The sequence below is a fragment of the Heterocephalus glaber genome, unplaced genomic scaffold, assembly GCF_053883595.1.
Source record: "Heterocephalus glaber isolate CG9 unplaced genomic scaffold, H.glaber_assembly_v1.0 deba00000347, whole genome shotgun sequence".
Taxonomy (NCBI): Eukaryota; Metazoa; Chordata; class Mammalia; order Rodentia; family Bathyergidae; genus Heterocephalus; species Heterocephalus glaber.
The window spans coordinates 51,197,914-51,270,002 of NW_028258143.1; the positions used below are offsets into that span (position 1 = coordinate 51,197,914).

Genomic DNA, 72,089 nt, shown 5'->3' on the forward strand with positions numbered 1-72,089 from the left:
CTTGGTGTTTCCTGCTCTCTTTGCTTCCTGTCTCCACATGTGATAGCCACTCATGAATCCATCTGCCATGATATGATACAGTCAGGGGGGGCCCCCAACCCAAGCCTGTGTCAGCAGGATGCTTTTGGAATATAAGCCTCCAAACTGTGAGCTAAGTAAACTCTTTTTTTTTTTTTTTTTTGATCTGCTAAGAATCAAATTCAGGATCTTGGGTTTGATCATAGGCAAGCACTGTACTGCTGAGCTACATCTCCCAGCCCAAACTCTTTTCTTCATAAGTCACCAAGCTTTGGGCAATTTGTTTCAGCACTGGAAAATTGACTAATACACTGGGTGAGTGGATTTATATTTCTTACAACCAAAGCAATTTTTTTTTTGTGGTACCTGGGATTGAACTCAGGACCTTGCGAGGCAGGCGGTACCACTGAGGTAAATCCCCAGGCCCCCAGCCAAAGCAATTTTGATTAGGACAGACAGTGTCGAGGGGAAGTAAAGAGACCTGCCTTAGGGCACAGACAATGTTAAGGAAAGTTATTATGAGGAAGGCCACTGAGCAGCCTCCGACAGACATTTCTGATTTTTACAAAAACCTCTGTCATTAAAACTCATCAGAGCAGATGACAGTTCCTGGTTTCTGGTGCCTTCTAACTTAGGACCAAGTCTCTTTCACTTACTTCTCTTCTACGAGTCTTTTTTTTACGTAAATGATTGATGGTTATGTTTCCTCGGTGTTACACAGACCTTGTAGTATGTACATCAGTTACTCCAGAGAAACAGAACCAAGAGGAGATATACTCTACATTCTCTATCTATCTATCATCTATCACTATTTCTGTATAACTCCATGGTGGATGAGCCACCATCCTCTTTAATTCACATGTCTGCCTCTGCTACTGTTGCTCTCAGGAAGCAGCTTTAGCTTATTTCCTTCAAGGCTAACTTTTAAAACAAAGCATTTATTAAAAGTAGGGAAAAATAGGCTCTGCAGAGCAAGCCTGGGCAGAGCTAAAGTGGGAAAAGGGAGAGAAAAATAAAAATATACACCTTATAGCCTAGGGTGGGCACTATCGTAAAGACTCACAACAGCCAAAATACCACTGATTCTTATTATTGTAGAATAAGAATGACCCTCTGTAGCATTAAGCACAGTTAGATATTTTTCATGAAAACTAAAGCCTCCACAGAGGCCCCCAAGAAGGCTGAGAGGAGAAATATGTTTAGTAAGAAATTATTTTTCCTGGTTTTGTTTTTGTGGTCCTGGGGAATGAACCCGTGCTAGACAATCAAATACTGTACCACTGAGTACATCCCCAGCCCTTTTTCTTGTTTTTTTTTTTTTGATTTCTGGAAAAGCCTGAAGATGAGAACTTGTGAATCTCAAGGACAAGGTGTAAGAACAAGAAGAGTTCCTCTGCTAAAACCAAAGTCTGTTCAGAAATTGCAAAGAATGCTTTTACTGTCTTAAAGTAACCCAAACAACTCCCTGCATCTTGTGACAGTAAAACATTATAAAACATTATGTAATCCTAGTTGGCTTATGATCAGTAAACAGCCAATATTCATTTTTTTTATTACATCTTTTCAAATCATTATGTTAAAAATTTTTAATAGGGAAGAAATATTACACAAAACAAGAAGGTAATCAAAGTAGTAGTACTAATCAAAGTAGTAGTACTAGGCAGCTTTGTGTAACTATAATGAAATAGTGGAGGTAATTATTTAATAAAGGTATATTGAGGTAACAGTTCTGGAGGTTCCAGTCCAAGACTGGGCAGTCCTTTCACTCTGGGCCTCTAGCAATAGTGGCACATCATGGCAGACCATGTGGCTGAGAAAGCACTTACAATACAAGCCCGGAAGCTGAGAGAGGACCCTTGGGGCCTCACAATCCCCCTTATGGTCACATCACTCAGTAACATATGTGCAGACCTCTCACTAGGCCTCTCCTCTTAAAGATCCATAGCACTTCCCAATAGCAGCAACCTGGGGCCCAAGCCTTTAACACACAGGCCTTTGGGGTACTCTATCCATATTCCAGTCATCACAAGGGAGAACAAGAATCACAAAAGAAGAAATATAAATGATCATTTAAAATGTGAAAAATACACATATTTGAAGAAAAATAAATTATAATAAGATATGTTTTGCCCACAACCTGGCATTCTAAAAATATAAAACAATAATACCCTTTACTGGCAATAATTATTTATATATAAAGATATTAATGGTGGTAATTTTAGAATAGTGAAAAACTATAAACAACATAAATGTCAACATCAACAAACAGGGGCCTGTAATCCTAGCATCCAGGAGGCTGAGCCAGGAGGATCACTGTGGGTTCAAGACCAGCCAGGGCTACATAGTGAGTTCAAGACCAGCCTGAACTACAAAGTAAGACCCTGTCTCAAAACAGGCAAACAAATAAACGGAATTTGCTGAATAAATCATGGCAGTATAGCAGAGCAACTCCATAGGAGGACTCTAACCAAAGGACTTGGGTTGAATCCCAATCTCCCTACTTCCTTTGCTAATTTGCCTATCTTGCTTGTGGCCGTTTACTCATCTGTAAAATTGGCTGCTACAGGAACTAAATTGATGAATACATGGAATACTATGCCCAATACAAGCTAAGTGATAAGTAATTAGTAGTAATTTTCATGGTTAGTATTACACCAGTGATGACACTTAGCATGAAATACACCTATACTCACTCCATATTGGTAGAGGATAAGGGAAGAAAGAGAGATTCTCCATCCGGGTCCTTGGTGGACAGCAGATTTGGGTGTTGGGAGTACTTGTACAAAGAGCAGGTGCCAGGAAGGAGAGCCAAGACAGGAGGAAAGGTGTAGTGAGAAGAGGTGATGGGGTACCCACGACAAACAGGGCCTGATTGAAACTCTGGCCAGGTCTGGCTGTATTTACAGAAGAACATGTCTATTAGACCACCAGCAGATAAAGATTAAGCAACCAAGAGGCTGACTTTTTGTTCTTGAGGAAGTATGATTCAAGATAACCAGCAAGATTCAGCATCCAGCTGCCCTGGGTTAGGAAGACATAAGGCTTTTGTAGGTTGGATTTCCAAAAGAACTATCAAATCCTATAAGTGTTGTTTTTTGCACTCCTATCATCTTAGGGTAGTGACTGTGCTTTGTAAGATGTGTTTGACTTATTCCTGTGGTTTTCAGGTACACCTGTTCAAGGTCTAGATTTAAAGGCGGAAATAAACCTTAGAGTTCATTTAGCTCAGGGGTTCTCAATGTCTTTTTGTGTGTCATAGACCCTTTTGGCAAGCTCATAAGGCCTGTGGACCTTTCCTCAGAATATTGTTTTAAAATGCACTTTAAAAATAAATTAAAAGTGAGGCAACCTAGCAAGATCTTGTCTCAAAAAGGGGGGGGTGCTGGAGATGTAGCTCAGGGGTAGAGCACCTGAGATTCCACCCCCAGTACATAAATAAATAATTTTTAAAAAAATATAGAATTACAAAGGAAACCAGTCATACAGAAAAGGAGTTATTAAAATTTTTTTAAAAAAGTAAATGCATGATGTAGTAATATATGTGCCTCATTATTGATCCATCAATAAGATCTGGTTGCAGATGCAAATAGTTACTACAGTTAGTTTGAAGAAGTATTCAGCATACACAATAAATTGAGATATCTGTAACAATTCCAATGTGACAAAACTATCAGGGGAAACAAAGTGATTGCTACTATGAATACTCATGGTGGGTTTGTTGTCTGTATTTGTAATTAAACAAATTGCTAAAATTCAGTTAATGAAAATAAAGATGCCATTTCCAGCTACCTATGATTTCTCCACACATGACAGTGTAAGAATTCTACTCAAACCTAAACCCATCCTCTCATGACTTAGCAAACTACAGCCCCATTTTGGGCCCTCATAAGTTGTCTGATTATACAGCAAGCTGAAATTCCTTCTTCAAACAGCTTCCCATTGTGTGGAATCTCAGGAATCTAGGCTTGGGTTGAGCATATAAATGACAGAAACCAAGTTAAATTATTTTGGACCAAATGTAAAATTCAATTTTTCTCTTTAAAAAAAGCTTTTCCCTGCTAAAAAGAAATTATAATCAAGTCTTCCCCAGATCCAGTGAGAATCTAAGTGCAAATCTAAGATATTTGCAGGTGAAATTTATTCAGTCAAACACCAGACCTGTTAGGAGAGCCTCTGGGGTCTACACTCAGGATTCTTTTTGGACGCATGATCCCTGCATGTGTCAATAAGGCCCTGAGCTCCGTGAACCACCGTCCTGAAAATATATTTCTGAGACATCCTGCCTGTGAATGCCCTTTAAAAAATGCATTAGTGACAGAGAAGATTATAATTAGAACATTTATTCCTGTTATTACAGAGCCAAACTAGAAAGCATGCAATAAAAGTTCTCCAAAAGTAAATCTATGTTTTTGGCTCCTCCATTAACTGTCCAACCCAGTTCTTTATGTTTTATAATGTCCTATCCAAGCAGTTCAATGTTACTTTTAAAATTTGGTGTATGTGAAAGAAAGCTTTAGTCTAAGAAAAATGTCATAGGGCGGTCTTTACATGCTAATTCTCTGACTTTATCTTAGACTCTCTAATCTACTAGTCTTTCAGTCAGTACACAAATGTGTTTGTTTTGTGTGTGTGTGTGGTATTAGAGATCAAATCTAGGAGTGCTCAACCATTGAGCTACACCCCCCCACACACATATACACATACTTTTTTTGAGACAGGGTCTTGCTAAATTCCCCGGGCAGGACTTGAACTGGCAACCCTCTTGCCTCACCCTCCCAAAAGACTGGGATTACAGGTGGGCACCATCACACCTGGTTTACAAATGTGTTTTTAAACACCTTTTCTCTGTCAACAACTGTCCTAGGATGTACTGACTACATTTATTTTCTGTATTTCTGATTGCTGACATTTGGGGCCTTGTAGACCCAGGAAGCCACCCCTCTCCCAGGATTAACATTCCTAGAAATAACAATTTGTCTGCTTGTCTTTGATATGTGGGTTTGACTTTGTTCTTTTAAAATAGTAATCCTCCCTTTCATTTCATTAAGGAGCCTTTGACCACTTTCTGAGGTTAGCTTGCATCAGGGTCAGCTGTGAGTCACTTTATCTTGGTCATTTGAGGTGATTTTTTTTTTTTTAATTAGTGCATGAATTATACAGAATGTTGGGTTTCAGTGTGACTGTTGCAGTCAGTATTTACAAGAGAACAGATTTAATGCAGGACACACAAATTTACAAGAGTAGCTTACAATATCTGCCCAGAGAGTCAAATGTAGACGAGTGTGCTAGAGATCTGAAGAATCCTGAGGGAACGTCCTGGGCAAGTTCCTATCCGGAGGCCCAGGGAACCTGGATGTAGACCAAAGATTCTGCACCAAGAGCCAGGAGATGACACTCAAAGTGAAGGCCAAGACCGGAGATCCTCCCAAGAGAACAGAAGCCCTCCTTGGAGAAGGTGAACAGACCAGCTGAAGCTCCTCCAAAGAAAAGCAGCCAGAAAGAAAATGAGCAGCAACCAAGCTCTCCCAGGGAAATCAGCCTAAAATCCTCCCCTCCTGTTCTCCTATGGTACAGTTCTAACAACAATCCTCCTTAAGTGGGTCTTCCATGCCCAGAACCACACACTCAATTCAGCTGGGCACTCCTACGCAAGTTGACAATTAACCACCACAGTTACATTTTTATACATGCATGTAACACTTTGATCATATCTGTTCTCCATAGTATCCTATCTTGCCTTCCCCTCCCTCTCGATTCCCCAACCTCTTGTCTAATAGTCTCCCTTCTACTTTTATGGTGTCTTTTTTTTTTTCTAGAGTCCACCTATGGAAGAAAATATACAATACTGATCTTTCTGAATTGGGCTTATTTTACTTAACATGATCTCCTGTTCTATCCACCATCTGGCAAATGACATGATTTTTCTCTTCTTTACTCCATCGTGTATATGTATGTTTTCTTTATCCATTTGTATGTGGATGGGTACCTAGGCTAGTTCCATACCTTGGCTATTGTGAACTGTGTGGTTCTAAACACAGATATGCAGGAATTGTTATATATGCTAACTTTAATTATTTTGGGTGTATATGAGGAGTGGTATAGCTGGATCTTTTGGGGTTGGGGTTTTTTTGTTGTTGTTGTTGTTGTTGTGTTTTGTTTTTGGATCTTTTGGTTTGTGGTGCTGGGAACTAAATCCAGGGCCTCATGCATGCTGGGTAAGGGCTCTACTGCTGAGCTATATGGAGCTCTTTGGACAACTTTTGACTCCCAAATCTCTTATTTAGTAAAAAAGAGGAAATAAGAGTGTGACCTCCTCTTATTCTTCCTTCCTTTTGATTTTTTTTCACTTCATATGTTTCTGCATTCATAATATGTTCTAGGAAGGCACAAGCAATTGAGATGGAGCTAGGGAAATAGTAGTCTTAGGTGTATTTTTCCACTGGTATCTGTCAGGATCCTGCAGGACACACCTGGATTGCACAAAGGATTTAAAGAGCTTAATAAATGAAATAATTTCAAAGGTATAGACAGACTTAAGAAAACCCAACAGCAATGGTGTAGAACAGAAACAACTACCCCAGGAACCCTAGACCTGTATGATGCCAGACTTCTGTGAGAGCCATAGCTATGGAAGAGAGCACCCTAGAAAGTTGTGTGGCTAAGGGAAATAAAACCACTGCAAAAGCCATGACCTGCCAACGGGGCACAGTGGGATAAATCAGTGGACCAGTCTTCACTCCTTCCCTCTAATCTATGTTAGTATAGTCTGTCAGCCGAACCCAACTGGGAGCCAGAGTAGTACAGATAGGATATTAGGCCTGAGGAATTCACTCCCCTCCACACACTTGAGCTCAGATGCCACCTTAGGAGCATTCCGCATACCCCCAGACCAAATCACATGCAAGCCCTTTTTTTCCTCTCTTGCTCTTGAGCCCAAGAGCCTGATTTGTCTGCAAGCATGCGGTGTTCCTTTTCTATCATCCATTTCTCTGCCCGTGACTTTCAATAAATGTAGCTGCTTTCCCCTCAGCATTGCGTGTACATGTCACAATTCACTGCCTGCCATACACAAGAACCTAAAATCTGTCAGCTCCACCACATGGCAACAAGAGGACAAGAAAAGCTGTTGACTTCAGCCTCCAAGGGCACAAGCAAGGCAAAGGACGGAGGAGATCCTGTTAACAGGTGGAAATTTAAAAAACGGTCTGCTTATGCCATAAAGCAACCACTTTGTACAGCTTATTAGTACCTCGCTTGAGAACACCGGACACCCTAAGCACCAGAAGAAATGCACCATTATCACGAGCAAGCTCAATAGCGAGGGAGCTTCCAGATAATCCATCTGCGGCTCACCTCACATGAATGGCTTTGACTCCGAGCCCCACCTCTTCACAGCCCATCTCCTTACTCTACAGACTGTTTCTCTCAGGGTCTATAAACTCTCTGTCAATATGTACATGTTTCTAGCATCACAGACATTAGGAAGTCTGTTCTGTTCAGTTAGAACTGCCCCTCTGTCCCAACACACACCTCAGGAACTCTTAAAGTACCTTGGTTACAAACTGCTCCCTGTTTCCTAAGAGAAATTTTGGTTACTGAACAGTTGTTTTTAGATAGTTGTTCTCACTAGGCCACAACAATATTCGTTGAAAAATGTTCTCTTCTAAGTAATAGGTTCTATCAAAGTTAGGTCCTGAAAGGACAACTTTAAATTTTAAAGTTGGAATTTTCTCTTTAACGTACACCTTGGAGACAACTCAACACCGTCAGCACCGTTTGGATCATGTCTCATTTCCCTGAGGTGCTCTGCTAAATGGCGTCTAGAATCCCAGAGATTTCATTTGCTGCTGCTGCTGCTAAGCAAGTCAAGAGCAGAGTGAAGTGTTAGGTCACCGTATGAAGGGAGATAAGGACTACATACTCTTAGGCAAAAGAACAATGACTATTATTGAATACTGGTTAAAGATTGCAGAGGAACGGAAATAGTATAAAATTAAATGGGGATGTTGTACAGGAATGTAGTACCCAGGAACAAGAACTGAAAAACTAGAAGATTCAGTGATAGTTTCCATGTAGTCCACACCCTGCAGGCAAAGCCAGGGTCCAAGTGCCTGCTTTCCCTCTCTCCATAGGAAACAGCAATGGTTTCCTTACTAGACGAGGCTAAGCCATCTGCTGCCCACACCATCCAAGGTTTCTCCTTGACCCTTCCTTAGCATCAGAGCCAACCTTCTAAACTTAGGAGGCTTTTAATTTAAAACACACATAACCCAAGCCAACTGAAAGCATGCCACACGGCCCTCGCTACAAACAAGGAAGAGACGCAGGAAGAGTTAAAAGAAAGTGGTGGGCATGAAATCCTCAGAGCGCTCTCTGTGAACAAACCGGACCGGCCACTCGAGCCCTAGGTGAGCTCCCAGGTCAGGCCAGAGGGCGGCCCCGAGCCGCGGGATCCGGGGTGGGGCCCTTTTCTCGTGGCCGGCTGCCCTTCCCGGAGGCCCCAGCGGCAGAAGGCCCCTCCCCGCGGGCGGAGACCGCGCCCAGAAGTCGCCACCCGGGCGGACCCGCCTCGCCGAGCTCCGAGGAGGCTGCCGGGGCGCGGAGTATGGGGCTCTGATGACCATGGACGGCTACAAGGGCTTCCTGGGACTCCTGGTGTTGGCGCTGCTCTTCGGCTTTCTGTCGGTGATCTTCACGCTCATCTGGGTCCTGCACTACCGGGAGGGGCTCGGCTGGGACGGGACCGCGCTGCAGTTTAACTGGCACCTGGTCCTCATGGTGACCGGCTTCGTCTTCATCCAGGGGCTAGGTAACCGGGCACCCCGGGGCGCGGGCCGGGCTTCGGGCGCTGGGACGCGGCGCGCGGTGCCAGTCGCCCCGCACGGCCAGCTCGGTGCAGCGGGGGCACCCTGGCCACCGCCCCTGAAGGTGGCGGTTGGGGCCGGGCCTGCACAGTCAGGGGCGTAGAATCCGCTTCAGGGGGAGGCTTTGGCTGAGCTTGCTCCAAGGCTGCAGAGAGAGGACAGCTGAGGGGAGGACTGGGCTGTGGGGAGAGCAACCGGCCTCTCCCGCAGCACCTTCGGCCCCGGGCAGCTGGTGGCCGGGCGAGTAGAGCATCTTCCCCGGTCTCTGCTCACAGCGTCAACACTCAGCGGAGCCCGGGGAAGCTGCCGGCGCGCAGAGTGGAGTTTCTCGCGGCCCTGCTCGGGCATTAGATGGTCTTGAGCCCAACTTGTTTATGTGGCAGCCCACAGGCGAAAGTTCCCTTGCGAGGCTTCCCGTTGTGCTGTGGCCCCGAACTCGGGGCTGAGAGCGATGCCACCACCACCGCGCGCGCGTGACATCCCGGGCTTGGCTGCGGCCGGCGAGGGCGTTGGGGAGCCACTTTCTCTGGGTGAGGCCGGCGCTGAGGTCCCTCGGTTGGTGGCAGTACTCTGCCGTGGTGTGTTGCTTCTCTTACATAAGGTCCTGGAAGTTTCCTTCGGAAACTTTTGTTTGGCTGGAGGAACCTCGAGCTGCTGGCGCAAGCACCGTTTGTTTGTAACCACTTTCCCCAAAGTGAAGTCAAGTGGGTGGCTTTGGGAACTCATTTAGAAAAAGGAAGTGGTGTACTGGGCTTCTCTCGCAGAGAATAATAACACAGCGGAGTGGAACGGGTTCCCAAAGAGTTGCCCACCTGTTGAGACCAAGCTGGCTTCTGAGCAGGCTGCCTTTTCTTAAGCAGTATTTAACTTTCTGCAAACAAGCGCACAATAAAACATTGACCTCATTTCTGAAGGAAAATGTGATTGTTTTTCTGCTTTTAACCTGTGCTACAACCTTCAGCAGGTGTGGCCCAAATTCTCCCACTGCGGCCCATAGTAGAAGGTGTCAGGAATGCTCAGCCCTAGGCGGCTTCCCCGGTGTGAGATTTGAGTCAGAGAGTATCACTGGCCATCTGAGTCATTGCTTTGCAAAATTCTCAGCTATTTTACCGCAACACTAAGATGAGAAAAACGTAAGCAAAGTCGCTCTCACCATAAGCGCTCTTTCCTTCGAGGTGGAAGCTTTTGGTTTAACCAGAGCTGTCAACACCGTCTGTTTACTCAAAGTAGTCCAAATGCTCTCTTCCATCTTCCATCTTCCTCTTAGAGCAGCTCTTAATAACCAAGAAACTTCAGAGGTTTGGATTGTGTTCTCCTAAGTGAGGTGGCAGCATTTGTCGCCTGACTTACCAAAAAGGAGACAAAGTCACAAAAGGGCTAAATAGACTGCTCTGTGTGTCCATGAGTTGCACTGTACAAGAGTAAACTGAGGCACAGAGAAGTTAGTAACTTATGGAAATAGTATGAGTCCTTTCAGTTGCTTACTTTTTAAGGATTATTTCTAGCTTTTATAACATGCTTATTTTCTGCAAAGCCTTCTTTTTAGAGAAGCCCAAAGCTTCATCTAATATATATATTATATATATTATATATTATATATAGATATATTATATATTATCTATAATATATCTGTATATTATATAATATATCGATATATTATATATAATATATAGATATATAGTATATCGATATATTATATATAATATAGATATAGATATATTGTATATAATATAGATAACATAGATATATATAATATAGATAACATAGATATATATAATATAGATAGCATAGATATATTATAGATAATATAGATATATTATAGATAATATAGATAATATAGATATATTATATAATATAGATAATATAGATAATATAGATATATTATAGATAATATAGATAATATAGATATTAATATAGATAATATAGATATATTATAGATAATATAGATATATTTTATATATATATTACTCGGGTCCTTGCGCTTGCAAGACAAGTGGCGGAACCACTAAGCTAAATCCCTGGCCCTAAAATATATTTTTTGAAAGTCTTTATTCATATAGAGTCCACCATGCAGTTTTTCTAAAAGATTTTCTAATTTCTCTAAATGTTGGGCCTTTCTTAATCTGTTTATTCTTACTTTGGGGCAGAAATGTGTAAATGGATACTTTGGAGATTTTCATCTGTTTCTTTAGTGCAAAACTTGTTTTTTTAAGACTTAGTCACTGTATTTATGTTAATGTTCCAAGGTTTCTCCTGTCAACATGACCCATCCTGTTTACTGGTTGGATCCTGTTTTTGCAAAGTATTTTAATCACATAATATATTTAATTGACATGAACATAAACGTTTTCATACATGCAGACAACATGCATAGCTCTCCCCAGTTCTTCCAGCATCTTAGCCCACACACACTCCTCAACCCAAGCAGCAGGAAGGCTCAGGTGGGAGGAGGGAGAGTCAATACAGATGCTTCTTGATTTGTGATGAGGTTATATCCCTGATAAACCCATTATATATTGAAAATACCGTAACTGGAAAATGCACTTGGCACACCTTACCCACCAAATCCTGGCTTAGCAGTACAGTGTACTGTAGAGAATCAGTTTGTTATCATGGTGATGGCCTGCCCAACTGGGGGCTGTGGCTCATTGGTACTGCCCAGCATACAGTGAGAGTATCACACCACATATCACTCGCCTGGGAAAAGATGAGAATTCAAAACTCCAAGTACAGTTTCTCCCTGATACATATGACTGACATACCATGGTAAAGTCAAACACTTGTTAAGTGGAACCATCCTAAATTGGAGATGGTCTGTAGTTGACTTTATAGGCTGTGAAGAAAATACATGTTACGGACTAGCCATGTTAGAAAGGCTTTTTTTTCCCCTGTGTTTTTCTTTAAAGGAGGAAGCTTTAAGGCTAGAAATTTCAAATCTCTAACAATGAACATGATATAATAGAGTTCTTCTGTAGTACACAAATATTTGGAGATGAGGAAGGGAAAGCTAGAGTACAGTTATTAATCTAAGCATAGAATGTTTTACATAGGCAGTATACAAACTGTAGGCAACATTTGAAACTAGGTTAAAAATAAGCTTGAATCTTTGAAACCTTTGGCACTTAAGAAGCTCCAAAGAAAGCAAGGCTAATATGGAAGTTACAAAATCAACTTCTCTCTTCCCTTTTACACACACACACACACACACACACACACACACACACACACCCCAAGTATATTTTGGAAAATGTATGTATTCTAAAATAAAACATGACAGATTATGGGAAATCTAAAGCAAAAATCTTGAACCAGGTTCTTGCACTGTTGCCTATGTTGGACTTGAACACCTGGATTCAAGCAGTCCTGCCTCAGCCTCCCAAGTACTAGGACTATGGCCCTACACCACTAAGCCTGGCTAAATAAAATCTTAAACTAGTGGGAAATCTACCTACCAGATTATGACATGAATGAGAAAGAGTTTAGAAGAGGCTTGTGCTTCTCTAAATGGAATGATTTCCATGGAATAAGTACTATACTGTTGGGAAATCAGAGAAACAACCCTTGTAAAGAAGGCCACAGAAAAGACCGAAACAAATAAATGCTCTCAGAGCATCAGTTGGCCTTTTAAAGATTCAACAGGGTAGAATGTGTTCTTTAGTAAAAGGTAGAAAATTCGAGTGTCTACATTTAGCAAAAAGAAGTCTTAGCAATACTATACTCTTTACTTTCCCACAAGTAGAATTTCTTTTATGTTATAAACTGAAGGAAGAGAAATTAAATAGTTTAATGATCTCAAGTGAGTTTGGGGAGAGAATATAACTACATTTAAGTAGCATCTTAAAAAAATAACAGAAAGAAATTAAAAGCAGTTCTTAAAAGGTAGTTAGGATATCCTATTAATGCGTCTGAAAGTGACCAAATTCCAATAATATTTAAATATATTTGAAAAGGCCCTTGGGCTAAAACCTGGCAAAGAAGATAATGGAGAAAGTGCTCCAAATAGCTACTCCAAAACCAACTTTGAGGGGAAAATAAGCCTTATAACAAAATCTATCAATCTTAGAGAAGTGAATGTTTTTACAAAGCATGCAGAGACACTTTCAAGCAGCTCAAGATATTTAATTTTTATTATAAATAAGTACATGCAAATCTTTTAATAATGTAACTAGTGGTGATGTCCAAGGTGTGACTATTTTGCTCTCTACTCTATCCCCAGCACCTACAAGTAGCACATGATAAGCCAATAAATGATTATTTCTATACCAACATTGAATTGTTAGTAACAAAAAATGCAATTTTATAGCCACTCATTTGTGATGATAATGATGGCATCTAAAGCAAAATTACCCTTCTTGTCCCCTAATGCTTGTCCTGTTCAGTAGTTTAGAAACACTGCTTAGTCAACTCCAGGAAGGATGGACACCATGTTGCATTAGAAAGGCATCTTTATTCTAAGCACACCACTGCCTAGGTAGCTACCTGTGTCTCTTCTTGATCACCTTAGGACAGCACTGCATCAATTTTCTTTTCCTTCAGAATCATTTTCTCCTCCTACTGGATCATTCCCAGTATGTTATAATTTGTCACCCTGAAAAAACCCTCACACTCTTGTCCTTGTATCCCTTTTCAGCTACTGCCTGAATTTTCTGCTTGCCTTCCCATAGGATTTTTTTGAAATATATGTCAGTATCTGTGGTTCCCAATTCTTTTCCTCTTGTTGTCACTTGAACCTTCTCTAGTCAGGCTTTACTCCCTGTGCTTCACAAAATTGCTCTTAATGTAGTAAACAAAGACTTCCCCGTTGCTAATATCAGTGGTCAATTCTCAGTCCTCGTCATGCTTGACTGGAAGCCATTATTTGACGCAACTGACCCCCCTTCATTCCTTTTGGGGACACATCTTTATTTGGCTCTACTTTCTTCACTTGGATTGAGTACATTCTAGGACACCTGTCTTCTCTTTCTTGGCCAGCCCTACACAATTCCCCTTTTATGTTCCTCCTCATCTCCCTGATTCCTTACGGTGGAGCACCAAGGCTCAGTCCTCCAACCATTTTTTCCCTGGTGATCTCATCCACCTTCTGGGTTCTAAATACCATTCATACACCGAGCCTTCTCATATTCATAATTCATTCCAGGCCTTCCTCCCCCAACCCCAGAGCCAGACATCCATCTGCCTGCTCAGACTCTCTATTTGGGTGTCAGATAGGCATGTCCTGATCTCAACACTTGATCTTCCTTACACCTGAAAAACCATTTCTTCATACATTCCAGTGAATGTCAACTTCCAATGTTTCAGTAAATGGCAACTTCATCATTCTAGATGTTCAGAACTATAGTCACCCTTCATTTCTTTCTTCTATATGTCACATCCAGTCCATCAGAAAATCTTATAGACTTCAAGTTTAAATACAGTAATATCTAAATTCTGAGCACTGACTATTTTAATTATTAATTGATTATGTCTCTTCTTCTACTAAAATGCAAGCTCTCCAAGGGGAAGGATTTTGTCTGTTTTTCTTTACTGCTCTATGTTACCTAACACTGCTCTAGTGTTACCTAACATGGAATAAACATTTAATAAATACTTATTGAATTAAAGAAACATTGGCCAATCCTTTAAACCACACTTACAAGGATTGGGTATACAGAATAAATAAATGAAGTAGATTTGGTGTGTAGCACCACCAGGGTGTCCTGAGTACAACACTACATCCAGACATGAGAGACTACCAGGACCACAGTGTGAACCAGTCAACTCCGCAGGACACAGGACAGGAACAAGCCTACAGATAGATCCGAACCAGGCGGTCCTCCCCAGCAGGCGCTCTGGCAGCAATAGTCCATGCATCATTTCTATTCCTAGGTGACAACTCAGAAACCAAGAGATACGATCCACATTGGTGGGGTCAGGCTTTAGTCCCTGTCCCCCACAAGAACCATTATCTCTTGTAGTACTCTGTAGACCTAGTTTCCAGGATCCCGGCAAGGGATATGCACTGGGTTACATAATGGTCCCCAAAAAGATAGATCTAAGTCCTAATCCCAGGTATTGAGAATGTGGCCTTATATGGAAAGAGGATCTTTGCAGAAATAATTAAGGATCTCATCAGGTGAACATCCTAGATTTAGGGTAGGTTTAAATCCAGTGACTGGTATCCTTGTAAGAGAAAGGAGATCTGAGACACAAAGACACACAGAAGGGAGGCCATGTGGGGACAGAGGCAGACAGCAGTGATGTGTCCACAAGCCAAGGAATATCATCAGTTGGCAGCAAGCACCAGAAGCAAAGGAAAAGGCATACCACTTCTTATCCCTCAGAGCCTCCAGAAGGAACCCATTTTGACAACACCTTGATTCTGAATTTCTGGCCTTCAGATTTGAAAGAATACATTTCTGTTCTTTTAAGCCACTAGGTTTGTGGTGATTTGTTATGGTAGCCCAGAAAATAAATACAGGATAGAACAGTTCCTGGAACACTCTGGGATCCCAAAGTAGTGGCATTCTTTTCGGGTATGTAATAGATTTTTCATTGTTCCTCCTAGTACAGACATAGTTTCCCAACCTGATGGTTCTTACTGTAACCAGAGCTGCCTAATAACATTGCAACAAGCCACTTGATTTGTTTAAGAGGCCAAGTAACGACAGGCCAGATCGTGGGGAAGCAGAGTGTAGGGGGGATACCATGTTGGAGAGGCGAGAACTGAAGGGTACTGGAGAGTGATTGCTCCCCACAGAACTGGAAACAGGAAACTTCTTAGCTCCAGTGGAGTGTACCTGTCTGGGGATGCCAGTCCGAGGTCAGCACTTTTCCAAAAGAATCCAGATATTTAAAAACTGGTGCAAACTAAAAGTAAATGAGCCACAAAAACCACCCCCCGCCTAACATTGTAGTGATCCAGTAAAACACATCTGTAGACCGAATTCCAGGCCATGCTTTCCAGATTACAGGTGACTTTGAGGGGTTTTTAATTTTTCCTTGAAAATGTAGGACAATCTTCCCTTTTAAGAAAGATGGGCCAGAAATGTTTGGGTTTTTTCTTCACATGGAAACATTTTTACCAGGTCAAAGCCAGCTTTGAAATGACTATAGACTGTGGCTGTGCTTTTTCTAAGTTTGTTCCTTTGAGTGTTCACCCAGTTCCTTTACATATTATTCTATACATTTAATTAGCATACATCGATTAAGCACTTACAGTGTGCACACATGGTGTAAATGAATAATGGGCTGGGGATGTAGCTCAAAGGTAGAGTACTTGCCTGGAATGTATGAGGCCCAAGGTTCAATCTGTAGCACTGAAGGGGAGAAAAAGGCTGAGCTGCAACCGTGTCTACAAGCTGTTTCCACTTGAGTTGTTTAGAGATAAGTAATGATAAGGATTCTTTTTTGAATGAGTGTTATGGTGGTCCCTGAATTTAGAACTGGCTGGGCCCTTAAGAACCTCATTTGAGGGATCGGGTGCCAGTCCAGGTTCAGACAGCCATGTGATATCACAGCCAGTGATGCTTCTAATTTGTCAGAACATCAGTGTGAGACACAAGAAAATATAGCTGATCGTTCTAACAACACTGAATTTCTGGATTTTTGTAAATGTCAAGCCAATCGATTTTTTTTTTCTGTTTTCATACACATATTTGTTACCAAACAGCTGCCTTTGGAGGATTTCAGCCACTTCAGAGAGATGCTTCTAGTGCCAAGATGATCAAGTCTGTCTTCCAAATCATCCAAATCACTTCCTGCATTTTGACTCCCCAAAGGTTTCCAACTTCATGATGTTCACACTGTGAGGCAGTTCTAAAGCACAGGCATGTTTCAGAGGCCTGATTCTCTTTGCTAGCCACTGCAAAGAGGGTTTGCTTTTCATTTAAACTTGAGGTCCTTTGGATAGAATCTGGGGAACGCATGGGTGCACAGAGAAAGAGTTATAAAGGTGGGTAATCCTGTTCTGGACATTTTGTCAAGGAGAGCAAAATAATACTTTATTCAGAAAGGGAAATGCAATGCCACACCATGTTCAAGCAGAATAAATGTTTTAAAATTCTAGTGTACTGTAGGCTCAATAGCTTATTTTATTTTTAAGTTCACTTAAAGCTATTAAGTAGGCCCAAGTGCAGAATACTTTTTACTTATTTGAAAGGACCACTTGGTCTTGGTAGGATGTGGGTCAGCAGTACAGTTTGTTTTGAATTTTTGATTTGTACATTTTAAAAGAGGATCTGTCACAACAGAAATCGCTAAGTATGTGGGGTGATGGATATGTTAAATCGCTTGACATAACCATTTCATAGTGTGTACATCTGTCACTTCATGTTGTATGCCATAAATATGTATAGTTTTTCCAAATAAATTTGGAAAAATTAAAAAATCTGTTGATTTGCTGGGAATACTGAATGGTTACTGTGCTTTATTAAAGTTTAACTTTTCACACATACTTACTGAATTCCCACTGTGTGCCAGGCTCCATGGTAACTGCTGGGATGTGATGATGAACAAGATAGACATTTTCTACCCTCATGAATCACAAGATTTGAACACAGCAGAGCTAGAGACAAAATGAGTCCCCAGGTCTGGAGAGATTTCTCTCCTTCCAACCACTCCTCCCCTCACCTGCTCCTACATTGATAGATTCTAACTTTGCATTGCCTGCTGTATGCCAAATTTTATAATAGTATAAAATATTTGTATAATGGCATATGGATGAAAAGCTAGTGTCAAATCAGAGATTACATATATATGTGTGATACTGTATATATTTTTCCTTAAATTCTTGAGTTTTGATTATGCAATTTGGAGTTGCAATTTGGAGTTTTCTAATAATTAAATTCAAATTCAGTTTACTATGTTTCTTCTTCATTGTCTAGAGCATAACCACACACAAGTATTCATTTCTTTCTTCCTTTACCAATTCCTTTCTAAGTTTATTACACTAACATGTTCCCCCACCAACTCGTCCTTGGAAGGAAATGAAAATGTATTTCTCACATGAGTCTGTTCATGTTCCCTCTCATTTTCTGGGGCAAAATGTCTTGCCAATTAGAGCCTCCAACAGAAAACTCTTGTTTCCATCACAAGTAGTGTTTTATACCATTTCTCCTCCTTGTGGGCTAGGAGTGAGTCCTTCTTCTTCCTTCCCACTGAACCTCAGGAATGGTATCTAGGTAAATGCCAATCCAGAGAGCAAGAAATATTTAAATTCCACTCTCTAGGCAGTTTTTATAATTGTTGAGAATGGCTTCTTGTTTAAGAAGTGTGGTCTGATTTGTTAAGCTTGCTCTTTCCTCCTGAAACCCACCATATTTTGGTTATTTATGCATGTTTTAAAGCATGTAAACAGCTGAAGCAACTGAAGTATTTTGCAGCGGTCTTTCCCTTCCCAGAGAGCGTTTGGAAGCATATTCAGATGTGAGCAGAGCCTCTGGGTTGCTGAGATTGAGGGTCATTCAGATGCTAGCCCCAGATCCCTGGCTGCCTATGGAGCAGTTGAGAATAACTGGCTACTGGATTTGCAAGCTTACAAAAATATTGGTGTTGTTTGTTTGTTTGTTTGTTTTTGAGACAGGGTCTCACTATACAATTCAGGTTGGCGTTAAACTTGATGTGTAGCCCGGGTTGGCCTCGAACTGGCAGGATCCTCCTGCCTCTACCTCCCTAGGGCTGGGATTACAGGCGTGCACCACCACACCCGGCTAGAATATTGTTTTAACTTTAAAACTTTAGTGAACTCTTTCAGCCATATAGAAAATCACATAATAGAGCCCCATGTTCTCACCACCCAGATTTCACAGATGTTAAGGTTTAGGGCAACATAAAAATTTGTAAAATCGAACTTAGAGCTGGTGGGAATCAAGAATAATGGAGGTGAAGCACAGAAGAAGTTGGAGGTAGGCGCCCTAATATGACAAGAAACTAAAAGAGATAGAAAACTTCAAATAGACCCAGGGCCTCTAAAACCACAAGTGTCTGGGTCTATTTGAGTCAGAAGCAAGTATCTCTCCTGCTTTAGAAGCTCCGAAGGGCTTCCTCTTATAAGATAATGATCGGTGTTTTCTTGATAACCCCAAATCATCAAGGGAAGACTAAATATGTCCCATTCATGCTACTGCTGAAGAAGGAAAGCTGGTGTACAACCAATCTGAAAAATATTGATTCTTGGAAGGCTGAGGCAGGAGCATTACCTTCACCCAAATTTTGAGACTAGCCTGCGTAGCATAGAAAGAGCCTGTCTCAAAACAAACCCCTCCTGAAAAAAGCCACAAAAAACACATTTGAGTAAATGTAAAGGGTTTTAAATCAAGTTTTGACACTCAAAGAGGGAAAAATTTCAGTCTTATGCAACAGTGTTTTAAAGCAAACTTTTTAGAACAACATGAAGAAAAGTACTAGGTCATGTGAGGTGCTTTCATAACATGGACACACCTGGGTACCCACCTAAAGAAACAACGTTCCAAACACCCTAGAATCCCCCAGTCTTTCAATTACAATGACTACTCCTGACTTTTAACATCAGAGGTTAGTTTTTACTTTGGAAGTTTTGGTGTAATATGATCCAGGCCAAGAGAAAGCTGTATGTATATATGTATGTATGGTATGTATGTATGGTTTATTGTTCATAATTTCATCTTCAAGCAAACACATCTCGAATACTTCCTTTTTGTATGCAGATGTTCGAGTTCACTCACCTAAGAATCCTTCCTTCAGGTGTTGATTGACACAATGGTGATAATGACAATAATAACATATATAGATATAAATCGGGGGGGGGGCAAGGTCTCACTATGTTGCTCAGGCTAACCTTGAACTTGAAATCCTCCTGTCTCAGCCTCCTGAGTAGCTGGGATGTGGGATGACAGGTGCACACTACAGTGCCTGGTTAGCAATAATGGTTTTTTTTGGTACTGGTGGTCGAACTCAGGACCTTGTGCTTGCAAGGCAGGTGGCGGAACCACTGAGCTAAATCCCTGGCCCCATAGCAATAATATTTTAAAACACTAATTGAGATTGAACAAATTAATCTCTCTATGTACCAGCTTCCTCCTCTGTACAACAGTAATAAAAAATTGACCTTTCTCAGAGAATTGGGGTGAGAATTGAAATATAAACGTGTAAAGCACTTCGCATGGTGTCTGTTACCTAGGAAGGGCCCATGCACATGTGTGTGTGGGATAAATGAGGTTAAAACAGGCAACCACTGTCCTGACTTCTCTCACTGCACGGACAAGTTTTGCCTGCTTTTATGCTTCATATAAACTGAAGTGTCCAGCTTTTGGGGGTTGACACTGTAGGCTGATCTGTGTCATTAGGTGTAGTTGTCCCTACAGATCATTCATTCTCTTTGCTGTACATTATTTCATGGTGTGAATATATCGCATTTTCTTCATTCTGTTGATGATGGGCATTTGGGGAGTTTCACCTACTGTAAGCAGTGCTGCTAGTAATACTCTAGAGTGCATCTTTTGGTTAACATAGGCACATATTTCTTTCGGCCATAAACACGGGAGTGAAATGGCAGCAAAGGCACCTAAGAAGAAGCCACTCAGAGGCAGGAGTAATGCGGGGAAGTGGGGAGAAGCAGAAGCCAAGGGAAGAGGGTTTCACGAAAGGAGTGTCCAGTCTGTCAGATCATTTATTTTGTTTTCTTTTTTAAACACATTCTGTCTTCATAGCCATCATCGTATACAGACTACCATGGACCTGGAAATGCAGCAAGCTCCTGATGAAGTCCATCCACGCGGGGTTAAACGCTGTTGCTGCCATTCTTTCAATCATCTCCCTGGTGGCTGTTTTTGAAAACCGCAGGGCCAGGAACCTCCCCAATTTGTACAGCCTGCACAGCTGGGTTGGACTGATAGCTGTCATACTCTATGTCTTACAGGTGAGTGCCTTAGTATATTTATAAGTATAAAAAGGAAAGCAATTCAGAGACTATGGAGATTTTCTAAGTATTCTTTACATTTGCTTCTATTACAACTCTTTTCTGCTAAATGGACACTGGAACTGCTGAATTCAGTCTATGAGTTGGAATGTGACATTTAAAATATTGACATCTGTAAGTAAGGAAATTGTCATCTTCTAACATCTAGACTGGCCTCTCCCAGACTTCAGGTTCCATGTGCTGACTTTAGGTTCTACTAGCATTTGCGAAGCTGTAGATTTCTTTCCTACATTCTCTGCCACTTTTCTAGGTTTACCTTTAAAAGTGAATAGTTTATAACTTTTTGCTAGATTTCAAAGGCACAGTGACTATCTTCCCATTATCCACCCTTTTCTTTTTAAAGGTACATACCCTGAGAGCACTTTATTTAAACCTAATTTTGTGGAGTGTGATAGGCAGTTGGCTGTCCTAGGTCACTGAAATAAAAGTTAATGAGAGGCCTGGGGATTTAGCTCAGTGGTGCCGCCGTCTGCCTGGGAAGTGCAAGGTCCCGAATTCGATCCCTGGTGCCAAAAACATGTTAATGAGAGTCTTTTGGGTCTTAACAACTTTGTTGAAAAATCTTAGTTAACTATATTGATTCACTTCTCTTACTTACTTAGTACAGAATATACTCGACTACTTGATTGGAACACCATCACAAGCCTTACTTGTCTATGGAGATAAGTGAGGTGAAACACTGGAGTGATCCACAAAATCCTAAGGCTTATCCTAAAACATATGGTCCCCTTTAAAAACAGAACCTCTTAGCAGGCAGTTGCCATTTTTCTTCTGAAAGAAATAAAAATTTCCAAACCTTAAAGCTTCCTGAATTTTTGTTAAATAAAAATGTCTCTGAGGATACTACTAATTATTTGTTTGTGATAGCAGGTGTGGAGGTAGGGATTGGGAATGGAAAGGAATTAGACAGGAGGGAAGCACAAAGAAAACATGGTATCAACCATAATCTTCCCAATCAAGAAAGAACAAAGAAGATTTCTGTAATTGGATAGCTGAGCCCAGCTCACATCGCCTGTTCCTGGGTTAATTTTTTGCTTGGTATTTTCAGCCTCTGGATCACATCTGGCAAGCATTTCCCTTCACTGCTACTCCCCTTTGAGAGGAGGATGGCAAGGGCAGGGCCACTAAGACCTGCCAGTTGCTCTGGGCACCTGTGTGGACGCCGGCATCTCTGCAGTTATTTAATCACTATTCTGCTTTGAGACTTCGGTTACCCTGGCTTTGCCTCAGTTCCTGCACCCCATCAACATGCAGAGTGTGGCCATAGCCAGTGCCCTGGGCAGCATTCTGCATATCTCACTTGTTCATCTGAATGAGAAATCCTGCACTGATGCCAAGGGCACAGTGGGAAATAACTGTCCCAGAGTTACCCAGCCAGCAGCAGAGCTTGGGCTCAGGCCCAGGTCTGAGTCCTGACCTTCCCCATCTGTACTTCATTCCACTGTCTGCACAATTTCCCCACACTCATCCAGCCTGTGTTTGAGCACCCTTAGCGGAGACCCTGCATCTCGGCCCCAGTACATCCATGGCTTTCTGTGAAGCTCTTCATATGTTGCACATTGTTTGTTTACTGCTGTCTGATCACCTAGATTGCAAAAGGCTCCACGTTCTGGGTAAAAGTACACTAGCTCTGTGCTTCTGAGTGAATAATTTTAAACAGACTAAATAAAATGCCTGTTTTGAGTTAGTTGTATGCCAAGGCATTCTCAGAACATCTGGAAAGATATGTGCCCAAAATATTAAATGTGATTATCTGTAGTTGGCTGCATGCCAGTTGATTAATTTTCTTTTTACTTTTTATATCATCTAATATTTCCTCAACATAACTATTTCTTGCATAATAATGATAAAGCATAAGTAAATAATAAAATGAATGAATAAATAAGTAATAGTAGCTTTTCTATACCAGGCATGTCTTTTAATCCCAGATCACTAAAAGCCTACTGTACTCTGGTCTACATCTTAATATGTAAAATTAAGGGATATTGAGGAGTTCACTTCTAAAATATATGACTCTTAATTAAATTGATTCTCAGAGGAGTATAAATTTTTAAAGGCCTTCTTAAAAAAAAAAACTTAAGCTACAGAAATGAATCACTTGAGAAATTAAAGAAAACAGCAGGAAAGTAAATTAACAAAAACAAAAAAATTCCCTGAATAATTCTTTGGTGTCCTATTATTGCCATAACACATTACCACACATTTAATGCTTTATGAAAACACAAACTTACAGTCTCCCAGACAGAAGTCCAGATTGGTTTGCTTTCTCTGCTTAGATCTAACAAGGCCTAATGCAAGGCTCTTATTGGGCAAATCTAGGGTAGAATTAGCTTCCAAGCTAATTCAGGCTATTGGCAGAATCTAAGGCCTTCCAGTTGTAAGACTGAGGTTCTCATTTCTTTGGTGGCTGTCAGATGGAGGTGACCCTAAGCCTTATCATCTCTTCTTTGTTCCTTGTCTGTGGCCCTCTCTGTCTAAGCAATGGAGCATCGTATCCATCTCACTGGCTTGGAATCCCTATGATTTCTCCTGCTTCTTCCTCCTTTTCTCTTCTCTTCAGCCCAGCCAAAAGGAGTTCGCATGGTTAGATTGGAATGACTCAGATAATCCAGGTTTATCTCCCAGTTGTAAGACATTAATTACATCTATGAAGACCCTTTGGCAATATTATGTAATATGTTCACACCATCCAGGGATTATGGCATGGACAACTTGAGGAAGAGCACTATTTGGCCTACCATGACTTTAAATAAAAAAGAGAAGAAAATATAAGTAAAATAAAAGCTAGTTCATTAAAAATATAATAAGCCGTGGCAAGCTTAATTAAGTAAAACCAAAATGTATAACATTCAGAATGAGAAATATAATCATAGATACAAATAATATTAAATTAGGGCCAATTATTAAATTTTAATATATGGAGTGTAGCTCAGTGGCAGAGCATGTGCTTAGCATGTGAGAAGTCCTGAGTTCAGTTCCTAGCACACACAAAAAATTATAGAGATAGATATAGATGGTAATATACTTAAAAATCTTACAGAAAAAAGGGATTATTTTCTTTCTTTTTTTAAAAAAGGATTATTTTCTTGCAAATAAAAACTACCAAATTTGATCCAAGAAGAATTACAAAGCTTTTACAGACCCACAACAATAAGGTCATAGGAAATCTATCACTTACAAAAGCCATCTTGTCTGGATGGTTTTATATGTTTACCTTTAAGGAACAAGTACTTTAAACTATTTCTTTGCACTGGAAGAGAGCAAACTCCTACTAGATGTGGCCTTGTTGTGTACTGCACATTTGCACAACTGCAGACGGTAGTTCTGATTATAAACATCTTTACCAACATCCAAAAGCAAACATCAGATTAAACTGAAATACCTAGGATCTTTCCATCAAAATCACAGACAAGACACTGATATTTGCTACCATTGTCATTCAGCTTTGCAGTAGAGATTTTAGCTAATGTATAAGATAATGGGAAAAATCTGTTTAAATAAAAAGAGAATGTGTGATTAGAGGTCTAAATATAAAAGTCAAAGCTAATAGAAAAAGAAAATGAAGAAATATATAATCTAACTGGGTGTGGTGGTGCACACCTGTAATCCCAGCACTGGGAAGGCTGAGGCAGGAGGATCGCTGCAAGTTCGAGGCCAACCTGAGTTACACAGTGTGTGCAAGGCCAGTCTGAACTACAGAGAGACCCTGTCTCAACCAACCAAACAACAACAACAAAGAAATATATAGTCTGTATTGAGCAGGACATGGTGGCACATGCCTGTAATCACAGTACTCGGGAGGCTGAGGCAGGCAGATCACCGCAAGCTCAAGGCCAGCCTGGCCTACAAAGTGAGTTCAAGGCCAGCCTGAACTACATAGTGAGACCCTGTCTCAAAAAAAAGAAAAGAAAAGAAAGAAAGATATAATCTGTGTAATGTAAGGCAGGGAGGCCATACCTTGGTTGAGAAGAAATCCAAAAGCCATAAAGGAAATATATATTAAAACAACCTTAAAGTACTGGTTTTTCTCTTATAAGATTGACAAACATCACAGTACTGTTCACTGCTGGCCTGGTGTCAGGAGAGTGCTCTTACACTGCAATGGGAAACTAAATAGTAACTAAATATGGGGGAAGTGATATATTAATCTCTAATGATAACCCTTTGACCTGGTAATCCCACATTATGGGCTTCAGTGAAACATTGTGCAGACTGGAAATGGGCAGCAACTTTGTCAGTATGGGAATAGTTAAATTATTTGTGACACATTCATATTTTTGGATATCATACAGCTATTACAAAGAATGTAGGCATAGCTATTGACCAAGGGAGAAATTTATGATATGTTCTACAGTATAAAAATACCAGGCCAGGCCCAGCAGGGCACACCTGTAATCCCAGCACTCTGAGAGGCTAAGGCAGGAAGCAAATTTGAGGTCACTCTGGGCAACTTAGTAAGATTGTCAAAACTTTAAAAAAAATTTTTTAAAGGGCTGAGGATGTAGCTCAGTGGTGGAATGCCCCGGCCTTGATCCCCAGTACCAGAAAGAAACAGACAGACAGAAACAGAGAGGGCAGAGGAGAGGAGAGGAGGAAAGAAAGAAAGAAGAAAAGAAGAGAGGGAGAGAAGGAGAGGAGGAAAGAAAAGGAGGAAAGAGGAAGGAAGGAAAAAAGGAAGGGAGGGACTGGGAATTGTATAAAATTGCTACCAATAGATTGGAGAAATTATTAAATTTTAAATATATCTTGTTTTATTTGCTTGAATATGTGACTCTTGTTTTAAAAATCAGCAAGTCTCTCCCTCTGTCTCTCTCTCTCTCTCTCTCTCTCTGTTTGGGTTTTTGTTGGGGTTTTTTGTCACTAAATAGCCACACAGCATCCCCTCCCTGCAGGAGGTGGTATTCATGTTATGTTTGGCAACTTCTGGATGTGCATTAGGAACCAGGCAGCCAGTCTTTAGTCCCTTTCTAGGAAAGACGACTACATTCCAGCCTTATCCCTTTGTTGTGTCAAAGCTGTTTTTAGGTTGGTGGTATTGCCTCTTCATGGAAGTGACAGGTCACGAAGGTGTGCTCAGGTAGAAATTAAGTGAAATAACATTTCCTTTCCTGATAGAAAGAAAACATTTCTAATTTTGCTTTCTTCATTTTTGATAGGAGTGAAACTCTTTCCTTTTTAAGATTTCAGATTTCTGGCCCCCTAGTTTTAGCTGCAAAAATATCAGAACCACAAAGATATGCTTTGACAGAGATAGTATTTTCCTGTCAAATTCACAAATTAAGTGAAAAGTAAAAAGGGGAAGCAGTTTCACTTTCTGAGTGGAGATGAATTCTCCCCCAGCAGTTGTTCTTGGGGCTGTCGCTTGTGGTTGGAGAAAGGAAGTCCCGGCCTCAGAGAGCAGTTGTCAGTTTGACTTCTGTACACTTCAGTTACAAAATCTAATTTTGTTCTCTCTCAGCCAAGCTCAAGGAATAAAGCTACCGCAGAGCGTGAAGAGCATGAGAGAGATTTTCAAGATTAGGTTCCCGATCTTTAGTACTGTTGAGGGCTTGGGTTAGCCATTGTGTAAAATCAGGGTTTACCTGCCAAAAGAACCCAGGGTCTGGGTTGTTTTGGTTAACAAAACAAAACAGAAGGAGGCAAACAATAAAACAACATGACCCAAAACAGTTGAAAGGTCTCAGCCCTCCTCAGTGGACTGTAAACATTTCAAGGGCGGAATTCTTTGTGAGATTTAGCCTCTGCAGCATTAGACTTCAGATTGTTTGTATATAAAAGTTATGAGTCTTCATAATAAAATGAACTTCCATGATTCCAATCCAAACTAATTTTAAAAACATAGAAACCTCACCTACCTGCCCACCCCTTGAACCCACATTTCTTTACTCCAAGCCCTGCAGGTAACCAGTCTTCTTATGCTTTGCTTTATTTTGTTTTGTTTTGTTTTCCCTCATTCTCTGATTTTCTTTATACATGCACCACATACTTTGTTACGGTTTATATCAAGAATGTCCGGGCCGAGGATTAGCTCAATGGCACCGTGCCTGCCTTGCAAGCACAAGGTCCAGAGTTCAATCCCCATCACACACACACAAATATGTCCCCCAAAGGCCTCATGCAGTCATAGGCAGGGCTTTTGGAAGAGGATTGGACCATGGGGCTCCTATAGCTATCTTCCTGTTAGGAGGTGGGGCCTTGTCTGGAGAGGCCTTGTTGGAGATGTGACTTGGTAGAGTGTGGCGCCCTCCCCGCCCCTCCCTTTGTTCTGTGCCTCCTGGTCGCCATGACTTGAGCATCTTTTCTCGGCCTGTCCCTTCCACCATATTGTTTTTCCCTTGGAGCCAGCCAACTATGGACTGTAACCATGAGCCTCCTTTAAGCTGTGATTGTCAGGTATTGTGTCTCAGAGACAAAAAAAGTGACTAACACATACTTTGATCCAATATACCATGAATTAGTCTATCAACAACATATTAAACATATTGTTTAATTTTGCCTTCTTAACCTTGAAAAACAGTCTCATATATCAAATATTCTGTTGTGACCTTTTTAAAAAAATTCATTAGGGCCAGAGATTTAGCTGCTCAAGCGCAAGGACCAGAGTTCTATCCCTGGTACCAAAAAAAATAAAAAATAAAAATAAAAAAATTCATTAAGTTTATTGGTACATTTTATGTATATAATATGATGACATTCATCATTGGGAATTTGTACCTGTACATGATATATCTTGGTTCTTAAAAAACTTAAGTGATTCAACTATATTGATTTCTCCAGCTGTAGTCTATGCATATTTACTTTTGCATTCCACTTTATAAATATACCACAGACTTACCCATACTTCTGCTATTAGACATTTGGGTTGTTTTCCTGTTACAAACAATGCTGCATTGAACATCTGCACATCTCCTGGTCCACATATGCCAGGACTTCTCCAAGCATACACCTAAGAGTGGAATTATATGCTCAAGATGAAAGAATAGTGCCAAATTGGTTCCCAACATGGCTGACCCCAGATAGTTTCCTGCCAGGAGTATTTAAATTCTCCTATATGGCACATCTTTGACAACATGCATCCTTTTCAAACTTTTTAATTATTGCTAAACAAGCAGGTATCAAATGATGTCTTCTTGTGATGTCAATCTTCATTTCATTCATTTTCTCTTCCCTCTCTCTTTTTTTTTTTTTTTTTTTTTGAGACAGGCTCTCACTGTGTAGTTCAGGCTGTCCTTGAACTTACTATGTAGGCCAGGCTGGCCTCAAAGTCAAGGTAATCTGCCTGTCTCAACCTCCCAAGTGCTAGGATTACAGGCATGCACTGCCTCACCTGGCTCATTTTCTCTTGTAAAAAATACCTATTTGTGTCTTTGTCCATTTTTTAAAAATAAGCTGTTTCTTTTTCTTAAAGATTTGTAACAATTCAATATCAAGTGCCTTTTCACTTATATGTGTTAATATGTCTTCTTCCAGTTTGAATCTTGCATCTTCTCACTTTTGTTAGTATTTGTTGATAAATGGAAATTTTCAATTTCGGTGTAACCAAATTAATCATGTTTTTCGTCTAAGGTTATCTTCTTTTAGTTTTGTTTTCTTTTTGGTGACTTTTCCCTATCCTGAGGTCAAAACAGCCTCTTATGCTTTTTATTAAGAATATTAATGTTTTGTCTTTGATATTTAAGTACTTCATTCATCTGGAATTTACTTTAGTTCATGATGTAATTTTGTAGCCTAGCTTCATTTTTTCTCCAGATGGATAAGTTGTTTTCCCAGCCCCATTTATTGAATCATCCCTACCCTTGCCTTTTATCTGCAATGATAATTTTGTCATATATTTTTCCTCTGCATTCTAATCAGCATAGGAAGAGTTGAGACATACAGGAGTATTGAAGTATGTAAAAGTGTGTGAAGTAAGAAGTACAGGGGCTGGGGATGTAGTTCAGTAGTAGAGTGCTTGCCTAGATGGGAGAAGGAGGCAGAAGAGGAAGAAGAGGATGAGGAGGAGAGGGATGGGGAGTGAAGGGGGGGTGAGGAAAGGGGGGTGAGGAAGGGGGAGGAGGAGAAGAAGGAGAAGGAGAAGGAGAAGGGGAAGAAATAAGAATCTCTGACTAATTCTTATTTTAACATTTCTAATATTTTGCTATTTAGTACAGGTGCTTCCCATTTCTTCCTAGCTCTGTAAACAGGTTTTGTTTTTCTTTTTAATTCATGAATGGGTGTGGAATTTTATTGGATGCTTTTTCTGTGTCTGTTGGGATGGATATAGTTTCCCTTTTTTTACTTTGTTAATATAGCCAATTATATCAATTGATTCTCTTTTAAAACATACCCAATTGTCTCAAGATTATCTGTGCTCTCTGAAATATCTGTATTCCTATCTCATCTTGTTTCCTTTGTGCTCACTGGACTTCTCAGAAATGGTTTTATAACTTCTTGGCTTTTGCTCATTGGGAGGAATGTTGGCTCCTAGCTTCTTCCTTGCTCATATCTAGAAAACAGGAAGTGGTTTTTTTTTTAGAACACAGGACTTAACAATCAGGGAGACTTTAGTTTGAGTCAGATTTATCTACTTGGTAGCTAGTGATCTTGCTCAAGTTATTTAACTTCTCTGGATTTACTTTCACTCACCTGTAAGTAAGGCTTCTGGTCTACCCTTCACAAGACCTTAAGAATCAAAGCCAAATAATGCACAAAAAGGCTTAACCCAGGAATTACCACACACTGCAGTCCCATAAGTTATCTGTTATAAACCTTGTGGTGGGCTCCTTTGTGATCTGAAGATGGCATTTTTCATATCTATTATGGATCATAAGTACCTTTATGGTTGAGAACATGAATTTTATGTCAGTGGAATTTTATGCACAAACCCATTCATTTATTCAGCAGAGAGTTGAATACTTATTATATGCCAGATACCTTCCGAAGCACTGGAGATATATTGTTCCACTAGATAAACATGGGCTCAGAGACATGCTCTGTACACTTGTGAAGCTCACAGGGGAAAATAGGTAGTTGAGTGTTTGGTAGATATGGTGAGTATGGAGTGTGTTTTCCCTTTTAAAAAAGTATTTCTTTTAGCCAGGCATGGTGGCACAAATGTTAGCTACTTGGGAAGCTGAGGCAGGAGGATATCAAATTTGAGGCCAGCCTGGGCAATTTATAGGGACCCGGTCACAAGACCAAAATAAAATAAAATGAGGCTGTGGATGTAACTCAGTGACAGAGGGCTTGCCTGGTGTGCATGAGACCCCAGGTTCAATTCCCAGTACCCTCCCCCAAAAGGGAATTTTCTTTTGTCAAAGAGTAAAAGTAAGATTTAAATTGCTGGAGGACTCTATAATCAAATTTCTGACTTCCTACCTCCTTAAATCATTGAGCCCTTCAGGTTAATAAGACACACATGATAAATCATGAAAAAAATGAGAAAACATTAGAGATCATAGGAATAAAAGTGGTCAGGAGAACACAGATATGAGAAATACATATTTCTATGGGCAATTCACAGAAAAGATTTATGATGCCTTATTCATAGAAATATACTTGTGTTAAATTCCTGACAGTCATTTACCTGAACCACAGTTTCAAATAGAAAGCACAGCATGGACATCAGGAAGTTTGCCCATCAATACTAATAGAATCACTGAAGGAGAATTAGGAAGATTTGAACCATCAAAGGGAACCCTCTGAACCATTCCTAATGTATTTAGGCATTTGTGATATTGAGTGGACAATAAAATATGCACACCAGCCTATCAAAGGCATTTTTTATTACTTTCCATTCATTACTAGTATATATTACACATACCGATTCTAAATGTATTTTGGGCTTTGGAACCTCCTACACCCACCCCCCCTTAGTCTTTGGATCTCAGTCAGGAAGGATGAACAATGATGTCAGTGTTTTTCTCCCTGCCCTGGCTTTTTTTTCAAGTTGCTTTAAACTGGTAGATCCTAAATCAGCACTTGGAAAAAATGTCTCTTTAAACTCAGTAATCCAATATCTGCCAAGTCATCTTAATTTTCCTGAAGAAAATATCATTGGCTCGGGGATATGAGGCAGTAACACAAAACTTAGAAATATAACTGACTTTATTTGAGATCCCACTAAGGATTTAATCATCAAGGAAATGGAAATAGCTTTTCTTCAGAATTCATTTTCCCCTTGTGAAACAAAATTGTCATCTTCTTTCCACATAGCTTTTTAGGCTGAACTGACTGAATTATGCATCCCAATGTGTTTGGTTTTAGTGATTTAAAAAATCTTTTACTTCCCTTTCTACTTTGCAACCTTAGGAAATTGATAAAAACAAGTGCTGTAGCCCTGATAATGTTGAAAGAAAGAGAAAGAAAGAAAGAAAGAAAGAAAGAAAGATTCATATAGAGAACTGAATAACTTGTTATATATTTAACATAAAATATATTAGTTATTAAAAAGAATAAACTAGTTAAATATGTGTCGAAATGAAATGATCTACTATTAAGGAAAAAAAGCAAGGTATAGAACAATATGCATAGTAAGGTCCCATTTATGCATTTAAGAAGACATATATGGGCCGGGGATTTAGCTCAGTGGTTTCACCGCCTGCTGCGCAAGCGCAAGGACCCAAGTTCAAAAAACCAAAAAAAAAAGACATATATAACGTACACACAATATGCTTATACAGGCATAGGTATTTTCTGGAAGGATACATAAATAGGTGATTATCATAGGTGTTACCTCTGGATAGTGGAACTGAAGTAAGAAAATTTATTTTTCATTTTATCCCCCTTAGTTCTATGTAAAAGGTTTTCCATTTTTCATTTGCTTTTATAATATAAAAATGTTATAATATATATTTTATAATAATTTAAAAGTAGTTAAAACTTACAATTGAATGATAACCTTTGCACTTTTTGGTGTTTAGCTTGTCCTAGGTTTTTGCATCTTTCTGCTTCCTTGGGCTCCACTTTCTCTCCGAAAAATTGCCATGCCCATACATGTTTATTCTGGACTTTTCCTCTTTGGAACAGTGATTGCAACAGTCCTGATGGGAGTGACAGAGAAGCTGCTTTTTCTGTAAGTTGCATAGTCTTCCTAATCAAAATACTTTAGCTTTAAAACATTCGTACTTGTTCACTAGGAAAATGTGATTAAATGTAGCAATATTTAATATTAAAGAAATTGAGCTTTAACATAGCTATTTAAAAAATAATTATATCATACCTGTAATATGACAATACTAAAAGCTTAGCAGGACTACTCTCACAAAACAATATTGAAACTACACATTACCTTTCAGTCTTTGTTATGCATGTTTTTATATTATTTGTAATTATAGTATACATGCATTTTTGTTTCATTGGGTTTTTTTCAGTTTTTAAGTGACGTGGGTGTTCCAGGTGCTATATTATTTTCATACTTAGGATTTTTTGGGGGGGTGGGTACCAGGGATTGAACTTAGGACCTTGTGCTTGCTGGGCAGGTGCTGGAACCATTGAGCTAAATCCCTGGCCCCCATACTTAGGATTTTTAACAATTTTATAATATCCCAGTGTGTGTTATCGCATAATTTAAATTTATTTTTAATATCAAGCTTTAAAGAAATTTACATTCAAGCTGTATTCATAGATGAATTCAATAGTGTGTTGCATGGTGCTATATCATCCTATTTGTAATGGATACACTTTCTTTTTTTACTTAGGGAAAATAATCTATACCGTTCATTCCCACCAGAAGGCATTTTCGCAAATACCCTTGGTCTTCTGATTTTGTTGTTTGGGGCCCTCATTTTTTGGATTGTCACCAGACCACAATGGAAGCGTCCTACAGAACCAGATTCCTCCATTCTCCAGTCGAAGGGAGGTGCTGCAGAAGGAATGGAAGTCAACATAGCAGTGAGCTTGGGCAGCAACATGGACAAATCCGATTCAGAGTTAAACAATGAAGTAGCAGCCAGGAAGAGAAACTTTGGCCTTGATGAGGCTGGCCAGAGGTCTACCATGTAAACTGTCGTCATGCCATATAACTTCACATTTAAACGTGTAGCCATATAAATTCACCTTTAAAAACTAATTGTACAGTTTAGCTTCTCCTACTTAATCATGAGACGATTGAGCTACGTAGTGTCAATATTTGTTGTAATCACCAAGGAGGATTTCTCAAAGGAGTTTGGATTGATTAAAGTCCGTGAACTTACCCAAACTGGAAAGGACATGAACAATATAAATAATAATAGATATAAATTGGGTTTATGTTGATCTTTCTTATTGAGGACCAAAGCATTATCACAGTGCCTTGCATGGAGCAGATGTTCAAAGTCTGTCTGTCAGTTTGATAAACTAGCAGTGTCCTGACCTCATGTCAGTCATTTCCTATTAATTCTGGGAGCCCAGTGATTTCAGAACTAGGTAGAATCAGCCCTAAAGTTTTAAAATCAGATCACTAATATTGGGGACAGGGTTTAGATCATTTTCCTACACAAATATCACAACAGAAAAAAAATCTTTAGGAAAACTACTAGTTCCCTTTCTCCATGGCAGACTTCTGCTTCCTCACCCAGCTGGTTTGGGCTCAGATTGGCTCTGGATGCCAGTGTTTATATGAGGGTATTTTGGAGCAGTCTTTGGTTCATCGATAGCTGAAGAGATTTTCCTTGGACAGATTTTGAAGATTTTCCAAAACTCATCTTAGTCTCAAGACTTCCTGAGCTGGTGTACTTTACAATCCAGATTCTAAACCTCTTAGAATGAAAATATGCCTGAATGCTTAAGCAACATACACGACTCTCTAAAACTCAGAAAATAACTTTTTCCTTAGTCTCTGATTTTTATTTTAAATTAAATTACTTACCTGGCACTCCAGCATCTGGCTAGACACTCTTTTAAGCACTTTATAATTAGCTCCCTCCACCTCTAGACAGACTTTCTGAGGTAGGTATTAGCCCCATTTTACATGTGAGAGATCTCAAACTTGGAGTAATTGGTAACTCGACCCAGTGTCACACAGCTCATAAGCAGTGGAACTGACATTCAAATGCTGGCAGTCTGGCTCCTCAGTCCATGCTCCTAACCTTTTCACTCTGCTGCTCTTCTGTTTTGTACTAATTTGCATCACTTTGACTTGGCCTTGGATATATCTCAGTCGCTGGAGTCGGGTGGAATGGAGGTGTGAAGGATGCTTTTCCCTTTGACTCTTCCCATAAGATTTCCCAGGCAGCCCAGGAAAAGGAGTCTCCCACTCCTGGATATAGATCTAGGGACCTCTGCCACAACCACAAGTCATAGCCTGCCTTGGTGCCCATTGAATCTTAACATTGTGTCTTGATGACAGAAGGATTTGGGAAAGCACATCTGTAGTTTTCAAGATTAACTAATTAATATTCGTTCTCCAGGATTTGGAAGGGCAGTAGTGGGGAGACTGAACCTGAGCCTTCTACATGCTAGACAAATATTCTGCCACTGAGCTACATTCCCAGCTCTTCAGGATCTTAGCTCCTGAACAACTTTGCAGCTGGAGAGACCTATCTCACAGGCTCCCCTTCCCTGGGGCTATAGCCAGGGTGTTTCCTGACTTTTGTAAAATTTTAAGGGATATTTTGAGCCTTGGGTTCTTAGTGGTGAATTAAGGCTTAGAGATGGTAACTTTTCCAGGATGGGAATCTCTATGTAGGCTCTAAACTGACTTAAAATGTAGAGTAGCACCTATGCTGAAATGATGCATTTGGGGTTTTGGTTGGTTTTCAGCTTTCATGCAATTTTAAACTGAAGCATTGAGAGCGGATGTGGTGCCTGAGGCAGAAGGATCATTTGAGCTCAGAAATTTGAAGCCAACCTGGGCAACATAGTAAGACTCCATCTCTTAAAAACAACAACAAACAGAACACTGCAGCTTTTTAACGTGAATAAGAACCTTACGGTTTACATCAAATATACTTAACATTTTTGGTGCTTCAAGGGCTTCCTTTTAGGTAACTGACTATATTTCCAAAGGCCGAATACAAATTACACTCTAGCATATCCCTTAAACTTCATGAATAACCATTCAGGATTCCCTTATTGCGACACGGTTTGTTTGTTTTTCTTATTTAATTATATTTCCAAAATTGTTAATAGGGTCAGAAGGATGGCAGTACCCAGCCCAAGACCAGTTGTATAGTAGCACAATTACATTCAGTATGAATGCTAAGCAGTTGGTAAGTAGTTGCCTGGTCACCCACAAATATAGTTTGATAAATGGATGTTTCATTACACAGAAGTATGCAAACTTCCATGACTTCTTTGGGGCAAGAAGGGGATAGTGACTGAGTCTCAAGAGTTGAGGCACCATTCCTTTTTATGTAGGCCAAGAAAGAGGTTATCAGTGTAAAGCTAATTACTCGGCACTAGAATAGATCCATTGCAAAGTTTTTGAGCGCCCCTCACCTCAGCCCTTTATTTTCTCTCAAGCAGGCTAATGTGAGGGTAATCTTACAGATATTGTAGGAACTTCTTTCTTTTTCAGCCCTTATGAAAAGGATGCATAGTAAAATATATCTAGAAAAACCTTCTATTTGAGACTTTCCTTTTAATGGGTTTTCTTTTCTAATGATAATTGCACCTTTATCTCTCAAAAGCTAATATTTCCTACCTAAAACATCTCCCCCAAAAATATCGCATTAAAAAGCCCACAAAGAATAGGGGAGAAGAAAGGCTTAGGTATCAATTCCAAAATAATGATTGAATCCTCTAAAATAATTACAGCTTATATCATCTGAAGAGATAATCTGGCTTGGCTTACCCCATAATCTAATTTCAGAAAAGAAAGCTTTATTTTAACACTCATGTAAGTCAACATGAAAGGCTTTTCTCTTGACGGGTTTATTGAGAAACTCAAATGAATATACTTTATTGAATTAATGTCATCAAAAGTATACAGTTTCCTGTGCTTGTGTCAAACTGAACCCACCTTCCAGAGCACTTTCTTTACTTGTATGGTTTCATTTAAGCTGAGCTATTTAGAAATAGCATCTCAGACCTCACAATGAAATGACAAAGAAGGCAATTGCACTTTTTAAGGAATACTGACAAGTGGTTTCTGTTTTGTGAAGAACGAAATAAATTGTATGTCTTGTCTTTAATTAGGCTCTTCTCCCTGCTGAGTTGAAAAATCTGTACAATACTCATTGACCACAACTGCCAAATTTAAAGCACAAAGGAAGAACTAAAACCTTAGGCCACTTTTGTTGCAATATGATGGAATTTTATCTTGATATATTCTTTTTAGATAACTCCAGCAGAAAACTGTAACTTCTATGTCATAGCTACGCATAGGAAAGTATAGAAGAAAGTTATTCTTTATCTCCTACAAGGTACCTGAGAGGTTTAGTGGAAAAAAAATATTTCTCTTTTAAATTTGTCTTTTTATCTTAGCAGATTTATGGGAAAATATTAAATATCTTGAATATTTTGTAGGAAAGATACTCATTTATTTTTTCTTTTTATATAGCAATAAAAAGGTATGTTAGAAGCTTTTTGTGTGCATTATCAATTTGTCCAGGTAAGAAGGTATACCAATTGGTCTGAAAGTTTCTTTTCCATGATTTTTTTTGGGGGGGGTTAATTTTTTTTAGTTCTATTAAAAATGCTGTCCGATTTCCCTATCAAGTGTAGTCTGAGCACTATACCTTTTACAGTATCAGGCAACTGTTTCAAAACTGTCTGTTATAGTTGAGATTCCAAACGTCCCCCAAAAGCTTCATTTGTTGGGGGGGCGCTTTTGGAAGGTGATTGGAACACAGCAGTGCTATGGGTGTGTTGCCATTAGGAGTTGGAGGCAGGTCACTGGGGAGGTGACCTGCAAGGGTGTATGTCCCTCCCTGGCCCCTCTCTTCTCTCTCTGCTTTTTTGTCACCATGGTGTGAGCGGCTTTCCTCTGCCCAGGCTATTCCACCATGCCATTTCTACCTTATAGCCAGCCCATCAGGGACTGTGACTGTGAACCCAAAACCTCGCCTCCTTTAAGTTGTGGCTATCAGCTCTTATGTCCCAGCAATAAGGAGAGTGACTAAGATGCCCTTCTTTACAGGCTCTGAGTTGGAGTCACACTGCAGCCTAAAAAGGTACCACAGATACAGGCAGCCCACGCAGATGTGGTATAAGTTGGAAAAGCATGGAAGAAGAGCCTATTAAATTAATTATTGTCATAAAATTCTGTTTATAGTAACTTTTCCTGGAGAAAATATATAATGCATCATGGATGAACTGCTTTGTTTCCCCCCAATCACCCCAAAAAGGATCATTAGCACCCAAGTAGTGCCTAAACTCATCCAATCATAATTTGACCACTCATTTAGGCTTTCTTTGATTTTTTCAATCTGCTGGAAATGTTCGTGTTATTTTATGTAGATATAATAGTAACAGTATAAAATTATGTCCTGTTATCCAATACACCTGTAATATGCATGAGTTGAATTTTTATGTTAAATCACATTTTGTGACAGATTTATTTCAGAGATACTGTATTTCACCTTAGATTTATATTAATTGGCAAGTGCTTTTTGCACTTTATAGATATATATATACTGTGGAGCAAATTACTATGTAATTTTACATGTATTGCCTCATTTAGTATAATTTGCAGTTGTGCTAGATATGTCAATATAGTGCCCACCATGCCCCAGCCCCTCCAAGGGGCTTCTGTTTTACTGACTATATGTCACCCATGTCTTCTCAGCCACAGCTAACTGGACAGGATGAGAAAGGACATGCCACCCACATGCAGCCTCTCCAAAGCAGGATGACACACTACAGAGTAGCCTCACAGAAAAAGACAGCGGTCGTTTTGCTCCTCTCTCTTCTAAGAACTTGCACTGGGAAATACTTCCAGAATAAGTCAGTGAAAATGGAAGCTAAGAGCATCTGAAGACCAGAGCCAGGAGGGAGAGCCTAGACCAAGAGTCAAGAAACTTTGCCTGAAAAGAGTCAAGCAGGTTTTGTGAACTACAACTACTCAACTCTGCCATTGTAGCCCAAAGTGGCCACAGACAGTACCTTCATGAGTGAGATTAGACTGGCTGTTTTTCCAGTAAATTTTATGTACAAAAACATGTCTTGGGACACATTTGGCCCTCAGGCTAAAGTTTGCCAACCCCTGGTCTAGACCAGGAGAAGGGCCATTGTAGTTCTTGATAAGCAAAAAGAGGAATTATAACTTACGTAGGAAGAAGACAGTGATGGTAGAGAGGAAGAATTGGTAGCCCGTGACAGGAAACACAGTCACTGTGGAACAGGAAGCAGGTTCTAGTGAAGATCCAGGAAATCCTGTAGAATGCCCCTCGGGCTGCACTGGATTCAGTTCCCGGATCTTTGGAGACTGCTCATCTGGAAATGTGGGGATTTCTGTCTCCATTTTTGGCGCTAATTCAGTGAGTTAGTTACCATTAACCTTGCTTTACAAACGAGGCTTAGAGAGGCAGAGTTTGTCCAAGTCACCCAGCTGGTAAGCAGTTATTCAAATTGTCGCCTGGGTCTTCCAACTCTTCAGAATACTCTCCACTGTACCCCAAGCCCATACTAGTGTGTCGAAGCTCAGAAAGTGATCGTCCCCAAGTAGAGCCTCAGAGTAATGGTGGTGGCCCCTTTTATGAATTGTCCTTTAGGTTCTTCTCCCTCTGCCTGGCATTTTAAATTCTAAAGAGAAGCCTAATCAAATGGAGCTAAATAATCTTTCCTTAGCATTACAGAACCCAGAACATCCGATGACTTTCCGATAATTTTAGAAGGTAAGGTCCTGCCTCATTCTTTAGTTCTGTGCATCAAAAAAGTGTTTGAATCACTGTGCGGTTTTCCTCGAAGAAAAGTAGTGTCTCTGTCTAAAGAACTACAGGAATGAGCCCCATGAGACTGATTGAGGTCCTCTGCGATACGCTGGCCAGAGGAAAAAAGAAGACACACATTCTGGGGGACTGGAGACCCACTTAGAACACAGTCTTCTTGCCCATTGACCCCTATTTCTCCTTTCCCGCCCTACAAAAGCTCTTCCACACTGGAGTACTGGCTCACACTTGCTAGGCTGAGGCAGGAGGATCACCATTTTCAGCCTAGTGTGTGCAACTTAGTGGCTTAGCAAGACCCCACTTCAAAGTAAAAACAATTAAAAAGGGCTGGGAATTATCTCAGTGCAAAGCCCCCCGAGTTCAATCATCCCCAGTACCTGGGGTGGGGGTGGGGGGCTCTTCACATACCTGAGTCCTGCAAGATAGAGTTTTGAAGATTATAGTACCCTCCATTTTTCAGGGTCAGCTATTGAAGAAATCAGATTTTCTTCCCACCAACTCTCATCTTTTGATTAGCAAGTATCCAGACCTGGTAACACCAGAAGCAAAGGTGTTTCTATTGTTGTTGTTGTTGTTGTTGTTGTTGTTGTTGTTGTTGTTTTAACAGGAATTAGAGACTGCTTTTGCCAAAAACACTTCATGTGGGTCCACAGATGTCAAATGAGTAACTAAAAGCAGAATAAAAAATTGTTGTCTGTCTCCATTTTGCAGGTATATCCTTTGCTCTGAGGCATTGTGTCTGGCAGTCACCTTGGATTCTAGGAACAGCATCTGATTGATGAACAACTTGTGATGGGTTAAAACTACCATGTAGGCAACAGCAGCTTTGTTATCATGCCAAGAAGCACCTTCTCTACCACCAGTCCTGAGATAGTGATCACTCAGCCTTTCGACCAAGTCTGCTTGACCGTGTAGACTTTTGGTCCTCTTGTCTACATAATCCGGGAGTTCATGTCAGTACCCCGAAGACAGAGCTGGAAGCATGGATCCCTATGTCTTCCTTGTGAAGCCACACTGATCAAAGTTCCTTCCCTGTCTTCACCATCACTTTTTGCTTGATTTCTTTGAAGCAAATGGCCAGATCTGATGTGTTGGGACCCCCAGATCTGGGGTTGATGGGACCCCTCTACTTTAGGACTCCCATAACAGATTCTCTCTGACACTCTGTCCTGCTGTCTTACCCCAAGGCAAGCCATGAAAAGCAGAATTACTCTTCCTCAAGGCAGGTCAGAGCTTATCTCCAAAGCCAGCCATGAAACCTAAAAACATGACTCTTAACTCCCCCCACTTTTCTGAGTAAGAGTTGGCCATGAAAAAATTTTCTGATCCAGCTTGTTTTGATTGTAGGTCATAAGACCCCCATTCCAGGAGGGTTCTGCCCCATACTTGAAAGGAAGAACTGCTGCAGAGAGAGGCCAAAATTATTCTTAAAAGACGATCTTGTGCTACCCCCTCCCGCCATGTCTATTACCAGCAGATCATGCCCTTTTTATCTTAGTGAGATGGGAATTAGTGAGATAGGAGTTAGGATTCTACTAGGCAGTAAGGATATTGGGCCGCAAATGGAGTCAGCTGAGTCATGACCCTCCCGGGACCTTACAAAAACACCTGCCAGGTGTCCTGTAGCTGTCAGGGACCTCCCCAGAGCATGATCAGGGGGGCCATTGGCCTCTACATGGACATTACATGAGCATTGCATAGATTAGACACTGAAAAGTGTAGTTTCCTATACGTAGAGAGCATATGGCTTGCCCAATGGCCTGAGCTCCCTTCCAAACCCCTTAAGAACCCATAGAAAAGGGTCTTCATGAATATTCTGCTCATGACCCTTTCCTGGCTAGTGTGAGCTTTACCTCCTTGCCTTAATATCTTTTAAATAAATTTGGGCTGATACTCTTAAGTGAAATAAATAGGACACACGTGTAAATACCAAATAGTTTCTCTGGTGTGAGAAACTGAAAATGTAAATGAGGACCAAAATGTATAATAGATAATGTGAAACAGGAAGAAAAGGGGCAAAGGGGAAGGGGAAGAGGAAGGGGGAGTGGGGAGTAGGGGAAAGGAAAGAAGGGAAAAGAAAAAATATGAGAAAAGGAAAAAACAGAAACAGTCTTTGTAAATAAGGAGGGGCAGAGGGGTTGAAGGGGGGGCAGGGGAATGGAGAAAAAATGAGAACCAAGATATATCATGTACAGGTACAAATTCCCAATGATGAATGTCATCATATTGAATACATGAAATGTACCAATAAACTTTTATTTACTCTTTTTTTTTTTGGTAGTGGGGATCGAACTCAGGACCTTTTGTATTCGAGGCAGGCACCAGAACCACTGAGCTAAATCCCCAGCCCTGTACCAATAAATTTAATGAATAAAGAAATTTAAAAAAAAAATTTGGGCCAGGCGTGGTGGCATACTCCTGTAGTCTCAGCACTTGGGAGGCTGAGGCAGGCAGATCACCACAAGTTCAAGGCCAACTTGGAGTACATAGTGAGTTTAAGGCCAGCCTGAAGTACCCTGTCTTAGAAAAAAACCAAAAACAACAAAAACAAATTTGCTTGTACTCTACCTTCTCCATTTGTGGTTTCATTCTTTGTCACCATGGGACACGATCCCAGCATTCTGATACCACAATCATATTTCTCCATAGCTGTCCATGTTTCATTGAACCTACATAAGCGTAAAAAAGGACAGCTCACCTGGTTCTTTAGGCCTTCCTTTCTGAAGTCTCCTGGGTCCCTTAATGCTATGTTCAAATAAATTTGTTATGTTTTTGTCTTGTTAATTTGCCTTTGGTTGTAAGAGTGTCAGCCATGATTCCATGATGACCAGGAAAGAGATCAACCCCTACTTCACCCTGTTATGGTTTAAATATGAAGTATTCCCCCAAAGACTCATATAATCAGGGCTTGATTCCCAGGGTAGTAATTTTCAGAGGTGGGGCCTAGAGAGGTGATTGATCATGCAGGTGCTAACCTCATCAATGGATTAATCCATTGACATCCATTGATGAGTTCATAGCTGAATGGGTTATCGGGAGGTAGAACCCAATTGGAGGAAGTAGGTCACTGTGGGTGTGACTTTGAAGGACATATCTTGTCCCCAGTACTCCCTTACTTCCCTAGCCACCGTGAGATGAGCAGCTTTCTTCCACCATGATGTTCCACCCTTCTGTCATGATGTTTCTTTCTTGCCTCGGCCCTAAAAGCAATGGAGTCAGCTGACCATAGACTGAATTCCCTTCAAATGTGAGCCAAACTAAACCTCTCCTCCTTTTAAATTGTGAGTGTCAGGTATTGTGTCCAGCAACAGGAAAGCTAATGCAATAATTATATATTCATTCTATTGGCTGTATTGTTGCCAGAGTGCCAAGGTTGTGTCCCATGACAATGAAGAATAAAACTGTGGACAGAGCAGGCAGAGTGTAAGCAAATTTATTTAAAAGACATAAAGGCAAGAAAGTAAAAGATATAAAGGCAAAATAGAACTCCCACTAGCTGGGAGGGGGTCCTGAGCAGGATACCCATAAAGCCTCTTTGTCTAGGGTTTTTTAAGGGGTTTAGAAGGAACCTTAGGTGGTTGTGCAAGTGATATGATTTCTACCCTATACAAGACTACATACTTCTCAGGGTTCTATCTGTGCAGTATTCATGCAGAGGCCATGCACCCTTAAGCGAATGGCCTGCCAAATCATGCTCCGGGGAGGTCCCTGACAGCCAAAGGACACCTGGCAGATGTTTTTGTAAGATCCTGGGAAGTTGGTGACTCTGCTGACTCCATTTTGAGCTTCCTGACTCCATTTTAGGGCCACTGTCCTTACTGCTTCATAGAATCCTAACTTGTGTCTCAATGTTCCTCTGGAGAACCCTGACTAATATATTCCTTTGGTAGCAGGGCATGTTGGTACATATCTGTAATCTCAGCACTTTGGAAGGCTGAGGCAGAAAGATCACAAGTTAGAGCCCAGCCTGGACAATTTAGTGATTTTAAATCCTATCTCAAAATTAAAAGCAAAAAAAGGGCGGGATGTAAAAGTCCTGGGTTCAATTTCCAGTATCAGAAAAAAAAAATACTCCCTTGGTGACACGCCCAAGATTCTCCCTTCCCCTTCAAGCTGCTGTGGTCACACGGAATTTTATCCTTTGATTCTCCAAGCCAGTAAAACAGAGTTTGGAGTGGCATTTTAGTCTCCCTGCCTGCTTTCCATTAATTTCCAGTGTATACAGGCAGTTTTAAAAAAAAATATTCTGTCCAGATTTTTTGATTGTTGTCTGTGGAAGGGATGGCCCAATAGAAGCCATGCCTTCATTATCAAAATCCAGAACTATGCAACACTTTTGGTTGCCAACATGTAATGAGACTCTCCAAGACAGGAAATACAATATGCAGTATTTATATTTATTCAATAAAAGAGCTTTTTTTCTTCTTTTCTCTTCTTTTTGGAACTGCTGCAGAATGACTACTTTGCTTCATTTTGGAAAAAACTGGTCAAAGGACAGCCTTACTCAAGATGCTCTTACAACTTCTTGTCAAATTACAGATCTTGCTTATTATCCATTTAAATTTAATTCTTGCCTAATTAAATGGTGTAGAAAACATACCTGCTTGAAATACCTTGCAATTTAAGGTGAAAACTTGACCTTCATTACAACGTAGGAATGATAAGAGAATATTAAATACTTGTCATTTCCACTTTAAAATGTTTGAGCACCTAGGCTTTTGTAATTGGACAATAGAAAAATACTTCATATAAGATTGTATTCTGAATGTAGTCAAAATGGCCACACTTCCAAAACTGATATATAGATTTAATACAATCCGAATCAAAATACCAACAGCATTTCTCACAGATCTAGAGGAAACTATCCAAAAATTCATTTGAAACCAGATGAGACCCAGAATAGCAAAACAATCCTGAGTAACAAAACCAAAGCAGGACCTAAAATGTACCAATACATGTTTTGCTATCAAAAACGAACAAAAGACAAAAAAATCCAAAGCATTAGCCATCACAATCCAAGATTTGAAGTTATATTACAAAGCTACAGTGGCAAAAACAGCATGATACTGGCACAAAAAAAGACTTGTTGATCAATGGAACAGAATAGAAGAAGTAGAAACAGCCCCAGGCACATTCAGCTATTTGACAAAGGGGCCAAAACATACACTGAAGGAAAGATAGCCTCTTTAACAAATGGTACTGGGAAAATTGAATATCCACATGTAGAAGATTGAATCTAGTCCCATGTATCTCACCATGTACTAAACTACAATCAAAATGGATCAAAGATCGGAATGTTAATCTGCTAGAAGATAAAATAGGTAAAACTCTTGAAGACATAGATGAAGACAAGGACTTTCTGAACAGAACTCTATGGCACAAGAAATAGTACTGAAGACCAATAAATGGGATCATATTAAAATAAAAAGCTTCTGGATAGCAAAGAAAGCAAGCAACTGAGTGAAGAAACAACCTACAGAATAGGAAAAAAATTTGCCAGCTAATCCTTAGAGGACTAACATCTAGAAGATAGAAAGAATTTTAAAAAATTAGACTCCCCAAAATAAAGACCTAATCAAAAAATGGGCAATGGAAATGAACAGACACTTCTCACAAAAAGTACAGATGGCCAATAAATATGTGAAAAAATGTTCAACGTCTCTGGACATTAGAGAAATCCAAATTAAAACAACACCTAGATTCTAGTTTACTCCAGAAAAAATGGCTATCACCAAGAAATCAAGAAAAAATGCTGGCAAGGCATGGGGAATAAGGAACTCTTCTACATTGTTTATAGGAATGTAAACTTGTACAACCAAGGACAACATGGAAATGGTGTGGAGATTCCTCAAAACACTACAACTAGAAATTCCATTTTACCTAGCTATTCTTTAGGTATCTTCTGGAAAGAGTTAAAGATATCATATTACCGTGAAATATGTATACTCATATTTATAGCACCATAATTCACAATATCTAAATATTAGAAATGGCCTACATGCTCATCAATAGATGAATGGATAAAGAAAATGTGGTATTTATACACAGTGGAGTACTACAGTACCATAAAGAAGAATAAAATTGAATCACTTGTAAGTAAATGGATGTACTTTGAGACCATAATATTAAGTAAAATAAATCCGACACACAAGCTTAAATATCTCATAGTATCTCTTATGTGAGAACCCTCTTTAAATAAAAAAACACAATAAAAGATAGATAATAGGGAAGCAGAACAAGAGATTGAAGGAGCAGGGCGAGAGAAAGAGGGTCAGAAAAAGAGAACTAAGATATTTTATGTACAACTCCCCACAATAAATATAATCATTATGTACTGCAAACATGTACCAATTAAAAGAAAAAAAATTTAAAAGATTATATTCTGGCAGCTTGATACTTGAAGATGGGAATGCAGAAAAAAATTCATGCAAATTAAACATATGAGGCAAAATGTATCACTTAAAGGCAAGGGGGTGTTTTACATGCACTCTGACAAAGAATCTATTATTGGCCAAGTCAATACTTTGTCCTAAGTGAAATCCTTTTGTATTTTACCAGCTGTGATGGTTAATCATAATAGATCAACTTAGCTGCATTAAAAAATGCCTACCAGATTAGTAAAGCACAGTTCTGGTTATATCAGTGGGGTGTTTCAGAGATGATTGGCATGGAGACTGCAGATAAGGCAAAGACCCACCACAATTGTGGGTGGCATTGGCCAATGGGCTTGTGGCTTGGACAGACTAAAGGGATGGAAGAAGGATGCCTGTGTTTTCAAAGAGTTCCAGTGTGCTTGAGTGGGTGTGTCTTTTGCTGCTGCGCCTTTGGACATGCGTCGTCAATCTCTTCAGCCTCCCATGCAGACTCACATCAACGACTCTCCAGGGAGCTTCCAGGTCTTTGCCCTTGGGTTGGTGCTGCATCCTTGATCCCTCTTGTTCTGTAGCTCCATCTCGGGCTGAGCAGCTACTGGACCCCGGCTCTCCATGCACAGATGGCCATTGTGAACTCTCCCACCTTGGATCCTTTAAGCCTACCTGAGAACTCCCCTTACATAATTGTACACATATTTTCTATTGATTCTGCTCCTCTAGAGAACCCTAGCCAATGTACCAACTTTTTACTTTTAAATTTTAAACTATAGAAGAATTAACAGTATGACAAAAACATATACTCTCCAACAGATTGAACTGTTTGCATTTGCCACATTTCATTTCTATCTTTTTCTCTCCCTACACCCACAGGTTTTTTGTTTGTTTGTTTTGTTGGGTTTTTTGGTACCTGGAATCGAACTCAAGATCTTGTGCTTGCCAGGCAGGTGTGGTACCACTGAGCTAAATCCCACAGTTTTTAAGTTTGCAGATATAGTTAGACTGTCCACAGAGACTTCAGCATGCATCTCTTGGGAATTAATTTGTTTCTTGATATCATCTAATGTCTACTTAAGGAAAATACTGTATGTGGATCTTGTCTCAGATGATGACTTTGGTTTAAGTTTATTTTCCTCTTTGGTACAGAAATTATATCTAATTTTGTAACTGGAATGGGAAAAAATTAAACTTTAACAGTTAGATGTTTTTTTCTTTTGGAGACAAGTGGCTTCTCCAAACTTCCTTAAACCAGGGCTGTAACCACAACCACTTTCTCTCTTCAGATGCTGGCCCCAGGGATCAAAGTCAAGCTTGCTTCCACAGGGAAGAGAGGGAGCACAGATGGCCAGGAGGGATGGCGCAAGCCTGAAGTCATCTCTTGTCTCAATTATGCCCCTCCCCTCTGTTCCTTTCTATAAAAGGCCCTTGTGCACCTGGACACAGTGTGATGGTGATTTGAGGCAAATGAGGCCCCTCCATCTCCTTGGAGCCAGTTTTAAATAAAGCATTTTTCCTTTTCACCAAAATAAATGGCCTTCTTTGTTTGGGTCAGCAACAAGCAAATGAAACTGAGCATATGGACCCACGAGGCCAGTACCACGTTAAAAGAGAAGATGGTGAAATAAAAGAGGAAAACAGACGGAAAAAAGGAAGGAAAGAGACGTTGTGAAGACGATATTGGTTATTACTCCACAAAGGACACATAGTACCCAAAGTACTAGTGTATATTACACTGATTCATACGGTATGCTATATTGCTGTAGCAAGTTATTCTAAGTAGTAGTTACTGCTTGGCTTATATCAACCTCTGCCTTGAATAGCTTAGAAGGAAGTCAATATCTGGTTCTAAAAAAACATACTCAAACATCCCACCCTGTTTTCTCTGCTTTGTGGAATTCAACATCCTCAGGTGATCACGTATCACACAAGAAAAGCCCTCAGTTGTCCCTGCTTCTCCCGTACCCTTGAACACGCAGCCCCTGAGTCTGGGTGCAGGGCTTCTCCTCAGATGCCCAGAAGCCAGTTCCTTCCTTTAGCCCGTCTTACCAGACCATATCAGTGGCTCACTGTTTCTTCCCCACTGACTTCTACAGGTATTGGAGAGTTGGGATTTGTACTCCCAGACTTAGGATGGAGCCAGATAAATATTTGTTAAATATTTATGAAAGATTAATCAACAAAACAAGAAGACTGTGATAGCAAGAGAAATAGGACTAGGTGAAAGAGAGAAATTAGTGTGGGGCTGCAGAGCTGTTGGGAGCTCTGTGGCAGAACAGTAGGATTGTAGGACTGATCCCATCTCCCCAGATCACCAGCATCTTCCTTAGTCTCTTCCCTCTCCTGTGCCCTAACCTTACAACCAACCCCGTCACTGCAAGTCATTCACTTTAGGGTGAAGGAAGGCAAGATGGGAGCTGGGGAGGGCACTTTCTCTCTCTCTCTCTCTCTCTCTCTCTCTCTCTCTCTCTCTCTCTCTCCCTCTCTCTCTCTCTCTCTCTCTCACACACACACACACACACAGAGTTATGGCTTGGGTTTAGATGTCCCCCAAAGTCTCATTTGGTCATGGGTGGCCTTTTCAGAGGTGACTTAGAGTGTCTACTGCTGGGTTTAAGGGTGTGTGGTTACTAAATTAGTCCACTGATGGGTCTGGCATAGTTCTAGGCAGGACTGAGGGTGCCCCACCCTATGTGTGAGTGCTACCCACCCTAAGGGCCAGTACCCTGGATAAAATATAAGGGACGGAAAGAGCTTTGAGTGTTGGGTATTTTGTCTCAGCAATGAGGAAAAGTAACTAAGACACACACACACACACACACACACACACACACACACACACACAACTAGAAACAGAATACCAAATAATTTAAGAATAATGGTTATGTTTGCAACCTGGTAGGATAATTAGCATTTTAATGCCCTTTTTGTTTTATCTATATTTTCTCTAACATTTATTACTTTTGCACTAAAAAAACATTGCATGTCCTTTAAAATATGTATTATTAGAAACCCATCTGCCGGGTTGACATCATCTAAATCTTTGTTTAGTCTAATTTAACTAGAAATTAAAGAGAACGTTTCTGAAAGCAAAATAAATGCTTTCTTAACAGCAGGAAAGAGGAATTAAAGCACTTGCCAAGAGCCCAACTAGGGGAGATATCAGACTGACTGAGGAATCAATTGCTTTGCAGCATTGTTAGTTGCCAAAGTCCCCAGGAATATAAATGTCCACCAGTCTCCCAAAGATGATGCAAGTTACTAGAAGCTGAACAAGATGGCATCATAAGACCTGGACAAAACAGGAAGGTAGAGATTCTTGTAAGAATCCCCAGGGTGCAGAAGTGTCACCTTGGGCAGGTCAGTTAATTTCTGCATCCTCAGTCTCTCCGTCCTCTACAAGAATAGATTCTTGTTGGGGATTTAGCTCAGTGGTTTCACTGCCTGCTGCGCAAGTGCAAGGACCTGAGTTCAATCCCTGGTACCAAAAAGAAAAAAAAAAAAAAAAAGAAGAGATTCTCTCTTGTTCTCTCCCAGTTAGTTCTAGTGGGCCCATGGTATGTGCAGGATTCTTCACAGGAACTGCTATGGGCTCACACCAGAATGCCAGTGTCTGTTATTTTACAGATGTTGTACCTACTTTAATTTATACTGTTTGCATCTTTCAACACAGAAATATCCAAAATCCTCAGAGCTTATGAGGGGACTCATAACCTAGGTAGTAAGGGCTCCAGAAAGGATAGAAGGTCAGCGGGTTTTGTAATAGTAATAAAATGGGCCAAGAATGGAACAAGGGATAAACTGAGTAGAGGTAGAGTCTCTTAGAGAGAACCTATATCAAAATATTAAAAGGGCTGAGGGTGTAGGTCAGTAGTAGAGTGCTTGCCTAGCATGTTGTGCAATGTCCTGGGTTCAATTCTCAGTCAGAAACTCAAAAGACAAAGAGAGAGAGAGAGAATTAGATGTGAACAAAGAAGGATCAGAATGGAACCCACTTTGCCAGAACAGCTTGGAAGGAGGGAGTGAAGGAAGAAGCAGAAGCATGGGGAAAATCACAGATCATGGTGGTAAATGCCTAAGCACAACCATCTAAATGCCTTCTTTCTGCAATGTACAATTCATTATTCTTCAATCTAAACTGAATGATGTTTCATATGTTTGCCATTATTACAAGAGAGGGAAGCAGTAAGCTAAACATCTTTGTCCCAGGAGATCTGATGCTATACAAAATGCCTAAGGTCATAGGTTTTGATAAATATGGAGAATCTGAGCCAGAATCAATAGAGACTGGTGTTTGGTTCCATGGGGAAAAAACGACACAAACTAAACATGACCAAAAATGGCTCAATGGTGTCAGGAAAAGTTATTTTTATGCTCCTCAGAAGATTGTTCAGATACATTGCTAGGCACAATGGTTTGTTCTGTTTTGTGTCTAGTATAGAATAATTTGATTGCTTTTCCTCATTGCACAAGTTTGTAAAACTGCTTGTTGCTCTTCATTGTACAACAAAGTGCTCACTCAGAACATTCAAAGGGCAGTTAGTGAGAATCAACGGGAAAACAAGTTGATTCGAACCACCCACACCGAAGGACACACTCGCATTGGAACACAGAGGCACACAGACATGGGTAAGTGCAGTCCAAGGAAAAGAAATGAGAGGTACTCAATAAGGAAACAATCAGGAATAGGAATTTAAACCAAAAATACCTTTGGGCAAAATTTGTTGAACACATTCTCTCTTGTGAAAGACCAAAGAACTCCTATGAGCTCAGTATCTTATCCACATATAGGGCTACTTAGGTGAGGGTACACTGTATATCAAGTTACAGGGAGAGTTGGTAGGAATATAGAACCTAGTTAGATGTTCTGAAGTCAGGACTGAAGCTGTTTCTGGACATTGAGACAGTTTGATCCATTATATGAATGCTTAGAACAAAATAAACTCATGCATGCTTCACTACACAAAAAAATTCCTTGATTCATGATCCATATGCTTGATGTGTATCAAGAAGGGAAAGCTCAATTGAGACCACAGTGTATTGTAGCATTACAATACTTAATAGATTGCACATTACAAATTATATAATTAAATACATGAAGTATAATCACACCTTGTGGTCCCTTGCCTTATCATTTGCTAATTATGAGAGCCTCAGCAAGTCAGTCTCTCTGAAATACAGCTTCTGAATCTCTGCAGTGGAGCTGGAAAAAAACCTTCATTATTGGTGGTTTTAAAGCAGGTCCTAAAATTATTTGACATTCTTCCTATCAAAGGTACAATGTAGGGCCGGAGATTTAGCTCAGTGGTTCCACTGCCAGCCTTGCAAGTGCAAGGTCCCGAGTTTGATCCCCAGTACGAAAAAAAAAAAGGTAGAATGTAGGCCAGGCATGGTTGTTCATGCCCATAATACCAACTACTCAGGAGGTTGAGGCAGGAAGATTGCAAGTTCTATGCCAATCTGCTCAACTTAGACCCCTGCTTCAAACTAAAATAAAAAGAGCGGGCTGGGGATTTAGCTCAGTGGTTCCGCCACCTGCCTCACAAGCGAAAGGTCCTGAGTTCAATCCCCAGTACCAAAAAAAAAAGTATTTGCAAAATAAAATAAAAAGAGCTGAGGATGTAACACAGTGCTCAATCCTGAATACAAAAAAAATAAAACAATCAAATCACTCTCCCCTTAAAGGTAGTCCAGGTGAATGAAAGGCAGCAGAAATAATACTGTGTGACTTCTGAGGTAGGTTCACTGGTCCCCTCTCCCTGCCCCTTGTGCTAGGAAATCAACCACCTCACCATTTGGTGTGAGAACCAAGTAGCCACATGGACAAGTCATATGCTGGTATTTGGGCAGTTTCAGATGAGATCTCACTCAGATGACAGTCACCACCAGCCATTGCACACGTGTGCAAGTTTTCTGAATATTCTGGCCCCCAATCTTTGATTCCACCCAGCCAACAGAGAGCAGAGCAGAGAAACTCCATCCTCCAAGTTCTCTCCACATTGCAGATTCACAAGCAGGCAGATGCTGTTATTGTTGTGGAGTTTTTTGTGACCACACCATATTCTGGTGTGGTCTGGTTTGTTACACAGCAACAGGTAACTGCAGTTGAGTTTGGTTGCATAACAAAAGCAGAAACACGACACTGGCTTCAGCACCTGGAGGCAGGCAGAATTTGGATAGTCTTCAAGTGACTGTTTAGTGGGAACCCTGGTGGTTCTTGGAGAAATTATTAGTTAGGCTTAGAGGAAAGTAAAGAAAGCTTTAGAGGCAGCTAGCATAGACTGACAGAAAAATGACTACGGTCACCTATGGTGGCATGAAGAATAGAAAATACACCGAGGTACTGCCTGGTGTTTCTGTGCCTATAGTTAAAGGCGTTTTACTATATAGAAGCCAAGAATTGCTGGATTTGAAAAGAAAAGTTTCTCTTTATTAGCTTTTTCATATGGCAAATGAATCAGATTCTGGGTAAACATTAAATTATATCGGGACCATCCACGGCAAAGTCAAGGCTGTGATTATAAAATTCTTTGTTAAGGCCTCAGGAAAGTTTAAGGTCCTGCTTCCTGGACTCTTATAAGCAGACAAAAGGCCTACAGGTCTTAAGAGTGTTACCAGACAGCAGCTTTAGGAAGGGCCAAGGCAAAGAAGGGCTAAGAGAGATCTTCTGGTGTGGATTTTGCCTAATGGAGTTGGTTATACTGTAAATACTGTAAATTGATTCCTAAGAAGCCTACGATTTCTTTTTCAAGAATTATAATCAGCTTAGACTGAAAGAGACATTCAGGCCTTTGAATCTCAGACTTCCAAAAGCAGGAAGCAGTCTAAGAAAACTACTATGGAAGAATAAAATAATCCAGGCCCAATACATTCTTGATAACTTTTTTTTTGGTACCGGGGATCGAACTCGGGACCTTCCATTTGCAAGGCAGGTGGCAGAGCCACTGAGCTAAATCCCCATCCCCCAATACATTCTTTTGGCACATTCTGAGTTGGTTATTCAGAGAACCTGCAGACCTTTTTTTTTTTCAGTTTGTTGTAGTTTTATTAGTATATGTATGGGATACATAATAAATATATGCATCAAGGGAATTGATACATATGTATTAAGAATTTGCATATGCAAAGGAATTGCTTGGACCTCAGGAAACACATTACCACAGTCCTGGATGTGCTCTGGGGCTCCATGTCAGAAAGCTGATGTCAGTGCAGGGGCACCACACAAATAGGGGTGTTCAAGGGGACCCAAGACACCATCTATCTTGCGGCATCTCGGAGCTTAGGTACATGTGGCAACTGGCAAATCTCAGGGCTAGCAATTTGTCTTTTGCTTGAAAGTAAAATACTCCCTTTTCTGCAACAGATGGTTATGATTGTTACTTTTGCTTTATGCAAATCCATAGGAGGGAAAATAAGCCCACAAGGTCTGAAGGGGAGAGAAAAAGTTGAACAATAAGATCTGAACCTAATTCCTTAGAAGCTGAGCAGAATTTAGGAGAGATGACCCATTTTTTTTTTCATTGTGGTTGGCTTTTGTTTTGTTTCAGTTTTGTTTTCATTCTAAATAGAAATGACTCCAGGGATCATTAATAGGTACTTGAACAATAGCTTTTTCATTTTCAGTTTTTATGCTTCTGAGGCTAAAACTTCCCTGATTCCAAAACTCTGCCTTCAGAATGCACTGCTTCCCTGGCTTCTTTTTCAAGCAGTTTTCCTTCTCCTCATCTGCTGGGACCTGATTACACGTTAAGGCTGGTCGGGGAATGAATTTAAAAGCCCTTCATTGGGTAGTGTAGTGTTGGTCAGCAAGAGAGAAGTCTGTGGAGCTTTGCCCATTCAGTTCTGTGTGCTTCCTTTATTTATTTAGTGAGGACATATTGTCTTTGTGCAAGTGGTTCTCAACTCAAAAGACTTTGATTTTGCAATGGCGCCAAAGTGCTACAGTGCCATGCATTCAATACATACTGTACTTGGAATTTGCAATTTTGACCTTTTTTCCCAGCTAGCCACATGCAGTTGGATACCCTTTTGTGAGGCTGGGCAGCAATGGTGAGTTCCAGTTCCCAGTCAGCCATGCAATCATGAGAGGAAACAGCCAAGACTCTGCAACATACTGTGTTGTGATCTGCGGTGTTTGGCAGGTTGAGTATGTTCCATGCATTTTCCACTTATGGTATTTTCAACTTCTGATGTGTTTGTCAGGATGAATCCCCACTAGATGCTGAAGTAGCACTTTCTAAGTGCTTCAGATCCATGTGAGTTTTGACCAAGATTTCTCTCCTGGGATTTAACTTCCAGGGGAGGAGACACTAGACATGAACACCGGAAATAAACACACTAACTTCAATTTAAAGGGATACATGCTGCAGACAGAGGCTTGTGTAAGCATGGCAAGAGGAGCAGGAATGCTGAGTGGGCAGAACAGGGTGGCGATGCAGGGCTGCACCTCACGGTCAGGCTGAGGATCAAGGAGAAGGGGAGGTCCGAGCAAAGACCTGAAGGAGGACAGGACATTAGCCAGGGAGAAATGTGAGGAAAGGCTTTTGGGCAGAACAAACAGCCAGTGGTGAGAGACCCCAAGGTGGGCACTTTGCTGACACATCCCAGGGATAACCAGGAGGCCACGTGGCTAAGCACACACAGAGAATCTTTGTTCCAGAGGCAGTGAAGGGGGCCAGGCCGCAGAGAGCTCTGTAGGCCCCTGAATGTCTTTAGGGTTTTTTTCCCTCTTAAATTCTTTTACTGGTACATTTTAGGTATACAATAGTTTTACATTCATCATTGAGAACTTGTACCTTTACATGATGTATTTTGGTTCTTATTTTTCCCCATTCCCCTGGCCTCCCTTCAATTCCTCCACCCCTCCCTATTTACAAAGGCTTTGTTTCCATTTTTTTCTCATATTTTTTCCTTTCCCTTCATTCCTTTCCCCTACCCCTCTCACTTGCCCTACCCTCTTTGGACCTTTTCTTCCTACTTCACATTATCAATTATTCATTTTCCAGACCTCTCTCTGCAGACCTTTATTTTTTAAAAAAACTATCCTTTAAAAAAAAAAAATCTAAAGCCAGGGATTTAGCTCAGTGGTACCGCACCTGCCTTGAAAACACAAGGTCCTGAGTTTGATCCCCAGTACCAAAAAAAGAGAAAGAAATCAACACCTATCTACAGCAGTAAAGTAAATAGCAAGTGCACTTGGGGATATTTCCAGAGGAAAACACTGGAGGCTGACACTTGACCCAGACCCGGATGGTCATAGTGATTGCTGCCTGGGAGACTCATTGCATCACAAGACCCCTCCCCAGCCTCCTTAGCCTGTATGCCTCCTTCCTCCCAGAAGCCCACGCTCCAGTTCCTTTGTTTAGCAATAGAAGGGTCAACTATTTTGCCTTTGAGTATAATACTCCCTTGCATTAGGCACATGATACAATCCATGTGTTCTTTTTCCTGCTATTATCAGTTTGTTTCATAGCCTAAAATTATTGAAATTTCAGAGGGAAAAGAGTGAATTTAACACTTTCCTACACTACTCAACTGCAAACATGAGCTACTTTTAACATGTTTATGACTGGGTTGTAATTTGTATGCCTCACTGCTGGGTGGCTCTGAACCTCATGCATGACTGTCCTATCGAGCAGCATGGGGCAGTCCCATCGGGTGGTACAAGCCACCCTGTTGAGACAGCCACGCATGTACCACCAGCAGTTCAAGACAGTGGGACTGTGTTAATGAGAAAGGAAGACTGGCTCACAGGATGGGACCAAGACCCCAGTCAGCAGAGCCCAAAGCTCTGGCAGACAGCTATCAGGAAGTAGGACTGAGCCTTAATCAAGGAACCCTGGGTCTGAGGGAGTTGGTAGGACTTCTAGTGGCAGCCTGAGAAGAAAGGAGCAGGCAGCTGCAACTTTTGGAGATAAGAGGGAGAAATTAAGTCAGGCTGTCAATTATACAAGCCAGACACTGTATTCCTTGAGATAAGAAAGTGGCATGTGCACAGATGGGGATGAATGCAAGCAGACCTCAACTTAATTATCCTGTCACTGTGATGCATTTCCGTAGTAAGATCTCCACCCAGACTGGAAACACAACACATTTCTAAGCATATCTTGGGCTGTGTGCAAACTTCACTCATCACTTTGTCTGGGGACCCCAGCCCCTTTTGGAAAAGGCCTATGAATAATCAATGACATTCCTTTGAGATCTGCACTCTCTGTGGAGTGGCCAGCTCTCTGTGCAATAGCTGACTCCACCCCACCCCACCCCGGGGCTGGAGACAGGCAGCCTGCTCTGTTTCTTTTCTCTAATAAACTACCAGTTTATTCCCACTTTAGATCTACTCCAAGTCTGATTTCCATCTCATGTGGCTAGGATCCAAGCTAGTGGTGACAAAAATGGTCACATATGCTCAGCTGGATTTCAGCATTGCCGTGCAGGGACCATTGTGTGACTCTTCTTTTTCCACTTTTAAACAGGAGTGTCCAGAGCAGTCCTCCTGTGTTTGTTCCAACATCATCTGCTGGGCTTACTGGGCAGTGAGCTTGTCTCTTGACTCGCAGTCCTCAGGTCGATTACACTCTTGGACGGATACTCACCAGCACTCTGGGAGCCTCCATCTCTCCTGGCTGGACCTGATTTAAATGTCCAGGTCATGGACCTCCAGCCTAAGCCTGATGCAATGGGAGACACAATGTGTAAGGGTCTAGTGTGGGGAAATGAGTACATTTTGCATGTAATTGTTGTCCAGTGGGTGAATTGTGATAGTTTCAAAATATGTCCACAAATTCTTTGATATTCTTCCCAACAAAAGATAGAACCTAGATCCCCTTCCCTTAAATAGTGGCTGGCCTCGGTGACTTGCTTGAAATAGAATATGGCAGGAGTGACACTGTAGACTTTTTAGACAAGGTAATAAAAGAAGACACTGGGCCAGGGATGTAGCTCAATGGCATCACGCCCACCTGGCAAACACAAAGTCCTGAGTTCAATCCCTGGTACCAAGAAAAAAAAAAAGGAGACATGGCTTTTGCTTTGTTCTTTTCTCTCTTGGGACATTTGCCTTTGGAGCTCAGACTCCATTTGTGAAGAAGTCAGGCAGCTACATGGAAAGGTTATACACAGGAATGCACAGCTCTAGGCGAGGTTCCAGCCAACAGTTCTGGCAGCCCTGTGAGTAACTAAGTTTTCGGATGGTGCAGCCACCAGTCCTGAGGCACTCAGCTGTAAGCAAGGGGAGCAAAGACAAACAGTCTCAAGCCCTGCCCAAACTTACTGGTTCAAAGTAAATGGAATCATTATTTTAAAGCGCTAAGTTTTGGGATGATTCGTTATGCAGAAATAGATAAGCAGATGCTGACATGCAAACGTTTACCAGAAATATCCCCATATCCTCATAATATCTTGTAACAGTTATAGCATTTTAAACATTGTAAATTACAATTACTATATGGTGCTCAGCTCTGTCACTTACTAATTATGGGGCCTTCAGGGTCCTGAGGTTCAGTTTCTTTAAGTGTGGAGTTGAGAATAGTTGTCACTTTTTTTGTTGTTGTTTTATTGAGGTATAACTGACAAAATGGTATATATTTAAGGTGTACAACATGATTTAATACACATATGAATTGTAAAACAATTACCACAATCATCCATCACCTACAAAGCTCACCTTTTTTGTGTGCCTGGTGAGAATGCTTACAATCTACTCTTACCTGGCATGGTTATATACACCTGTATTCTCAGCTGCTAGGAAGGCTGAGGCAGGAAGACCTCAAATTTGAGATCACCTGAGCAATTTATTGAAAGCCTGTCTCAAAATAAAAAATATAAAGGACTCAGGATGTAGCTTATTGGTATAGCACCCCTGGGTTTGACCCTAGTACCTAAAGAAACAAATAAAAAAACTATCTTAGCAAATTTCAGGTATAAAATACAGTACTATTAACTATAGTTACCATACTGTACATTATTATGTGTCCTATTTAAAAAAATCACTTATGAAGAAAGGCTATGTGGCATGATTTTTTATTATTATTATTAATTATTATTATTATTATTATTATTATTATTATTATAGACAGGGTCTAGTAATGTAGTTCAAGCTGCCCTTGAACTCATGGTGATCCTCCTGCCTCAGTCTCCCAAATGCTAGGATTTCAAGTGTGTGCCACCATGGCAATAGATAATCAGATCTATTTTAAGTTATAAACCTACATTCAAATGTCTATAATCATAAAATTGTGCAGATGAGAAATAGAGGGAAAAGATTGGTGTGGTTAAAAGCAATTTTTCTTCCATTGTCCAAATTTTCTTGAGTAATTGAAAAATGTGTATATTCTTAAAAATCCCTTTGTGCCTTCCCAGCCCAAACTGGGGAGTGGTGACTGTGGTTGGCAGTTATTTGCTCTCACTGACCCACCTGCTAAGTACAGTGGCTTGGAAGAGGAGCAGAGCCACACAGCATCCTGTAGCTGGAGGATGTGTCAACAGATGACTGACCACACACCCAGATGCCTGCCTCTCCAGCCAGCACCCCATTCCTTCACTCCGCCGGACCCCGGTACTAGTTAGTTTCCACCTACAAGGGTTAAGTGTCAGGCCCAGTGCCACTTAAAAATGCCCCTCATTCACATAATAGGAAATCACGCATGAAAGCTAATGACTGGGGGAGTCAGTCAATGGGCACGGTTGGAAACCCACCTCTGCCACATGTCACCAGGAATCTCAATGAATATCGTTAATGCCCCTGGGATGAGGTCATCCTGGATTGCACTGGAGTGCTCAGTGACAAGTGTCCTTATGGGACAGGAAGACACCAAGGAGCAGGAGGTTGTGTGAAGACAGAAGCAGACTGGAGTTATGTCATCAGAAAGCAGGAAATGCCTGGGCCCCACAAGGCAGGACAAGGCAAGGAACAGAGCCTTCTCTAGCGCCTCAGCGGGGACACAGCCAGCCAACAGCTTGACTGTGGATGTCTGGCTTTGGAACACAGAGAGAAGAAACTTCTGCTGTTTTAAGCCACCGAATTTATGACTTTTTTTTTTTTTTTTTTTACAGATAGCCCTGGGAAACTAATTTGATAGACAAAGCAAAATCAAGTTACAGAAAAAGAGATATCATTTAAATACTGTTTTAAAAACATGAAACCAATGAGTATACTGTGTATGAGACAAGTTTGAAGAAACAAATGAGAACGATCAGTACCTACCTTAGGGGAGTGGAGGCTGTCAAGTGCTAGGAGGGAAGAGGATGTAGCTGGGATCACGGAGGGTCTCACCAGCACACATGACGGATATCATACTCTTATACCAATGTGCAGGACTGCACCTATTTCCTAATAATCACATTTAAAATAACATTGAAAAGGAAAAATAAAACAGACAAGAAGGAAGGTTAATGGCAGCTTGAAGGTGGGGGACCTTCTTTCGTATGACCTTTCAAATGTCAGAGTGGGATGATTTTGTGCATCTGTATCTCCTGGTTCTTAGTAAGCAGATGAAAATCACTTTGTTAACATTCGTGTTGTGATGCCGTTTATAAATAATTCCAATAGTAACCTTTTTCATCGGAAAACACCTGTACAGTGCCACCTCTGATTACTCCCCGTGGATATTGCTTAGCTCAAAATTAATATATCATACTTTCTAGAATGACAGACTGTGGGCTGGAATAAGAGAAAATAGTAATTTATAAGATGGAGTAATTACTGGAGGATCCAGGTATTATTTACTGACTTTCTTCTTTGTTCTCAAGCCAACAAAATTATCGAGTCCACATTCCCTGAGTCCTTTATTAGCCTTAATCTTAGGTTGTCTATCAAAAACAATACTGTTGTGGCTTAATAAACACCACAAACCCATAATAAACTGCACGGCCCCGTCGTCTTCGCAGGTAATAAGGGAGCTCAGCATTATCAGAGTGACTGAGTCAGGCAGCTGGGCTGTTCTGCGCTTGCTTCCTTGGCTGGGGGAGGCGGGGTATTCGCTGGCGGCACTGCCGAAAGTATACACCAGGTGGCAGCAACTCCTCAACAGCCAGCTCCTGGCCTCCGAGGGCGGCCGGGGCTGCTGTTGACCGTCCCACCACCCGCCGGGCGGTTCTGCCTTCAACTCAGGTTTGGTTTCTCTGAGCGTTGAGATTCGGAAAAACATTGTGATCATTTTCAGTTCGAAATTATCATTCTAATCACAATTAAGATACAACAATAATTGGATAGCTAGAGAGAGCAGCTTCTTCTTTCCTTCCTCCTTTTCAAATTTTTGTTGTTGATACATCTGATTCTGAAATACTTTATTTTCAAAGCACGCCCAGGCAGAGGTATGGAGACATAAATAGACCAGGACTTGCCAGGGCTAAGGGAAAGGAGTTGATGATGTAGCAGAGGTGATTTTTAGGGCAATGAAAATATCCCGTATCTAATATACATATAATGTTCACACCCCGGAATGTGTACCAGTCTAACTTTGCTCTTTCTGTGCTTTGTTGCTGAAAACAGTGTTCACAAGTGTATGGTTGTGTGGTGGGCGCTGGAGGCGGAGTTTGCCCCACCCAAGCCCTCCCCTACACCGTGTGCCATTGTCACTCGTGCAGCCAGAGCCCCAGCTCCACACAAGCAAGTCATGACAAATACTGCTGAAAATCACACAATAATGTTAAAAGTTTACCTGTGGGGCCACACTACTAGCTGCCCGCATACAGCCTCTGGGCAGAGGGTTGGACGCACCTGATCAAGATCTCAATATTTGCTGAATATCATTGAAGAAACGATAGTGAGGAAACTTTACAAATTGTACTTTAATGGATTGCCCAGAATACATAACCAAAAGTTTTTGTAACTGTAACACTGTAATAGATGAGAAATAGATGTTTTACTGTGTTCCCAGTTCCTGGCATAGAGCACCTAAAGCCTTTGGAATTTTCTGAGTGGTGGGGTGAGAGGAGCCTCTTGTTATTCATAATGAGCCCCTTCCAACTGCTCCCCACTAGGATGATGGGGGGCTGCTTGCGGGCCAAAATAACCCTGTGATTAGAGGTTGAAACTTCCAGCCCCACCCACTCTGGACCTGAGGAGAGGGAGTGGCAATTGAGTTCCATCACCAGTGGCCAGTGACCTGGTCAAGCTCACCTGTCTAATGGAGCTCCCATAAAAACCCTACAGGACAACAGTGGGTTCCAGAGAGATTCTAGGTTGGGGAACACACCCAAGTATGGAGGAGGGTGGTGCACATCAAGCTCCGCAGGTCAGACACTGCTCCTGTGCTCGGGACCCTTCCACACTTCACCCTGGGTACCCCACATCTAGTAGCTGTTCGTTTGTATTCTTTATGGAATTCTCTGTGCAAACCCATAAAGGTAAGGGAAGTTTTTCTGGATTCTGTGAACTCCCAGAGCAAGTTACTGTGCCCAAGGAGGTCATGGGAACCTGACTGTAGCTGTAGGGAAGGAAATGTGAGGTGTTATCATAAGGGTCACAATCAACGCCCTTGTCACAAAAGATAGGTCAACAAGGAAAGCATAGCAGATTTATTTAACCCAAGTTTTACATGATATGGGAGGGATGAAGAGTGGACAGTTGTGTAGAATTGTGATGGGACCAAAGTGTATGACCTGATTGTTGGACTGAGGCAGCGAACCCAGCAAGGCCTGGCTACGAGGGTTCTCCTCGGCCTGCCTGGAACGCACAAGGAGGACTCCTCCACTTGAGGGTCCTATGCAACGCTCAGACAAGTAGGTCAAAGCGTGGCTTTACAGAAGGTGGAGGAAAGTTAGAATAATACTGTTGGGGTTTATGGGTGGCTTTAGGGGAAAGAATTCTAGTTTCTGTGGTCTCTCTTAGAGGAGAAAGAAAGGCAGGAGCTGTTCAGACAGATCTTATTTCTGAGCCACTTTTCTTCAAAGTATTTTTACATACCAAGGCACCGTAGTTTGGGGTATCATGTTCTGGGCCCCAATATAGCCTTGTTGGACTAAAGTGTAGATAACTTAGGGACCCCCTACTTCCAGTTGGTACCTGAAGTAGTGACAGTTTTGTGGGACTGAGTCCCAACTCTATCGTGTCTGTGCTTGCTCTTTGTAGGGTCAGAATTAAATTTAGGATATCCAGTTGGTGTTGGAGAGTCAAAATTTGGCTGGTGTGGGGGAAAGTCCCTCAACCCCCATGTGGTGTCAGAAGTTGTGAGTATGCAAATATTTTTTTCCTTTAGTAACTAAAACAGTAACTGTAATAATGATTTTCAAAAATGAACTATGAAGGGTTGAGATATAGCTTAGTGGTAAAATACTTGGCTAACATACAGTCTCAGAACTGTAAAAGCATAACTGTGAATATCTTTTCCCTCCATACTGAGCAGTGATTTTTAACTCTGGTAAACTTTTACACAACCCAGTGCTTGCATGTTTTTGTGGGAAAGCATCCATAGGTTTGCTGGTTGAAGCTTCCCAAGTAACAAACAATAACATGGGGCCAGGACTGAGATCTACTACTACAGTACAAAAGTAATGAGTATCATTCTTGAATATTGGCTATGTGTGCGTCAGAGTAGAAATGAATTTCTATTTGTCTACTAGAAAATGTCTACTATTTGCTACTAAAAAATTTCTACTATTTGCTGCAGTGGTGGGGCACACCTGTAATCCCAGCACTCTGGGAGGCTGAGGCAGGAGGATCACAAGTTTCAGCCCAGCCTGAGTAACTTAGTGACTTAGCAAGACACTTTTTCAAAATAAAAAAATTAAAAAGAATAACTTAGTGTAAAGGTGGTGGGTTCAATCTACATTACTGAAAGGAAAATTATCTACTATTGGCTGCACAGAACAAGCAGAATCAGCCCGCTGCAGACAGGCAGGTCTGCCCACGCCCTACCGAGGTCCCCAGTCACGTGGAATACGCCAAATCAGCCCGCTACACACAGGAAGGTCTGTGCACGCCCTACCGAGGTCCTGAGTCGCACGGAAGACACCGAATCACGCCGCTGCAGACAGGCAGCCTGGTTCCACACTACAAAGATGCAGAGGACACCAGACCACCAGACCAAGGTACTGAGTCCTGCTGTTCCCGGCCCAGAGGTAGGGGCTTCTGAGCCGTCATCCCACTGCTCCTGGTCCAGAGGAAGGGGCTTCCAGGCCACCATCCCTCCCGCTGCTCCCAGCCCACAGGAAAGGGCTTCCAGGCCACCATCCTTACTGCTGCTCCCGGCCCCTGTCCCACCTCACCCAGCTCAGAGGAGGTAATCCGTGCAGGCACTAACAGCCCCCCGCCCCAGTCAAAATGAGAAAACACGTAAATAAGTCTCAAAACCAGACTTCCAGATCACCTACAGCAACCCCAAAGGGAAATGAGATAGAGCACTCTGATACTCAACCACCTGGACCCACTGAACTGGCAACCAAAGGGGATTTGGAAAAAATGAAATCAGAAATAATTGCTCAGATAACAGGAGAAATTGTGCCCCTACTGCAAGACATGATTAATAAATCTAAAGGGGAGCTCAGGAACATGATGGAATCCCAACATAAGAAACAAATGGAATCCATAAAACAGATGCAAACAGATTTCCAGGACATGAAAAACTCCATTGAAAGTCTACACAGCAGAATGAGCCAATGTGTGGACAGAATTTCAGATATAGAAGATAAGATTGCAATTAGTGACCAGGAAAAGAAAAATGGCTTCAAAATTATAAGGGAACATGAGAAATTAATCCAGCAGCTGCTAGATGATGCAAAGAAGAATAACATAAGACTGATTGGGCTCAATGAAGAAACAGGAGAGAGTGGAGATGACATAAAAAATCTCTTCACAGAAATAATGGCAGAAAACTTCCCAAGCAGGGGAAAAGAGCTTGACATACAGATAAGGGAGGCATATAGGACTCCAAACAGCCTTGATCAAAAATAATCTACACATAGGCATATAATTGTTAAGATTCCAGAAACTCAACAGAAGAACAAAGTTCTCCAAGCAGTCAGAGAAAAGAAACAAATCACATACAAAGGAAAGCCCATCAGAATCACAGCAGACTTCTCAACACAAACCATCAAGGCAAGAACAGCTTGGAGTGATGTATTCCAAACCCTAAAGGAAAACAGCCTCCAACCCAGACTGATGTACCCTGCAAAACTATCTTTCAGAATGGATGGAGAAATAAGATACTTTCATGACAAAGAGCACCTTAGGAACTTTGTGAATACCAAACCAGCACTCCAAAGAATTTTACACAATAGCCTAGGAACAGACATTGAGGATCACAACCCCAGGAAGCAAAGCAGAATGAACCCATCTGGCATGACAAGAAATTAAATGTAGAGGGGGAGAACCCAACAAAAAGAAAAAGTCATGGCAATGACAAGTCAATACGTTTCAGTTATAACCATCAACGTTAATGGTCTCAATTCACCAATCAAAAGAAATAGACTGGCAGAATGGGTCAAGAAGCAAAATCCAACAATATGGTGCATACAAGAAACATACTTCATTCAAAAGGAAACTCATAGACTGAAAGTTAAAGGGTGGAAAACAATACTGCATGCAACAGGAACCCGAAAAAAAGCAGGAGTAGCTATCCTCTTTGCAGATCAAGTAGATTTCAAACCAACACTGATTAAGAGAGACAAAGAAGGACACTACATCCTTGTAGAGGGAAGAATCCAAGACAAAGAGATGGCAATCATAAATATCTATGCACCAAACACTAGTGCACCCAACTATATAAAACAAATACTAAAGGACATGAAAAGTCATATATGCACTAATACAATTGTAGTGGGGGACCTCAACACCCCACTATCACAAATAGATAGATCAACTAGACTAAAAATAAGTAATGAAATACTAGAACTCAATCAAACTCTTGAACAAATGAACTTAACAGATGTGTACAGAGTCTTCCACCCCACAAAATCAGAATACACATTCTTCTCAGCTGCACATGGGTCATTCTCCAAAATAGACCACATACTCACACACAGAACATGTTTAAGTAAGTGCAAAGGAATTGAAGTTATCCCCTGTATATTATCAGACCATAGTGCAATGAAATTGGAGATCCATAGCAAAAGAAACTTAAAAAATTTCATAAACACGTGGAAATTGAACAACACACTTCTGAATAACCAATGGGTCACAGAGGAAATTAAAGAAGAAATCAGACAGTTCCTTCAATTAAATGACAATGACAATACAACATATCGGAATCTATGGGACACAATGAAAGCAGTCTTATGAGGGAAATTCATAGCAGTGAATACGCATATTAGGAAAACAGAATGAGCCCAATTAAACAACCTGATGCTGCACCTCAAGCTTCTAGAAAAAGAAGAGCAGGACAACCCCAAAGCTCATACAAAGGAGGAAATTATAAAGATCAGAGGAGAAATCAATCCAATGGAGACTAAGAGAACAATACAAAAATCAATGAAGCCAAGAGTTGGTTCTTCGAAAGAATCAACAAAATTGACAAACCTTCAGCCAACCTTGTCAGAAAAAGGAAAGAAAAGGCCCAAATCCATGCAATTAGGAATGAAAAGGGTGAAATGACAGCAGGCCCAGCAAAAATCCAGAGGATCATCAATACCTACTTCCAGAACCTATACGCCAATAAGATGGACAACACAGAAGAAATGGACAGATTCCTAGATACATATGAATTACCAAAGTTGAACGAAGAAGACCTAAAAATTCTGAACAACCCAATATCAACAAATGAAATTGAAAATGTAATTAAAAACTTATCAACTAAGAAAAGCCCAGGCCCTGATGGCTTCACTGCTGAATTCTACAAGACATTTAGAAAAGAACTGCTGCCACTACTATTTAACCTCTTCAATGAAATTGAAAGGGAAGCAATACTCCCAAATTCATTCCTGGAAGCAAGCATCACCTTGATCCCCAAAGCAGAGAAAGACCCAACCGAAAAAGAGAACTATAGGCCAATCTCACTAATGAACATAGATGCAAAAATCCTTAATAAGATACTGGCAAACAGAATGCAGAAGATCATCAAGAAGATCATACACCCTGATCAGGTGGGATTCATCCCAGGGATGCAGGGATGGTTCAATATACACAAATCAATCAATGTAATACACTATATCAATAGAGCCAAGGACAAAAACCATATGATTATCTCCATAGATGCAGAAAAAGCACTTGACAAAATCCAACTTGCATTTATGATAAAAACCCTACAAAAAATTGGAATAGATGGTCTCTACCTCAAACTGATAGAAGCCATCTATGAAAAACCAACAGCCAATATCATACTAAATGGTCAAAAACTGAAATCCTTCACACTACAATCAGGAACAAGGCAAGGATGTCCACTATCACCACTCTTGTTCAATATAGTTCTGGAAACATTAGCCACGGCAATTAGACAAGAGAAAGAAATAAAAGGAATAAAGATAGGTAATGAAGAAGTCAAATTGTCATTATTTGCAGATGACATGATACTCTCTATAGAAGACCCCAAGAACTCCACCAAAAGTCTTCTAGACTTAATAACCTAATTCAGTCAAATAGCTGGTTACAAGGTCAACACACAAAAATCAATAGCTTTCCTCTACACCAATGACAGACTCACTGAGAGAGAAATAGGGCAAATAATTCCTTTCACAATAGCATCCAAAAAACTGAAATACCTAGGAATCATCCTAACGAAAGAAATCAAAGACCTCTTCTCTGAAAACTATGGCACTCCGAAAAGAGAGATTGAAGATGATATCAGAAAATGGACAGATATCCCCTGCTCCTGGGTAGGAAGGATTAATATAGTGAAAATGGCCATACTTCCAAAACTGCTATATAGATTTAATGCAATTCCAATTGAGATCCCAGGAGCATACTTCATAGACCTTGAGAAAACAATCCAAAAATTCATTTGGAACAAGAAGAGACCCAGAATAGCAAAAGCAATTCTAGGTAACAGAGATATGGCAGGGGATATCACAATCCCCAACCTGCAACTATACTACAAAGCTACTGTGATTAAAAACAGCATGGTACTGGCAAAGAAACAGACTTGAGGACCAATGGAACAGATTAGAAGATGCAGAAACAATGCCAGACACACTCAGCCATCTCATCTTTGACAAAGGAGCCAAACACCCTCACTGGAGGAAAGATAGCCTCTTTAATAAATGGTGCTGGAAAAATTGGGCTTCAACTTGCCAAAGATTAAAACTAGACCTGTATCTCTCACCATGCACTAAACTAAAATCAAAATGGATTAAAGATCTAAGTATTAAAATAGAAACTCTGAACCAGTTGGAACAGAGGTTAGGTAGAACTCTTGAAGACATCGGTGTAGGAAAAGATTTTATGAACAAAACCTCAGTTGCCCATGAACTAGCACAAATAATCAACAAATGGGATCTCTTCTTATTAAAAGGCTTCTGCACAGCAAGAGAAACCACCAGCAGTGTGAAGAGACAACCCACAATGTGGGAAAAAATCTTCACCTGCTCTTCCTCAGACAAAGGTCTACTATCTCGACTCTATAAAGAACTTAAAAAGATCAGACCTTCCAAATTTAAAGACCCAATCCAAAAATGGGCATCTGAAATGAACAGACATTTCTCAGACAAAGAAGTAGAAATAGCAAATAAATACATGAAAAAATGTTCAACATCACTGGTCATTCGAGAGATGGAAATGAAAACAACGCTGAGATTCCACTTCACTCCAGAAAGAATGGCTGCTATCATGAAATCAACCAGTAACAAATGCTGGCGGGGCTGTGGGGAAAGAGGAACCCTGCTCCACTGCTGGTGGGAGTGTAGACTGGTGCAACCACTGTGGAAGTCAGTATGGTGATGCCTCAAAGAACTAGGACTGGAAGTCCCATTTGACCCCACTATTCTACTGCTGGGGATCTTCCCCAAAGAATTAAAAGAATCATACCACAGTGATATATGTGTGCCCATGTTCATAGCAGCACAGTTTGTAACAGCTAAAACTTGGAAAGAGCCCAAATGCCCATCAACTGGAGACTGGATAAAGAAAATGTGGTTTTTTAATAAAATGGAGTACTACTCAGCCATAAAAAATGAGAAATTAGAGACATTTATAGCTAAGTGGATGCACATTGAGGCGATACTCTTAAGTGAAATAAATAGGACACACATGTGTAAATACCGAATAGCTTCTCTGGTGTGAGAAACTGAAAGTGTAAATAAGGACTAAATGTATAATAGGTCATGTGAAATAGGAAGAAAAGGGGCAAAGGGGAAGGAAGTGGGAGGGCTAGGGGAAAGGATAGAAGGGAATGGGATTAATATGAGAAAATGGAAAAATAGGAACAAAATCTTTGTAAATAGGGAGGACTGGAGTGGTTGAAGGGAGGGCTGGGCGAGGGTGAAAAAATAAGAACGAAGAGAGAATATGTAAAGGTGCAAATTTCCAATGATGAATGTCATTATATTGTATACCTAAAATGTACCAATGATTAGAATGAATAATCGATAATGTAAAATAGGAAGAAAAGGTCCAAAGGGGTAGGGGTAGTGGGAGGGGCAGGGGAAAGGAAAGAAGGGAAAGGAAAAATGATGAGAAATGGAAAAAATGGAAATAAAGTCTTTGTAAATAGGGAAGGGTGGAGGGCGTGAAGGGAGGGCTAGGAATGGGGAAAAAATAAGAACCAAGATGCATTATGTAAAGGTACAATTCCCAATGAGAAATGTAATTGTATTGTATACCTACAATGTACCAATAAAAGAATTTAATACAAAAAAAAATTATCTCCTATTTATGGCCAGAAACCAAGGCTATGTCCCTATCACTTTTCTTTGTTATAATTTCTTTCTCCTTGTAAAAAAGAAATACATTCTTAGAGCAAAAAATGTGAAAAGTACAATCAAAACAAAAATATCACTCAAAATCTGTAACCACCATTAATATGTTAATATATTGGAGCATATCCTTGCAGTTTTTTTCCTTGTGCATATGTGTGTATTTTTAAATTGAAAATGGAATCTGGCCATGTCTTATAGCCAGCTTGTTCACTCAAGAATACAATGTGCACATTTTCCTGTGCCAATACTTCTGTGACATGGTTTCTAATAGCTGCTTTGCAGCTAGTGGAGGTGCCATAATTTATTTAATTCCTTATTGTTTAACATTAGGCTGTTTTCAATTACTGTATTGTATTATAAAATATACTTTGAGTGCCTTTAGTACATTATTTTTGCACACAGCCCTGCTCATTTTTTGGAATAATCGCTAAGCCTTTGCTACTTTCTCCTGCAAGGATTGGGCAGGCTGTGGGATGAATCAGTGTGTTCCAAGGAAGCTGGGCTCCTTGGAAGTGCTCCTAGGCTACTTCTTCCCCATTTCCAAGTGTCTCAGGACAGCTGCATCTGCTTGCCCATCCTGTACTTCTTCCCCATTTCCAAGTGTCTCAGGACAGCTGCATCTGCTTGCCCATCCTGTCAGGTAGGGAAGTTCCAAACAGCAGAACAGCTACTGAACCAGGGCTTCTACAAGTCAGGTGTGCATCTGCATCACTGGGGAGCTCATCAACGCAGATTCAGGCTCAGCAGCTCGGGCTGGAGCGGAGATGCTGCACGTTTAATCAGCTCCTACATGTGAGCAGCAAGGCCCAGTTCCATCCCAGCAGACTGACTCTGCTGCTGTCTCTCTTTATTCCACAAATAAAGGGTCAGGGGGTGAATATCTCCTTTCAGTGATGATTATTCAAGTCAGATCATTTGGACCTTGCATGAAAGAAAAAAAAATTAGTTCTTTATATTTAGCAAGCTCACTCATTTCCAGATGACCACACACAACTTTTCTTTCAATATTAGTAGTTATCTAAATGAGAAAATCCAAGGTTTTATAGTTGAAACTGATGTATTGTAGATCCCCAAGATGAACAAAGCAGAAATACCCTTCCATTCATTCACTGTGGGGGGACTCTAATCACTCTCATGGGTGGCTTATCTAGAGATCTGAAGTATAACATCGGCATTTTCTGGGAAACACAAGGTTTTGGGTTTTTGTTTTTTTAACATATTCATCACTGGGGCCTGGGATTTAGTTCAGTGGTTCCAGCGCCTACCTTGAAAGCGCAAGGTCCCGAGTTCGATCCCCAGCACCAAAATATATTCATCACTGTAGTATCTTTTTAGTGGTGAGAATACTTAAAATCTACTCTCTTAGCAATTTTGAAGAACACAATACATTGTTAACTATGGTCACCATGTTGTACAATGGAGCTCTTGAATTTATTCCTCTATCTAACTAAAATTTTGTATCCTTTAACCAGGATCACCCCAGTCCCCTTACCATCCCCTGGTAGCCATCAATCTACTCTTTCACTTGTGAGTTCAACTTTTTAAAGATTTTACATACAACTGAGATCATCTGGTATTTATCTTTCTCTACTTGGCTCATTTTACTTGACGTAATGTCCTTCAGGTTAATCCATGTTACCACAAATGACAGGGTTTTTTAATGTTCTTTTTTTTTTAATCCCATTTCCCCCCTCAAGCCCTCTCCCCTCCCCATGTACAAAAGCTTTGTTTCCATTTTTTTTCTTCTATTTTCACCTTTTTTCTTGTCCCTTTCCTTTTTCCCTCCCTCCTCTCTGTTCCTCTTCCCATTTGAACATTTTCTTCCCATTTTCCAACATTCATTATACATCTCAGTCCTTATTTCCACATTCAGTTTCTCACACCAGAGAAACAATGCGGCATTTAAACACGTGTGTCCAATTTATTTCACTTAAGAGTATGGTCTCAAGGTCCATCCATTTAGCTATAAATGTCTGAAGCTCATCCTTCTTTATGGGAGTAGTACTCCATTGTATAAAAAATCACATCTTCTTTATCCACTCGTCAGTTGATGGGTATTTGGCGTGTTTCCAGGACTTAGCTCTTACAAACTGTGCTGCTATAAACGTGAGTGTGCATATATCACAGTGGTATGATGCTTTTAATTCTTTTGGGAAGATACCAACAAGAGGTATAGCTGGGTCAAATGGAACCTCTAGTTTTAGTTTTTTGAGAAATCTCTACACTGATTTCCACAGTGGTTGCACCAGTCTACACTCCCACCAACAGTGGAGAAGGGTTCCTTTTTTTCCCTCAGCCAATCCAGCATTTGCTATTGGTTGATTTCTTGATAGCAGCCATTCTTTCTGCAGTGAGATGGAATTTTGGAGTTGTTTTAATTTGAATGACCAGTGATGTTGAAAACATTTTTTCATATATTTTTTGCCATCTCTAATTCTTGATCTGAGAAGAGTCTTTGTATTTCAGATGCCCACTTTGTCACTGGGCCTTCAAATTTGGGGGAGTCTGATTTTTTTTAGTTCTTTAAATATTCTAGATAATAGTCCTTTACCTGAATAGCTGGTAAAATTTTTTCCCCACACTGTAGGTTGTCTCTTCACTATTGTTGTGAAAATGCTTTTTAATGAGATGAGGTCCCTGTTGTTGATTCTTTGTAGTACTTCCCATGCAGTCTGGGTTTTGTTCATGAAGTCTTTGCCTATACCAGTGTCTTCAGGAGTTCTCCCTATTCTCTCTTCCAGAAGATTTAGTGTTTCTGTTTTAATATTTAGATATTTGATCCATTTCGATTTTAGGTTAGTGCATGGTGAAAGATACGGGTCTAGTTTCAATCTTCAACATGTGGAAAGTCAGTTTTTCCAGCACCATTTGTTAAAGACTCTATCTTTCTTCCAGTGAAGCTCTTTGGCTCTCTTATCAAAGATAAGGTGGCTGAGTATGTCTGGAGTTGTTTCTGCATCCTCTAGTCTGTTCTATTGATCCTCAGGTCTGTTCTTTTGCCAGTACCATTCTGTTTTTATCACTGAAGCTTTGTAGTATAATTTAAGGTCAGGGATTGTGATGCCCCCTGTTTTGTCTTTGTCACCCAGAATCGCCTTTGCTATTCTAGGTCTCCTCTGGTTCCAAATGAATTTTAGGATTGTTTTTCTAATTCTGTGAGATATTTTGTTGGGATTTTGATTGGGATTGCATTGAATCTGTATAACAATTTTGGAAGTGACCATTTTCACTATACTGGTTCTTCCTATTCAAGAACAAGGGATATCATTCCATTTTCTGTTATCTTCTTTGATCTTCTTTTTCAGAGTTCTAGAGTTTTCAATGTAAAATTATTTTACTTCCTTCGTTAGATTGATTCCTAGGCATTTCTTTTTTGGGGATGCTATTGTGAAAGGGATTGTTTCTCTAATTTCTCTCTCCATGAGTCAATTATTTGTATACAAGAATGCTATTGATTTTTGAGTGTTGACTTTGTATCCAGCTATGCCACTGAATTTGGTTATCAAATCTAAAAGTCTTTTGGTGGAATTTTTGGTGTCTTCTACGTAGAGTATCATGTCATCTGCAAATAATGACAGTTTAACTTATTCCTTTCCCATTTTTATTCCTTTTATTTCTTTCTCTGGTCTAACTGCTCTAGCTAATGTTTCCAGAACTATATTGAATAAGAGTGGTGACTGTGGACCTCCTTGTTCCTGATCTTAGAGTGAAAGATTTCAGTTTTTGTTCATTTAATATGATGTTGGCTGTTGGTTTGTCATAGATGGCTTTTATCTGATTGAGTTAAAGACCATCTATACCAATTTTCTGTAGGGTTTTTATCATGAATGGATGTTGGAGCTTCAATGACAGGGTTTTATTTGCAACAGCATTCAGGACATATTCATTATAAGAAATATGGACATGTTGGGCCAGGGATTTAGCTCAGTGGTTCTGCCACCTGCCTCGCAAGCGCAAGGTCCCAAGTTCGATCCCCGGTACAAAAAAAAAAAAAAGAACATGTTAAAAAGTAGAAAATAAAAATCACTCCTAAGTCCCACCAGAAATCTCAGTGTTAACTGTTGTTAATCATCTATTGCAGACAACCCCAAGTACTCAGCAAGTTAGAAACTTTGCCCTTTTCTTTTTGGTTCATAAAATCCCTACCTCAATTCTAGCCATAAATCTTGTCCAATTTTTCTGCCTTCCATCTTAGGAAGGAGGCATTGAAAATTTGAGACACCCTTAAGAACAGTTTCTTCTTCATATCCTGTGTCAGTCATATGAAATGTTTTACTTGGAGAACATTATTAAATACTCTAAAATTTCACATTTATTTTTCATAGCAAAATTACTC

The 72,089-nt window shown here is 40.5% G+C and overlaps 1 protein-coding gene across 1 annotated transcript; it reads left to right on the top strand.

Moving 5' to 3' along the window:
- The first annotated feature begins 8,544 nt into the window (after positions 1-8,544).
- On the top strand, positions 8,545-36,295 carry Cybrd1 (cytochrome b reductase 1). Its single transcript, XM_004857667.4, has 4 exons — positions 8,545-8,827; positions 20,546-20,754; positions 31,716-31,867; positions 32,493-36,295. The coding sequence occupies exons 1-4, from the start codon at positions 8,635-8,637 to the stop codon at positions 32,794-32,796; spliced, it is 858 nt and encodes a 285-aa protein (XP_004857724.2). The 5' UTR covers positions 8,545-8,634; the 3' UTR covers positions 32,797-36,295.
- Positions 36,296-72,089: the final 35,794 nt, after the last annotated feature.

What these genes read in the sequence shown, in the direction of transcription:
- Cybrd1 (XM_004857667.4), top strand. Translation starts at nt 8,635, where the DNA reads ATGACCATGGACGGCTACAAGGGCTTCCTGGGACTCCTGGTGTTGGCG. An exon ending in CGTCTTCATCCAGGGGCTAG is followed by an intron (nt 8,828 to 20,545) that starts GTAACCGGGCAC and finishes CTGTCTTCATAG; the next exon opens with CCATCATCGTATACAGACTA. An exon ending in ACAGAGAAGCTGCTTTTTCT is followed by an intron (nt 31,868 to 32,492) that starts GTAAGTTGCATA and finishes TTTTTTACTTAG; the next exon opens with GGAAAATAATCTATACCGTT.